Genomic DNA, 69,050 nt, shown 5'->3' with positions numbered 1-69,050 from the left:
CTGCCAAAAAATATTTAACAATTCTCTCTGTATTTTCTGTTATCCCCCGCTGTTCTGGTACTCCAATCACTCATAGGTTATTCCTCTTGCTAGAGTCCCACATAATTCTTAGGGTTTCTTCATTTTTTTAATTCTTTTATCTGATTTTTCCTCAAATAAGTTGGTGTCAAGTGCTTTATCTTCAATCACACTAATTCTGACTTCCCTTGCCTCAATTCTGCTCCTATGACTTTCTTCTGAGTTGTCTAATTCTGAAATTTTGTTGTTAATGTTCTGGATTTCTGATTGCTGTCTTTCTGTGGATTCTTGCAGCCTGTTAAATTTTTCATTATGCTCTTCTCTAATCTTTTTAATTTCCTCTATTGTGCGTTCTGCATTTTGCTTAATTTCCTTCCTAATTTCTTGAATAGTTCTGTATGTTAATATTTTTTATTCTGCCTCCAGTAAATCCAAGAAATATTCCTCCTCTGGAAAATTTCTAGATTCTTTATTTTGGGAGCTTGCTGAAGCCATCATGGATTGCCTGTATGTGATTTGATATTGACTGTTGTCTCTGAGCCATCAATAAATTGTTATATTTACTTATTTTGTGTTTGCTTACTGTGTCCTAGCTTCTTGTTTTATTTTGATATGCCCAAATAGGCTGTTTGTATGAGCTAGTTTGATTATTGGCACCTTTGAAGCTTTAATGTCCTGTCACCAGTTGGTTAGATCTGTTACTAGGTATGTGAGCTCAGGAGTCTGCCCATTCCTCCTGTATGGATTCAGCTCAGGTACCCAGGTAGATAGCCACCAAGAGTGTGGTGTAGGCTCTCACTTATCATCCTAGACAGGCATGGGTGATTGGTGTAGGCACAGGCATCTGACTGCAGCAGGGGGACACACTCTGAGCAAGGCAAGGGGCTGATGGCCTCCCCCGAGTGTCCAGAAGGAAGGTGTGTCCCTGTTCCCTAGAGAGTGTAGGTGGGTGGGTTTTGTAGCCAGACTATGAGCACCTAATGCTGTTGGCCATAAGGACTGGGGAGCATCTATTATTCATGGACCCCTACTGCAGGTGGCTAGGTGGTGTGAGTGGAGCCACCCATCCTCAGGCCCCTGATGTGGGCAGAGGAAGACCCTGCTTAAGGGGCAGAGCAGTGTCAAATGTCAAGAACCTACCACTTCACAGCTGAAACAGATGAGGTTAGAGTTCCAGCATATACCGTGTTGTTCTGTGGTAATGAGGGCCTATGCTGCTGAGACGGGCCCACACAAGTCTATGCAGTAGGAAAGGCACTCAAAGTCTGTGGATCCTTTATGCCTGTGCTTAGGCAAAGGAGCTGTGCCTGCCCTGGGTTCCTGACCTAGGGGAGTTGGCAGTTTACTTTTTCTTCTGTTTGTTAATTTGTTCATGTTTCAAAGCAGGGAGAATGTCTCTGAGCATGTAACGGATCCTACTTCTGGCCCGGGGGATTTGGCAATAGCTGAAGCCAGTCCAGGACCCAGTGTACAGCAGGGAGCGGGGAGGTAAATGGAAGAGAGGTTTTTCCCTAAGGGGGGTGTTTTTGATCCGTGCAGTAGGCCATATGCAATTACTTATCTTTTGCCGATCCAGGGCTGCTTCTCATTGGTTCTGGGTGGCCATGTAGACTCTCTGGCTCTGGGTCTCTCCCAGTGTGTAAAATGTGCCTCCTGAGCACCACCGCTTGCCTGCCTCACCACTCACCCCTGAGCTGATCAGGCCTGAAGGGTTCAGGCTCTCACCAGGTCAGGTCTGTCAACTCCTCGCTGCTTCTGAACCATCTCTCAGGAAGTATTTTTAGCTTAAGGTTTAAAGATTATCTTAGGGCAATATTTCTGGGGATTCATCCAGCCTCCATGGCTGCAGAAAATCTGGATTTCATGAGAATTTGAAGTTCTGTTCTGTAATTCCCCTCCTTTGATCAGAATTCTTCTACAGAATCTTTGATCAAAAGTTCAGTAATGGTAGCTGCGCACCATTCATTCTTCTGGTCTCATGGCCAAAGAGGCAGTTTTTCATCCATAGGGTTTTCTTGGCTGTAATCTTTACCAAAGCAGTTCACCGGGCCTTTTCTTCTGCAGTGTTGCTGGGTAGGTTTGAACCACTAACCTTTTGGTCACTAGTTGAGTGCAAACTGTTTGTGCTACCCAAGGACCTGCAACATGATCCCCAGGTGATTTGAATTCCTATTTATGCTTGAGAAGCCTGGTCGTACAGCATACAGTCTGTAGTCTAGATTATCCCTGATGTTCTGTTCCCTCTAATCCTCAGGTCTCTGCATTCCATTCCTGGTGGATGTGTCAGCATCTCCTCCTGCAGGAGACTTACTCTCTTGGCCTTAGTTGTGGGACCTCCTGCACCATGCACTCTTTGCACTTCTCCTCAAGTTCTAGGCCAGGCATAGGGGATTCTTGGTTGTCTTTCCTGTCCTGTCTCCACCTTTAGCTGGTAAGCCCCTCAAGGGTACAAGAGTGTGGCACAATGCACTGTACAGTGCCCACAACAGCAAAAGCCATCCCTTGTGTCTCTCTGCTGTTGTTTTCAGACCTTGTCTCATTCAAATCTCTACAGCAACCTTTCAAAGTACACACTGTCAGAGTAAATAAAAGACTTGCCCAAGTTTTCAGAGCTAGTTTGTTTCAAGCAAAGGACTCCTCCCAACATTCCCTTTACCTCACTCACCACAAAAGAAAAGCCTACTGTCAGTTTGGAGGCACTGAAACATGGGTGGAGTAAACTTTTGTTTAAGAAGACATGAAGTTATCGCAAGAATCTAGGTACTGGGATCCCCTCTGGCCTGCATGTACCCAGGTGTCCCAAGGACTGTGGCCCATGGTCCAGCTTTCCTCAGCTGGGGAGGAACTCATCTTCTGAGCTGAGAAGCACTGAGCAAGAAACTAGCAACTTAGCTTCTAGCCTCGGCTCTGTCAATAACTTGCCGTGAGACTTTCGGCAAGTTATCTCATGGGTGTGAAGCACTTACCTCAGAGCCATGCTCAATAAATGGCAATTCCAGTTGTTTCCTGGGCCTCAGTCTCCCCATCTAGAAAATGAAGAGGTTCTGCTAGGATCAGTTGTTTGCAAACTGTGGTCCAAAGCATTCTGGGGATGTTACTCAGAATCTGCATTGAGTTTGGGTTAAAGTAGGAAAGACAAAGCAAATGGGTCCTTGAGCCGCCCCTGATTTCAACTGGAGCATCTGACTTTCACTCATTTTACATACTAAGATTCCTCATGGGACTTTCTCTAAATTTTTTTTTTTGTCTAAAATAATTTGAAGACTATTAGGCTAAATATTCCCTGAAATCTTCCAGCTGGTACAGACAGTGACTGCAGGCCTAATTCTCATGACTTGGGATTTGTAAGTCAAATATTTGTTGGGTTCCGTCATGTCATTTATGGAGTGACATGCCCTGACCTCTGCTTTATAATGATCACTTTGGCTACTGTAGTGAAAACAGATCATAGGAATATGTGGATGACAAAACCAAAAGAACCAAACCAGTTGCCTTTGAGTCAATTCCAACTCATGGCAACTCCATGTGTGTTAGAGCACAATAGTGTGCTCCATAGGATTTTCAACGGTTGATTTTTTACGAAGCAGATCAGCAGATCTTTCTTCTGAAGTGCCTGTGGATTGACTCGAACCTCCAACTTTTCAGTCAGCAGCAAAGCACTTAACAATTTGCATAACCCAGGGACTTTGTATGTGGATGACAGAAACCCCAATATCCACTTAACTCCTTTTCTGCAGCAACAGAGACTGTGGATTCTGGACACCTGACTGCCCAGAATAAAGACTATGTTCTCAGCCTTTCATGTGGCTAGATGTAGCTGTTTGACTAAATTCTGACCAATGGCATGTAAAAGGAAGTGATGGGCACAATTTGTGGGTGATGCAAAGAAAAGGGAAATGCCCTCCCTTTCTCTGTGTCTTTCTCCCTAATGGACAAAATACAGACATGGTGGTGAGCAGCACTGCATGATGTGAACAAAGGACTGGCTCTTTTGGGGCCAACAAAAGAAGGTTCCTGACACTGTGAGCTGCACAAGCCCCAGACTGCTTGTACCCAAGTTGCTGCATGAGTGAGAAATAAACTTGTCTTGTTTAAGCCACTGTTTATTTGGGTCTCTGTTAGAGTAACTGAATATGTATGTATGTATATGTATATATATATATATATACTAACTAGTATAGTGGACAAGAGTGGGAGCAGAGGGACCAGTGAGAAGCTTTCAGATTAGTCCAGGCAAAGATGATGGTGGTTTGAAAAAAGGTAGTAGCTATGGAAGTGATGACAAGAAGCTCAGATTCTGGACATATTGCAAAGATATAGGTGATGAGATTTGCTGATGGAGCAAATGTGAAGTATGAGAAAAAGAGAAGAGTCAAGGATGGCACCAAAAGCTGGAAGATGGCATTGCCAGTTACCAAGATGAGAAGCTGAGGGGAGGAGCATGGAGGTGGAAATCAAGAGTTTATTTTGGAAACGTTAAGTCTGAAATACCAAGTAGACATCCAAGTGTTGATTGGGCATTTGGATTCTGGTCTCAAGAGGAAATCAATGTAAACAGAACCCACGTTAAAAGCCATGATACTGAGTTCTTCTCCCAGAAATTTTGAGCAGAAAATGCAGAGAACAAAATAGAATTCCACAGTGAGAATCTGATCCAACTGCTGCCTTGTCATTTTCTGTAATTGTAATATGGCCTTTAATTAGCTAGTTCTACAGAGCACTGGGCACTGTGAAACCTACTGGACAAATTACTGCTCTGCACACCTTAGAAAGCATATTCTCATGTCTCAACAGCTGAGAGTTCTCAAGGCACATTATTACCAGGGTGAATAGCATTTGGGAAAGTTGGGAAGTTGGGGAACTGGTTTTTCAATCCAGGAGAACATGGAAAGAGTGGTCAGAAGATCTGGCTTGGATTCCTGGGCTGTCTATTCAAGGAATTGATGATGTGGGCCAACTCATCTACTACCCTTCCATCCACTCATCCATCCATCTACCCATCCATTCATTCATCACCTGAACAGAATATCTTTAGTGTAGTTTCATTTCTCTTAAGTCTGGATTTTGTTTTGAGTGTGAGAGGAAACTATTGAGGTTTCAAGGCATGAGATAGAAAGGAGCACTGGGACACTGGCAAATAGATAAATATAAATGGACTATAAAGTGCACGCTAGTGATCATAGAGGAATGAGCTAGAGAGGCAAGCTGGAGGGAGAACATGAAAGGTCAACCAAGAAGGAGCTTAGCTAAGCCTAGAAAGTTGGGGTTTATCCTGAGTGCAATGAGAAGCAATTGAAGAATTTTAAGGAAGTGGATATTGAACTGACATGATTAGATTAAGGTTTTGGAAAAATCATTTGTGGGTATTTTGGAGGGTGGGTTAGACAAGCAGGATTATGGGATAAGAGAGAGGGACAAGATGGGGACATGTGAGGGAGAATAATGCAATTATCTAGGCGAGAGTGGATGACAGAGTAGGTGCAACAAAACAGGATGAAGAAGAGAAGTGGGGTCAAAAGACAAGGAGGTAGAAACAAAGCTTGATTAGGTTTCAGAGGAAAGGGAGAAGGAGGAGGCTGGTTCTCTCTTGGTGTTATCTCCTGCAATCCCATGGATTTAAATACTGTCTTTTGATAACAACCCCCAAACTTAAATCTTCAGCTCAGGTCTTGCCTATGAGCTGTCATATCCAATTGTCTCCTTGGCTTCTCCACTGCGTCACAGATATCTCAGCCTTCATATGTTCAAACAAAAGTCTAGGTTATTCCTCACCTGACCCCTCCCTTCTAGTCTTTCTCATTTTAGTGACAACACCATCCACACAGCTGAGTGAGCCAAAAACCTAGGAATCAGCCTTGACTCCTCTTTTGCTCCCTATTGCAGGTCCCAAAGTTTTAAAATGCATTTTGAATCTCTTCACATCTTACTAGAACCGCTGTCACCACCCCAGCCACAGTGGCTGTCATTTCTTGCCCAAACCACAGTCTAAAAATGGAGTGCGGAAGACAATCAATTGAGGTACAGAAAACATCAGAACTTCTGCTTCGATTTATTTTATCCTACCTTTTGTAATGTATTTTTTGTGTATATTTCATAAAGTACATCCTCTAGTTCTATGGCAATATCAATAATAATACCATACCCTTTGCCATCGAGTTGATACTAACTCACGGGGAGCCCCTGTGTGTCAGAGTAAAACTGTGCTCCATAGGGATTTTGGTGGCTGCTTTTTTGGAAGTAGATCACCATGCCTTTCTTCTGTGGCATCTCAGGGTATATTCAAACCTCCAACATTTCAGTTAGTAGCTGAGCACATTAGCCATTTGCACCATCCAGGGACTCCATTGATAACAATTGCCAACAATTAATGAGCACCTGCTATGAGCCAGACACTGTTCTAAGCGCCGTTTATTAATTAGTTCATATACTTGTTCCAAAAATGTGATAAGGTTATTATTAAAATATTTATTTTGCAAATGAAAAAACCGAAGCTCAGAAAGTTTAAATGCCACAAGGTCATGCAGCTAAAGCTGGCTTTGAGAGACACTGAGATGCCCTGCGTTGATCCCCCTCAAGAAAGGAGTTCTTGCCCAGCTGAGAGGAGGTGGTGAGCTGACAGCCTCTAGTTGTTAATTCTTTCTGGTCTCCCTCAGCTCTTCTCAGTGTGTCTGGACAAGGTGGAGGTTCAAGGGCCTAAGCATTTCCACCCCAGATGGAACTCCTCTAACAAGCACTCTCCACTGGAGTTCCCCGTTAGGCTGACAGAGACTTTGTTGATCTGCTTCAAAGTCCGACAGCTTCCTCTGTCCAAACCTGCTTCCTCCCTTTTCCTTTCACAAGTATCATTCTCAATAAACATTTTGGTCCTAACTGTGTCTCGATATCTGCTTTCCAAAAGACCCAGCTGATGCAATGGTAGAGCCAGGATCCAATGCCTAGGCAATTTAGATGACTCTTTTCTGTGCATGCCTAGTGCACTGCCACTTTCTGTCTCTGCTTTTGCCGCACTGTGTTGATATTTTTGGTTTCTAAGCCTGTTTTTATGCACCAAAAGTAAACTGAGTTTCCATCAGGACAGCAATTCTATCTTACTCATCTTTATCCATAGCTCCTAACAGTCCCTGGTAATTACCAGTTACCCAAGATAGTGTTTATTAAATGGAAGAATTGAAAGACAATTCCTACTGGGATAATCTGGGAAGGTTTCCTAGAAGAGGTGACATATGATTGGAATCTTAAAAGATGAATAAGGTTTCAATAGGTGGAGAGAAGGTTATCCCAGGCTAAAGGAACAGTAGGGAGAGAGTAAACTGCTGGTTGCCAAGTCAAAATCAGTGTTCCCCTACCAAATCAGCAATTTTGTTTAGGGTTGCAAAGTGCACAACTGAAAGAAAAATATGTATGTATATTTCGCAGCCTGTCAGTCAGATAGAACAAATCTGTCTTGGAAGAAGTACAGCCAGAATGCTCCTTAGAAGTGAGGATGGCAAGACTTTGTCTCACGTACTTTGGACATGTTATCAGGAGGGATCAGTCCCCGGAGAAGGACATCATGCTTGGTAAAGTACAGGGTCAGCAAAAAAGAGGAAGACCTCAAAGAGATGGACTGACACAGTGGCTGCAACAATGTGCTCAAGGATTAACAACAATTGTGAGCATGGCGTAGGACCGGGCAGTGTTTTCGTTCTGTTGTACACAGGGTTACTATGAGTCGGAACCAACTCGACAGCACCTAAAAACAACATTCAGATAGAGGTGGCCATTTGAAAGTGTGGTAAATGAGATGTAAGCAAAAGAATAATGGAGATTTCTGGGAAAGGTTCACATTCTTGATATAGGTGTTGTGAAAAATTGTACTGTTGCTGACCCTGACTTTTTGAGTCACTAAATTCGTAACTCTAGACTTCTTTGTGTGTGTATGATGGGGGGCAGGGAAACTCCTAACTGTAAAACTTGGTTGAGTGTTTTTGTTATTTGCAGCTAATCCAAGTCTTAACTGAGGCAATGGTTAAAGTCATATGGAGGCTTGTATCTGAGACTGAGGTGTCAGAGAAAGTCTGACAGGGAAGAATATCCAAACAAAGAAAATAGATAGAAGGATTTTCAAGAGATGAGTATTTAATTAACACAATCAGATTAGGGTTTCAGAAAAATAATTTGTGGGCACTTCTATCTGAATAAGAGGCTGGAAAACATATACATATGTATACAGGTACACACACACTGTATTTTTACACAAATAATGCATGCCTTCTACATTTGTTTGCCAACTTCGCCCTCCCCCACACTCACCGTGAGGTATTTTCATAAGCATGCTATGCTAATACTTTTTTTCAAGGCAACGTGTAAAAAATCAGCATAGTGGCACTTAGAAAATACCTCGCAGGGGAAGGGCATAGTTGACAAACAAATGTAGATGGCACACTTTATTTGTGTAAAAATACTATATATATATATATATATATTTTAGTTGTGTCCTTTACTGCCCTAAACAAAATTACATTTCTGGTAGGAGAACATTGACTTTGGGTTGGCAACCAGCAGAGTTTTTCCTCTCCCTCCTGTTCCATTAGCTTGGGATATCCTTCTCTCTGCCTACTGAAATTTTATTCATCTTTTAAGATTCTAATTATGTGTCACCTCTTCCAGGAAGCCTTCCCAGATTATCCCAGTAGGAATTTTCTTTCAATTATTCAGTTTGATAAACAATATCTTAGGTAATTGCCAGGGACTACTACAAAGGAGCTATGTAAATGCGAGCCTGGATGCATTAAGTGTCTTCTGGCTGTAATGAAAGGGAAGGGTGAAGGGGACCTCATTTAGGGCAGCTTGGATAAAACCCTTGAAGAGGCAAATAAAAGAAGGAAGAAAGTAAATGGAGTCTCTAGGCCTCGTCAGACAATTTTTTGCCCTCTGTGGGAAAAAAGGATTTGCGCACACTGTAGTCAGGCACTTTAGGGCTGGAAATTCTAAAATGTGCTCTGCTCGCAGATTAGAAGTCAGAAACAAAGGAAAGCATGAAGAGTAAAGAAAAAGAGAAGTTTGTGGGTAATATTTTTCACTCACTATTTAAATGAACATTGAAATGAAAACAATAACATAGAATAAAAATACATGACTACAGCAGCGTATATGCAAGCAGGTAATATAGGTAGAGTTCCGAGGTCCCTGGATCTAGTCATATTGTGTCACATTGTAATGAAATTACACAAAACTAGACAAAGAGAAAATCTTAAAATTAGCCCTTTGGTTGATGAGGGAAAGTTGTTCTTTACAGAAAAAGCCCAGCTAATAAGTATAGAAGGAAGGGTAGAATTAGAAAATCATCATTTTGCAACTCCCTAATGAAATAACAGATCTAGTCGAAAATCATCAACGGCGCAAAAAATCATTAGGTGAAAAAACTGATGGGGAACTTTATAATGGATCAATAAGGCTAAAACAACTGAACCCATTGATCAATCTTTATATCACTGAGTCAGACAACCAGACATTATGTGACTCCTAATGAACTGCCGTAGGAAGTACACAGCAGCCACCTATGAAATATTGTTGCCTTCCTTCCCTTAAAAAAATTTAATCTGAATCTCATCAAGCCTCTAGGTCTAACTACCAGTTGACAGTAAATATGGCAGATAGAGAAACATGTTAAATGATATCACAAAGAGACAATCAGCCAAACCCAGAATGTTGGAAAATTCTGCAAGACAAAGGACCCAATGTATTCATTAGGGCTCTAGTAGTTAGGGTCCCAATACTCAAAGTGAGTAATTTGATGAGAGCTTAACAAAAGGACTATTTACAAAGATTTGGGCTAAGTGTAAGGAAACCACAAGGGAACAAGGGATAGTACAGAACCCCAGAGCTAGTTACAGCTTGGGAGACATGGCCACTCTAGGGATGAAGGGACAAGAGGAGGGGGCAGTTACTGTAATTCTAGGAAGAGAAGAAAAGAGGCAACAAATTATGTGGAGAGGGCCTCATCACCTCATAATAGGCTGTGACCTTCCCAGGGAGCTGACAAATACCGTAAGCTGGAGGTCGGAATAGTGGTCACTCTCATTTGGAATAAAATATAGGAAGGAGTAGGGAAGATTTAATTTGTACACAAATAATTTTAAGAATGTTTTTATTTTTAACTTCTAGTATTTCAGCATGGAAGTAAGTATTGAAATATAAGACATGTTTTAAATCCAAGACTAACACAATAGGTTCCAACTGGTATCTCTGTGTCCACCTTGGCCTTCAATCTCTTCTCCATTGAGTAGACAGTATCTTCAAAAACCACAAATCTGGTCCTGGGGTTAAACTGCTTAAAGCCCTTCAATTGCCCTTACAATAAAATATAGGCTTTTCATCCTGATTCATGAGGCCCTCCATGATCTAGCACTTTCTTACCACCTCCAGTCCTTCTTCCCTGGAATGGCTCTACTCTAGCCACACTGGACTTCTTTGAAATGCTACCAGCTTTCTTCCTAGTGAACACTCTCATATATAGTTTCCATGGCCTGTGTCTTGCTTCGGGCTCAGATGCAGAAATCAGAATCCACTCAGGTCAGATTAAGCAGAAAGGGATTTATTATAAGGCATTAAATGCTTTCAGAAACAATGGCAAGCCTGGAAAATAAGACTCTAAGGACAACTTCAAGAGTCGTAAAGCAGCTCTGTTCCCACTGGAGATTCTATACCTTCTGTCCACCAAACTGGGAAGCTGTCCCTACGGCTGCTGTCTGCTAGAATCAGAAAACCACCCAAATCAGCAAACAGCCACAGTCTAGAAGCTAGAATGACCAGGAAGCCATGAAAGTCGATAGCTGCCTCAGGAAAGCCAGGTACCTCCATCCACACGGTGCTTATTTGCCAGCGGAAGCCACGGAAGCAGGGAGGCAAGGCTACCTCATCTGTTCTACCTTCCAAATCCTTCATGAGTGCATCTGACTGGTAGGACTAACTCACATCCAGAACTCATACAGCAAAGACATCTGGGAATTGTGGCTTTTAGCTTTCCAGATTCTGCACACTAGAAGGAGGCTGGAGCAGATATGAAGCACCAGTAGACCACAACTACCACAGCCCGAGTCACTCTTCTCTCCATCTTCCTCTGGTCTGGTATTGTTCATCCTTCAGGTCTTGAGTTAGACTTCACTTTTTTAAGAAGGGCTTCCCTGATCCACAGTCTGTTTTGGTGCCCTACCTCATACCTACCCCTTGCTAAGAAATCCTATATCATTCTGTGCTTTTCCATTACCAATTATACCCACCAGACTCCAAGATCTTGTCTACTTCTCTGCTGAGTTCCATGATGGCAGGGACTACATCTATCTTCTTTACCCTTGCATCTTTCACAGCTTGCCCAATGCCCAGTACATTATAGTCACTTTGTATGAAATGAATGAACGTGCCTAATGAATAGGTACGTGAATGCATGAAGGGAAAGATGGGGAAAGTATTGTGGGAACAGCTTGAAATAAGGTGAGTACAGACATCAGTTGGGAATAAGTTTCTCTGACATGGTAGGGGGTTTCAGCCTTGTGATTTGTTTTGCAGAGAGTGGATATATTGGTAAATATAGAGTTGCTGGCAGGTCTGGATATCATCTGGAAATGTTCACCACATTCTAAAAAAACTAATTTTCCTTGGCAGCCTTTAATGGAACCAAATCCTCCCAAGGGAACAACACTTCCCATTCCCTGGTGCCTGCCTCCAATAAGGAACAACATTCCCTGGAGTACTTGACTCTGAAGAGGCTGGCGCACACTAGGCCAAGGCTAAAGGATGAATGAGATGCTCAGTATCCTCAAGGATTTGGGAATGATCTTTGTTCTGAGGTTATCTACTGCCCAATCCTCAGAAGGAAACCCTGGTGGTGTAGTGGTTAAGCGTTCAGCTGCTAGCCAAAAGGTCGGCAGTTCGAACGCACCAGGCGCTCCTTGGAAGCCCTATGGGGCAGTTCTACTCTATCCTATAGGGTCGCTATGAGTCAGAATCGACTCGACAGCAACGGGTTTGGTTTGGTTTTTTTAATCCTCAGAACAGTCTGAATCCCAGAGAAGGTACATTTGACATAAAGCTGTTGGATGGATCTGTTTTGAATACAGACTCACTTCTCCTAGGATTTGGCCTGACAACTTCATCTGTGGGGATTGGGTCTGTGTACAAAGCCTGTCAATAATACCAAAAAGTTTTACTTCTCTGAAGAAAGAGTCTGAATTGCAGATATGTGCTTAACATAGCAATGCTTAGTCTCTGGCACAAATCCATCTGTCACAGGCTCTTTTCCTGCAAAGGGAGGGAACAGTGACATTGGAGGGACCAAGGTCTTGTCTCAAATGAATGCAGAGTCTATTTCAGGATTTCCAGCCCTTTTATATCTTGCCCCAAAGAGCTGACTTAATTGAAAGTGTTAGCACGTTGAGTTTAGTGATAGCCAAGAGAGAGCAAAGCCTGAGGGAGAGACTGGGGCTGGCCAAGGGACAGCCACCTGCTGTGGGGCTAGGTTTTAGCACCTGTTGTCTAGGGCCACATTTTCCCCAAAAACACACTACCATGGCCATCAAAACTAAAGTTTGCAAGATCAAAGTCACATAGAGAAGGCGTATTAATAAGAAATCAATTTTATACGTGTGTGTGTATATATATATATATATATATATATATATATATATATATCTAGGTGGTGCAATGAGTTGGAATCAACTCCATGGCAATTGGGTGGGGAGGGGACCTGCAAACAGTTAATATACTCAACTACTAACTGAAAGGTTGTAAGTTCAAGTTTGCACAGAGTGGCCTTGGAAGAAAGGCCTGGCAATCTACTTTTTACAAAATCAGCCATTGAGAACCCTATGGAGCACAGTTCTACTCTGACACACAAAGAGTCGCCATGTGTTAGAATCTAGTTGGCAGCAACTGGTGTGTGTGTACACATAAATACACATATATATATACATATAAATACATAATAATAGCTATTTATAAAACTTCAGTAAGTAATGCTTGTGGGCATGTAAGATGTTGAGGGTCCACTTGTACCTCATTCTTCATTCATCTGATGATTATGGTCTGCTTACTCCCACCCAAATCCACCCCATTCAAGAGTCCTCCTTTGTTACTGACAAAAATCTATGCAACCTTGTATTTTTTTCTTTCAGTGCTACTAATTGCTTAGTTTAGAATAGCAATTCAGAGATAAGGCTCTGGAGTCAGACTTTCTCAGTTTAAATTCCAATTTCACCACTTACTGTTGTATGATCCAGGAAAATTAATTTTTCCCTATCTGAGTTTTACTCTGTAAAATGGGGATTAAAATATCTCTAAGCACGTGGAATTATTGTGGGATTTAAATAAGGTAATCCATGTAGCATTTAAAACAATGCTTGGCATATTGTAAATCTCCGATGATATTAGTTATGCTTCTTATAATTATTGTTATTAGTATTCATTTGTAGTGCCCTTTTATAGTGCAGAGGCCAACGCTTTCATAGATTTTACATAGTAAGTCAAATTTATGGTTTAAATGACAGTTGGATCCTAACTAATTCTCCATTCTCCATTCTAAAGCTTTAAATACAGCAAGCGAGCATGGGTTGATTTTAGGATGAGCTAGAACTGAAGAAATTGAATTTACCAACCAAACATCCATATTTCAGAGGAAGGAACTAGAATATTAATTTGGTTGCTTTGAGTAGGAAGCCACAAATTCTAACACAAACTCACCTAAGCTAGGCTCAAACAAAGTAATTCACATAGCAGATGAACAGTAGAGCGGACTTTAGCGTTGGTTGAGTTAGTGATTTAATGTCATTATGGCCCTAGGTTCCTGCCATCTCCCTCCTCTTCCTTCCGTAGCACTGGCCTCATCCTGTCTGGTTCCGCTTGTGTTCGTATGGTGGCTGCCAACAGCAATCAGTTCACATGTGTTTTTTTTCATGTTCAGTGAGGAAGAGAAAGAGGCTAGCTACCCATGAAAAATTCATTACAGGAGTCACCAGGAACCTCTCCTAATGACTCACAGGCCACATAATGTCAAGCCTCCCCATATACACCTGGCACAGTCACTGGAAAGGGGGATGGTATTACCATGGTTTACTTAGACCAATCGGTTGGGGTGGACTGGATGTTGGAGACTCAGCCACAGTAGCCTCTGTAGGGATCATATTAAGAGGCTTTCAGATGGTACAGGGGCTTACCAACTCTTATGCTCCTTGAGTGCCAATGAATGTGTCTGTTCTGTTTACTACTGCATAACAAATGATCCCAGCCTTAGTGGCTTGAAGATACAATCATTTTACTACATCTTACCATTTATAGGTCATGCGTATAGGCAGGGTTCGGCTGAGAGTTCCTTCTGCTTCACATGTTGTCACTGGGGTCAGTCAGAGGTATTCAGTTGGCAGCTCGGCTGGTCTGAGGGTCCTAGAATGTCATCATGCACATGTTGGGCCCCTTAGTGGTGACAACTGGAAGGCTGGGCTCTGCTGGGCTGCTCTCCCTCTCCGTAGCCTCAGGGCCTTCCCATGGGCTCTCTCTAGCAAGGTAGCTAGACTTCTTACATGGCAGCTCAGTTTGCTATCCAGCTATGAGTGTCAGAGAAATTGTGACATAAAAGACAATTCCAAATGTTATCTTTAGTACACATAACAAACATAAAAAAACAAAACCATTTGTCATGTAGTCTATTCTAACTCATGGTGACCGCATGCGTGTCGGAGTAGAATTGTGCATCATAGGGTTTTTTCGTTTTTTTTTGATAATATTTTACTGTGTTTTTGATGAAGGTTTACACAGAAGTTTAGGTTCCCATTCAACAATTTCTACACAGATAGTTCAGTGACATTGGTTACATTCTTTGTCATTCATGAACATTCTCAACATTTCCATTCTGGTTTTCTGTTTCCATTGATCTAGTTTCCCTGCCCCCTCAAATTCTTTGTTTTAAAGTAACTGTTTAAAGTAATTTGGTCTCATATAGATGATTTTCTAAAGGAGCACAGCACTCAAGGGTGATTCTTTATTTTGTGAGCCAATCTGTTATTTAGCTAAAAGGTGACCTCAGAGGTGAGTTTGAGTTCAAGGTTTAGGGTAATAGTCTTGGGGAGTCCTCCAGTCTCAATCAGTCCAGTAAGTCTGTTTTTTGTTTGTTTGTTTGTTTGTTTGTTTGTTTTTTAAGAATTTGAAGTTCTATTCCACATTTTTCTCCCGTTCTATCAGGGTTCATCTGTTGTGGTCCTGATTAGAAAGGTCAGTAGTGGCATAGGGTATTCACTGGCTAATTTTCTGAAAGCAGACTGCTAGGCCTTTCTTCCAACGCGTCGCTTGGTGGACTCGAACCTTCAACTTCTCGGTTAGCAGCCGAGCACATTAAAGTTCTCTTTGACTTACTAGATAAAGTTCAGACTCTACAGTATGACTTACAAGGCCTTTCACAAGTTCTTATCTTAGGTCAAATCCCCCAATTATCACTGGAATGTAAGCTCCAAGAGGGCAGGGAACTTACCTGTCCTGTTCATTGTTTTATCCCTAGTACCTAGACAGGGTCTGGCACTTAGTAAGTGCTTAATACATATTTGTGGAAGGAAGGAAAGAAGAGAGGAAAGGAGAGGTGGAGGGAGAGAAGGAAAGAAGGATGTTAGTTCTTACAGCACTCTATTTCAGGGATCAAAATGTTCATAATCTAGTTCAATGTCTGGCTTCCTCACTAGATTGTAAGGTCCAAGGAGGTAATAACGTACCATATTCACTACTCCTAGCACAGTGCCTGGCACAAAGTAGGTGCTCAAAAAAAATTGTAAAATAAATGAATTAATAACAATGTGTAAGTGGACAAAGTACAGCTCGAGTGCTCCTTGGAAGCGAGGTCTCACTTACTTTGGACATGTCATCAGGCGGGACCAGTTGCTGGAGAAAGACATCATGCTTGGTAAAGCAGAGGGTCAGGGAAAAAGAGGGAGACTCTCAACAAGATGGATTGACACAGTGGTGGCTGAAACAATGGGCTCAAACATAGCAAGACTGTGAGGATGGCGCAGGACCAGGGCAATGCTTCATTCTGTGATACATGAGATCGCTAGGAGTAGGAGCCTGCTCGAGGCTCCTAACAACAGCAAAGTGCTTAAAGCACAGAGGTAAGAGCCTGAAGGAAAGACTTGACTCTCTGGAGACTGAGGATGGGGGTGGGGTGGAGGACATGAATGAACCCTTGAAAGTCTTTGGCTTACGGCTTCAGCTTCAGAGCCCAGCCTCATGCTAGCTGGCCAGTGGGTCCCTTTAGGCCCATGACTCTGGAAGGTTGAATATTTTACTTAGTTCTGATGTCCCTTTTGTGTATTCAGTTTCTTATTTGGCACAGGGATCCAGCCCTACTGGTTTTTTTCCAAGTCTTTTGAAGTGATGCCTGGGCTGCTTTGCCTCAGACTCCTGGAATGTGACCTCATTCCTTCCCCAGGTCAGTCCCCTCATTAATCAGACTGCCCAGTCCTGCTCCAACAGGCAGCCTGCCAGGTGTGAACCCAGCATAGGAGCTCCCCGTTCAGGGACGTAGGTAGCCTTTACTATTTAAAAGCATGGGCTTTGGAAACTTGAAAAGTTAGATGAGAAGCTTAGGGGGCAGTAAGTTTATGTTGAGGGTGGTAGAATAATTTGGAAAAGGATTACACAATTTGAATGAATCAATATCACTGGATTGCACATGTAGAAATTGTTGAAATGGCGTATCTTTTGCTGTGTATATTTCCACAAAAAAAAAACAAAAAACAAAAAGAAGTATGGCGTTTGGAGTCAAATAGACCAGGTTTTGGATACTAACTCCATCACTTTCTAGCTGTGTGAACTTGGGTGTTACCTACCTGTCTGAGCCTCAGCTTCATCATCTGCAGAGTGGAGCTAATAATAGTCCCTAGTTCATAGACTATTTGTGAGCCTAGACTACAGAGTTCAACAAATGTTTGATATTATTTTTCTGCTCAAGGATGGTCCTTGCCCTCTGGCAGGTTATGAATTTCTATGATGGAGCAGAAGTGGAGGGAAAGTAGGGTAAGGGGAACTAGCATGTATTGAGCACCTATGATATACCAGGCACTGTGCTAGCATGTCTGTGAGCGTTAGGTGCCCAAAACCCAACCACAACCCCATCAGTGCCTAACACTAGCTCAATTTTCCAAAGTCAGGAGTAAGATTTTAGCGAAGACCAACCTGGCTGGGTTGGAATCCCAGCTCTGAAACTCACTTGTTGTGTAAGTCTGGACAAGGGTCGTCCCCTCTCTGAGCCTCAGATGACCTTCTAGTTGCGGCTGACAGACTGTTGTGCAGTCTGTATGGGTTTACACCATGTAAAAATATTTAGTCAGATGATGCTCAATAAATGTTTCTTTCTTTCCAAAGGGACAGCTGACTGAGATCAGGGCTTGAATAGGGAGAGGGAGAACATGGGGACACGTCAGGAAGGGGGACTTTGGGCATCAGGATAGAGGCCAGGAAAGCTGGAGTGGACACACTTCATACTCTCTGGAAAACAGGACTGCTATAAACAGCATGAGCGGACCTCCCCTTTGGGCTAGCAAAAAGACTCAGATGGCTTGCTGCCTCTCTCTCCAACCTTCCTGGGCCCAGCCCTTGGGAGGGGATGGTAATGATACAGCAGGAAAGAGTCCAAACAGCAACTCTTAAGGTCAGCACACGTGGGTTTTAGCTCTGAGTCTGCAGCTTATCAGCCATATGACTTTGGACAAGCCCTGCTAATCTCTCTGAGCCTCAGTTTCCCCATCGGAAGTGGGAATAACACCATGTGTTCCAGTTATGTATTGTTGCATAACAAACTATCCCAACCAAAACATAATGGCTCCGAACAATTTATTATTACCTATCAGAATTCTGTGTGTTGACTGGGTTCAGCTGGATGGCTCTTGCTTGGGGTCTCATGCAGTTGTAGTCACGTGGCACCTGGGACTACAGTCATCTGAAGGCTTGACTGGGCTGGACACCCCAGATGGCTTTTTCACTCACATGTCTGGCACCTGGGCTGGGATGGCCAGAACAGCTGGGGGCTGGCTGGCATCTCTCTCACCATGTGGCCTCTTCGTGTGGCTAGCTGGGACTTCTTCACAGCATGGTGGTCTCAGGGTAGTCATACTTTTTACATAGCAACTGGCTTCCCCCAAATCAGGAGTTCCAAGAGACCGAGGTGGAAATGACAGAGTTTCTTTTAACCTAGCCTTGGAAGTCTCTCTGTGTCACTTCTACTATGGTCTATTGGTTATAAGTGAGACACGTGGCCAGCCCAGATTCAAGCGGAAGAGATGGGAGAAGTGTTAAGGATTTGTAGTCATCTTTAATCTGCCACAATTCTTGTTGTTGTTAGCTGCTGTCAAGCTGGCCCCCGACTCAAGGTGACCCCATGTGCAAAGGGATAAGGAAAGATGGCACATGTGACAGCCTGTAGTGTAAATCATTAAAGAGACATAGGATTATTGTTCCAAATCCATCCCTTCTTCTCTGCTCCCACCTATCTGCCCTAAATCAGACCCTCGTCCTTTCTATCCTGCACTAGAAGCTTCCAGAGCAGCCTCTCTGCTTCCTGTGTCTTCTTATCAAATTTATCCTTCTTAAGTGCTTGCCTCAGCGATCTCCCTAAAACATAAATATGCCTGCGTCTGTCCTCTAGCTGAAAACTGCCATTAGCTCCTTCATGATGTGGCTGTTTCTTGCTTGTGCAGCCTTGACTGGCCACACTCTCCCGACACCCAGCCAGGTTATTCTGCTCCGCATTCTGTCCCACATTGTCCATGCCATTCTTTCCCCACAACTCCCCTCTTTTTCCATCTCTGTCCCATGCCCCCTACCTTTCTGGTTAACCCTTACTCATATTTTAAGATTCCTTCAAACATCTTTTCCAGGAAGCCTGGCCCCAACGCTTCCCAACTGCGGCTCCATATATCTGTTTAATTCAGGTACCTTTTCGGTGGGCTCCCTAATGTCCTGTGCTCACTGAAGATTGGACTTCTTGCAATTCCTTAACAAGACATCCCTGACTCAGGACCTTTGCTCTTTCGGTTCCCTCTTTTTGGGTATTCTTTCCCTCGATAGTCACTAAATATCTGACTTCCACACTTCAGGTCACTATTCAAAATCTTACCTCTTCAGAAAGGCCTGCCCTGACCAGCCTATGAAACTAGCACACTCTCCATCACTCTCCTTCCCCTAACTTGCTTCCTTCCCTCAAGGCACTTGTCATCATCTGTCACAGTGTCTATGCAGTGGTGGAGCCAACTCACAACAGCTAGCAAGAGCCAATTGTGTGCATCTCTTTCAAATTGGTGTCCTGTGGTTCCATGTTGGTTGAAATTGTCAACGGTAGGAGCATATACAACAAGAAAATCACCAAGTGCTACCCCCCCCCCAAAAAAAAAAAACCCAAACAAAAAAACAACCCTTTTTTTCCCCTGGAGAATCATTTGTTAAACATCTAGCTGTATACTGTGGTGTGTATGTATTTGTGTATTGTTTATTGCCCTCACTAGATTTTAAATTCCATAAAGGCAGGGTCTATTTTTTTCTCAGCACTTAGTGCAATGTCTGACACAAAGCGTATGCTTAAAGGTGTTTGATGAATGAATGAACAAGTGAGCAAACAAATGAATAACAATAATCACACTCCATTGTAAGTTGAGCTCCTCAAAATAGCAGAAACTGGGTCTTTCTTCATCTTTTGTGTCCAGCACAAAGCTTCACACATAGTAGGAGCTCAGGGAATGCTGACAAGCAAGTGACTGCACTCTCCAACAGACAGTACCCAGGTTGACTCCATATGCACCCTGATGACCATCAAAAAATTGTACTGGCTTCCAGAGCAACAGATGAAGAAGGAGCATCAGGAATAGGAGGAGAATATGGAATGTGTGGCTAATTGCCTCCATGAACAACTGCCTCCTTTGCCATGAGACTAGAAGAACTGGATGGTGCCCGGCTACCATTACAGAACATTTTAATCAAAGATTTTATAGAAGAATCCTGATCAAAAGGGGAAAAATATAGAACAGAATTTCAAATGCTCATGGAATCCAGACTTCCTGGAGCCGTGAAGTCTGGATGAACCCCTGAAAACACTGCCCTGAGATAATCTTAAAGCCTTAAAACAAACAAACAAAAAACCCTGAAGTCTTCTTACAATCAAACAATAGTTTAGCTTAACCAGTGAAAAATGTCTGCCTTGAGCATTATGCATTTTTTAGGAATTATCTATGTGGGATCAAATTGATAACAGCACCTGGAAAGATTAAATAGGAACCCAAGGAGGGCAGTGAATTTACGTTAATGGAAGAGGAACAACTCAGGAAAGGAGGGTGAGAATGGTTGTACAACTCGAAGAATGTAATCAATGTCACTAAATGGTACATGTAGGCCCACATGTAGAAACTGTTGAATTGGTGTATGTTTTGCTGTATAGTCTCAACAACAACAAAATAAATCAGAAAATTATTTTTATCATTAAAAAAAGAAAAAAACTGGACTGGAGGGGGCAGCACTTCCTGATAGTTTCCAATATATGCCAAAGACAGAAACCTGAGCTAATGCAGCCAGGAGAAAAGCACTGAGCTTAAAGTCAGGGGCCCTGGTTTCTAGTCCCAGGGTAGCTATCTGCTTGCTATGTGTTCTTGGCCAAGTCGTTTCCCTAACCTTAGTTTTCCTATGGGCAAAATGAGACAATTGGGGATAGATGAGGTCTCTCTTAACCCACAAACCCTATGGTAGAGCTTGTAACTGGAGCTGCCCCAGGTGCGGTTGCTCTAAGGTAAGTGTGTACAGAAGGTGGCAGACCTGGCAGAACTGGCCTCCTACAGGTGCAAGAGTCAGGATGTGCCCGACCCCCCATAGCTGGAAGATGGCACGGTACTAGAGAGCCCGGAACGCTGGTAGCTGATGGGCCTTTTCCTCCCTCCATGTCTCTACCCCTGCCCAGAAACTACTCTGTGATCTCCATTCCAGCTCCTTTCACCCACTTCTGCCTCATGAGGCTGGTACTTGACTTGAAGCTTCCCTGAAAATGACTAGGGCTTTGGCTGCTCTGCCTCCTCAAGCTAGACACAGATGAGAGTCTTCCGCAACAGGGTAGAGACAGGAGGCTCTACACCCTAGTAATCTCGGCTTATTTTTGACAAACAGGTTGGCTAAACTGGTCGGCCAACACCTTGTTTCCTGTTATTTATGCTACATGGAGGTGTACCTGGCAGTTGAAAGAGCATGGCTTGGGTAGCAGAAGCTAACACTTATGGAGTGCTCACTGTGTGCCAGTATTGCTTTAAGCCAAAGGTTGGCAAACTATGAGTTTGTGGGCCAAATCAGGTTTTTTAGCCACCCCCTTTTTCTGTATGGCTCATGAGCTAAGAACGGTTTGTGCATTTTTAAATGATTATATAAGTACCTACATAATAGCCTCAAAATTTGTCCCTTGGCCCACAAAGCCTACAATGATTACTATCTGGCCTTTTATAGAAAGTTTCCTCATACTTGATCTAAGTGTTTAACATGTATTACCTCATAATCTTCACAATAATTCTATGAAGTAGGTTACTATTATTATCGCTATTTTACAGTTGAGAAAACAGCAACATAGAGAGGTTAAGTAATTTATTAAAACTCAAGTATCTGGTAAAACATGAAGCCAAGATTTGAACTCAGGCATCTTGTTTCTGAGTTCCCTTTTAAGATCAAACTGCCTAATGATTTCTCTAACTGGCTGTGTCAACTTAAACAAGTCATTGCACTTGTACAATGAAGTGAAGGCATTGAACTTCATCAGATTTTTAAATTTGATGGGGGGACGGGAGGACCTTGAAATGAGTAAACTTCAGAAAGTCTCTGGCACTCCCACGGGAAACTAACTACAAAACAGAGTGTGTTTGTGCACAGGTGCATTTATTTACAGAGAGAATCCATCACTTTTGTCAGAAATGGATTTCATGGCTCAGAAAGACTAGAATTACTGGACTAGACTTCTTGGAAGGTCGTCTCCAGCTTTAACATTCTTCTAGCCGTTGAAAACCCTATGTAGCGCAGTTCTACTCTGACACACATGAGGTTGCCATGAGTCAGTTGACTCGATGGAAGATGGTTTTTATGTTATCTATTAGGATTGCCATTTTTTCCCCTCAAATGTTATCTCTTTAGATTGCCTTTTACACCTAAACCTTATTTCTGTTGTCTTTTTTTTTTTTCCCCCAAATATTATCTATTAGGTTGTGTTTTTTCCCCTCAAAGTTGACTCTACATATTCATCACTTAAAAGAGCGACAGAGAGAGAAAACAGCCAAGCTTAAGAGCAAGTTAAGTTTTTCTACTGGTGAACTTGGCAACTCTAGGTAAACAATCTCTGTTAATGAGAGGACGGGAACTGTGGTTTATAACCCTTTGTTGTAATTATTCATACCTTTCTATGTTATTTATTCATCAAATATATATTGAAATCCTGCTAGTTGGTGGTTGCTGTGTGGACTGTGAGCTCCTCAGAATCAGGGGTTAGGTGCTATTTGCCTTTGAGTCCCCTCCGCGTAGTGCAGGCCTAGCACATGGTAGTCACTTAATAAAGGTTTGAAATGAATAAATGATGATTGACTGACGGCTGGCTGGTTGAATAGACAGATGGCTCAATGGATGTGTCAGAAATCAGTAGTGTGGGTGGGTATATTAGTTTCTTGTGGCTACCATAACAAAGTACTACAAACTTGGTGGCTTAAAACAACAGAAATTTATTTTCTCAAGTTCAGGAGGCCAGAAGAGTGAAATCAAGGTGTTGGCAGGTTTGGTTCCTTCTGGGGCTCTGGAGGAGAAACCATCCCATGCCTGTCTCCTAGCTGCTGGTGGCTGCTGGCAGTCCTTGGCACGTCTTGACTTGTGGCAGCATAACTCCCATCTTTGACCCCATCTTCACGCGTCCTTCTTCTCTGTGTCTCTGCCTTCTGCCTTCACTGTGTCTGTGTCTCCCTATGTCCCTTCCTCTGTCCCCTCCTCTCCTTATAAGGACACCAGTCATTGGATTTAGGGCCCACCCTAATTCCAGAATGGCTTCATCTCGAGATCCTTAACTAGTTACATCTGCGAAGACCATATTTTCAAGTAAGCTCACCTTCTGAGGTTCTGGGCAGACACGAATTTTGGAGGGACACTCTTCAGCCCACTATGGTGGGAAAAGGAGGTTCAGTGTACTGAGCAGTTTAGCTTCTGTCGGTTCCTGGTTGCCTTCCATTCAGTAGCTTTCTGTGTTCTTGGAAGCTTTTGAGGGCAGTCCTTATTTTCCCAGCAGTCATGGTTTGAAAGGTTATAGCTAAAGTTTAGCTGACAGAGCCAGAACTTCCCACAAAAATCCAAAGAAATGAATCCAATTTCTCCCATCCTACTTGGGCCAGAGGAACAGCTGAGACTTTCTTGCCCTTTGTCTTGGACCCATACATCTCAGAATTAAAGAACAATGAAGCCTCCTTTCTCTCGCCTGCCTCATTCTTCCTGGACTTCAGAACTTCTCCTCTCTCTCCCACTCCTACTCGCCTCCACGTCCATCCCTGATGTAAGTCTAGTGACTCATGACTGCTGAGAGCAGGGATGGAGTGACAGCCCCTCAGCACACTCAGCTCCTGGACTGATGTGACTGGCGAAGCCTCAAGATGAACAGCAACAGAGACAGGGAGCGCAAAAGGGCAAATTGCCGCAGAGAAGAAGGCTTGGTATGCATGCCTATGGGAAAGGAAGCATAAGTGCTACTACCAGGAAGATAGGAAAGTTTCAGCCTGCTCTTCTGCTGTGTACAAACCACTCACCTGCATGAGGCTGCCCTTTCTTCATCTGTAGAGCGCAAATAATACCTTTTCTGCCTTCCCAAAAGGGCAATACTCAACCAAGATGTCAGATAGTAATAACTGTAAGTCGTTGAATAAAATCTAAGCCATATCATTACTTAGATATAGTTGAGAGACTATTTTGAGGTTCTGATTCAGCAGTTGTAGAAGAGGTTGTGATGTGGTTTGAATTTATCCACTAGTGAATGTGTTGGAGTTTAAAACATTTGGGTACACTTGAAAACATTATGCTGAGTGAAGTCAGTCAGTCACAAAGGGACAAATATTGTATGATTCCACTTATATGGAATATCTAGGACAGGCAAGTGTATAGAGATGAAAGTTCGTTAGTGATTACCAGGGGCAGGTGGGAGGAAGGGGAAAAGGGGGACTCACTGCTTAGGGGACACTGAACTTCTGTTAAGGGTGATGGGAAAATTTGGAAATGGATAATAGTAATGGTTGAACAACATGATAAATGAAACTAATGTCACTGAACTATACATGTGAAGCATGTTGAAAAGGCAAACAACTTGTTACATATATATTTACCAAAATAAAAAGAAACTGAGGTTCAGGAAATTCATATGGTCTGTAGCAACATGTGATAACCGAAAGAGCATAGTCTCAAAACCAGATTAAAATGAACGTAATTCCAGTTTTGCCATTTATAAGCTATGTACTCTTGGCCAAGTGTCCTTTTGCCTCAATTTCCTTATCTATAAAGTGGGTATAATAAAGCCTACCTCATACAGCTGTTGTAAGAATAAATATATGTTGAGTAGCTGGCCCATAATAGGCTCTCAATAAATTGTAGATATTATTAGTATTGCCCAGAAACCATCTGTTACTAGAAAAGAGGAAATCAGTCAATAGTTAAGGGGCAGTTTTGGATACTCCTACCTTCCTGGGCAGAGGAGTTGAGAGGCAAGACAAAAGGAGCAAAACCTCCTTCACAGTATCCCCAGGATCCTCTGCTGGTATTTCCTGAGACTGCCTAGTTGCATAACACTGATTGCTGGACTAGGCCACTGGTGGAAACAACACCACACCCCAGACTGTGAGGTTGGCACAGGAAGAAGGAATGGGGACGTTTCACCTGGAGAAAGGTAGGAGAGGAGGCAGGAAGGAGAGAGAAGGAGAGGGGAGGGAATTGAGGAACAGGAGAGCTGGCTTCAAAATATGCAAGGAGTCATCAGGTAGAAAGTGACAAACACTATTTTTTGCTTCAAGAGTGGAAATCTGGATTGGTTTGTGAAAATTATAGAGGCACTGAATTTCCATAAACAGAGTGAACTCTCTCGTACAGCTGGTTGGGACCAGAATGGGCTGTCCTGTGGGGAAGGAAGAATGCACCCTCATAACAGGTAGAGCATAAGCAGCTGATTAGGATCAGGAGAAGGGAATCCCCCTTTTGGGTGGGACAGGAATAAATGACCTTTAAGATCCCTTTTGGAAACCCTGGTGGCGTAGTGGTTAAGAGCTACGGCTGCTAACCAAAAAGTCAGCAGTTTGAATCCACCAGGTGCACCTCAGAAACTCTACAGGGCAGTTCTACTCTGTCCTATAGGGTCGCTATGAGTCAGAACTGACCCAATGGCAACAGGTTGGTTGTTGGTTTAAGATCCCTTTCTATAATTCTAACCATCATTTGGATCAGGACTACCCAGAAAGGCAAGCTATTTGGGGGTGACAGCAGCATATTTGAGACTCCTCACCACCTGCCCTCATCTCTGGAAAAGCTGGGAGTGCTTAGACTCAGAAAACACCTTCATACCCCCTCCACTGGGCGTCACTTATCACCTGGCCAGCTCTGGGAAAGGAAGTACCATGACTCATAAATGTGGGGCTTGAGAAACGCCACTGCCTCAGGAATGTTGTGACAAGATTTCCCAACCCCTCTTCATTCATTGCCAAATTTTCTCTGAAACTGCTAGGCCCAAGAGCCTGTGAGATTAACTACAAAATAAAGTACAAACTTCCGGGTGTTTTATTGGCTTTTCCAAGTGAAAAGCACTTAGAAAAAAAGCCAAGTACGTATGTCTAAAGGAAGAGACCAGAATGAAAGGGGAGTCATTTATGGTTTGCAGTTTGTGATAGGGCAATCAAGAAGTGCAGATACTGAAATGAAACCATGACACCCACTTTAAGGTGAAATTACAGTCATCTTTCAAACCCTGGTGAATTGCAAGAACCAAACAGAGCCACAGACGTCACAGCTAACCCCTCCTAAAACGTGGAATAAGGCCTTACCTGACTGAGCAAGTGCAAACAGAGACATGTGTTGTCTTCCCAGTGAAGTGAAAAGCTCAAACATCGCTACACTGCCGGTACACAACCCACACTCAGTGTACCATCCCAACATCTTTGACCAACCCTTGCTAATTCAAGACCCTTCAGCAAAAGACTAAAGTGCATCTTGGAAATTGGTAGGTGTTCATGTCACCAGTGCTGGGCTCAAATTCTTCCTCTATTGATCCCTAGCTGTATGACCTTAAGCCTCAGTTTCTTGATCAGGTGAATGGGGACAAGAACAATTATCTTCTAGGGTTGCTGAGGGAATCACAGGGAATTTATTTATAATGTGCCTGGCACAATGTTGGTGATCAATAAATGGCAGTTCATATTAATAATAGACACCACAGAAATAGAGAAAAAGACAAGTAGAAGTGAAAATAGAAAATTTACTTCAAATAAAAAAACCCAGACCCACTGCCATCAAGCCAACTCCAACTCATAGTTCCTCCAAAACCTAATTTTTTTACTGTGAATATTTTAAGCAAAGAAGAAAATACAGGGTGTGTACTCATCACCTGGCTCTTTTCAATTTTAATATTTTGCAATATTTGAGTCACATTTTTAAAGAAAAGAAACACTGAAGATACAGTTGTGTACCCATTGCTTATCCCATTTTCCACGTGCCCACTCCCCAGTCTCCGGGCTGACTTCTCACTCTTTCCATGTTCCCTTTCTTGAGACCTCCTTCCTTCCTGAGCTAACCATCACTACAGCCAACCTCTCTCTCTGCAATTTCTGCATTCTGGTTCCTCTGGGGCTCCAACTTCCCTCTGAGAAGGAAGAGCTACCCTGACTCCCTTCCAGCACTTCCCACTGTCTCTACAGATGTTCCTTAAAGAGGCCAAAGCTGACGATGGCCAGGTCAGAGAGAGGAGTAAAGACTTCACAGAACTGTGTCAGGCAGCTTCACAGAAGCTGTGCTACAGGATCCTCACGCAGCTCTAAGAGGCGACCAGTATCCTTGTTATACAGAAAAGGAGGCCAAGGGGAAGGACTGCCCATGGTCCCTAGCTAATAAGTGGCAGTGAATTCATACGAAGGCTGTTTTCCTACAGCAGAACAGAGACAACTTGACCACTTCCACTCCAAAACTACCTAGGGGACCTGCTGAGGAAAGGAGGAACTGGTGGTTAATGGGTAAGTCGTGGGGTTTTCAGGTTGTGGGTCCACTGTTGTGCTCCACACAGTTAGCTATTTGTTCACTCTTCTTGAAACTAGAACTTTCTAAAAATATTCATACAACTAACGCAAAGGAAAAAAAAGGAAAGGAAAATCCAAGGAACATGAGCCTCTAACCTCTCTCACACCTTCCATCCTCTTCCAATCTTTAACTTATATATACAGTTGCTGTCAGGAGACCTGGATTCTAGGCCCAGCCTTGGCACTTATGAGCATGTGACCGTGGGCAAGTCCTTCTCTTCCCCTCCCAAGGCCTCTGTTTCCTCATCTGTAAAGTAGGGATAATAATATCTTCCCTGCCTACCCCCCAGGGGTGTTAGAGAGACTTCCAGAGATGATGGGAGTAAAAATGCTAAAGTACTAGCTGCATCTAGATATTCTAGGTGTTTCTTGCCTCTTGGAGGTCGGGGGATGGTGGCAGGAAAGGGGGTATTAGTGGAAGCCCTTGGGCAGCTCCCCTCTCCAGCACCAGCTCCTTGGACCTGACCTTCAGCGATCCCACTATCACAGGCTTTACGCAGAACCCTTTAATGATCTCCAAGCATTCTCACATTCCTGAGATGGTTGATAATGATAGCTAAGATTATGAGTACCTACTATATGCGCCAAACACTATCTTGAATCATTAAAATAATTCTGGATGGTAAGTATTCTCCTTTTTTCTTAAACATAGTTTTATTTCTGTGTTCTGTTTTTATAAATCACACCCTTTAATATAAAACTGCCATGGTGGCACTGGTCTGTTGCCAAGAGAATCATGCAATGAACAACAGTTGATAAAAGAGCATGAGAAGAGCTAGTGAAGTATGAAGTTCACTGGGGGGAAAAGCATGTTTTTATTAATAAGGAAGGAATCGTTCTTTTCTGAGAATGGGGGAATGTAGGCATTCTTACCCCCATTTTACAGCTGAGAAAACTGAGGTTCAGAGGGGTGAAATAACTTGCTTAAAACCACACACCAATGAGAAGTATGAAGCTGGGGTTTGTGCCTAAGTTTCGCTGTACTCAAAGTCCATTTTCTTTCAAGCACATCACACTGCTTGCCTACAGATTCCCCGGTTGCTCCTGGCTTCGTCAGACCACATTCATCCTCCCTATGGCCACAAGACTGACAAAAGTGTGGGATCAAGCATAAAAGCAAAAACAACACTCAGGGCATTACCTAGTCTTCCTTGTACTTGGGTGTTTCGAGAGTAGGTTAGGGTGGTGATATAGCTTCATGGCTGGGTAGGTGGTGAGAACTGGACTGGGAGAGAAGTATTGATATGGTTAATAGGAACACTCCTAGGAAAGAATATTGATACTATAACATTCTGGGCACAAGTCAATATTAATTAACCCAATAAACATCACTGGATGCCCAATATATGCCGGGGAGTCTCTGGGTGGTGCAAATGGTTAATGAGCTCATCTGTTAACCGAAAATCCATCAGAAGGAATGCTTAGTGATCTACTATCAAAAACTCAGCCATTGAAAGCCCTATGGAGCATAGTTCTTCTCTGACACACATGCGTCAACATGTGTAAGAACTCTACAGAACTGGTACCAGTAATATATGCCAGTGCTGGGGCTATAGCGTCGCTATGAGTCAGAATCGACTTGACCAGGTTTGGTTTGGTTTAAGGAGGGCAACAACGTTCAGATGTTGTTCCTGCCCCTTATATACACTTGGCAAACTTGAGTTCATGGAATGATTTTGTTAAATATTTTAAAATTAACAAAAAAATACAGTGATAAAGCCGACGTGTGATATTTTGTAGACCTAGGCAGGAAACAGATCAAGAGACAAGGGAGAATCAGAGCTGTGTCTGTGTTTACTTAATGAGTTCATCGTAGAGTTTGAGTGCCTGTTGGTGAAACTCTTGCAGAGCCACAGAATTTAAGGAAGTGGGAGCTGGGGCTTGTTGGTGGAGAGGTCCCTAAGATCCTTTTTGGTTCACTCTCTCTTGTCACAGAGGATATAGAGGCCAGGCTGGTAACTTTCTAGCCCCATGCTCCTTCTATCCTTGTTCTCCCAGCACCTAACATGAATGGATGAGGCAGAGGTTTGGAGACTCCAGGGCACTGGCCGGACTGAATAAAGTACAGCCATCTGGGGCTGTCCTAGCTAAGCAGTCAACAACATCATCAAACACCTTCCTTAGACCTGAGAACTTTCCCCCATCAGCTTTCCTCTTCCCAGTCTGGGACCTAGTGGGTGGCGCTCCGTGGGTAGTACAAATGATTAAGCACTTGACTACTAACAGAAGGGTTGGAGGGTCGAATCCACCCTGAGGCACCTCAGAAGACAGCCCCGGCAATCTACTTCCAAAAGGTCACAGCTACTGAAAACCCTATGGAGCACACTTCTACTCTGACACATGTGAGGTCGCCATGAGTTGGAATTAACTCTCCGGCAACTGGTTTTGTTTTTGCTTTATTTTCCGGTCAGTTGTAGAGGATGATGGCTACATGGTCAGTAGCTTTAAAAGTGAGAAAACGGGATAGATATTTTAAAAGTAAAAATGCAACCTAACAATTTTACATTGTCTTACAGTTTATTAAAGCTTGGACATCTATTATCTCATCAATTTAGATTTGATTCACAGAATAACCTATGAAATAGACACTACTGTCCCCATTTTATAGATAGGAGGACAAGCCCAGACAAGTTAGTGGTTGCTGTTCGGGTATGTACAGAGAACTAGGAAAGCACAGAGAGGGAGTATCCCACTTAGTACAACAGGAAGGGACTTTATCAGAGAAGGCTTCTGGAGGTGACATAATAAGAGTAGAGTAGGAAAACACAATTATGCACTAAATAGGTGAAGAAAAGGACACTCCAGGTAGATGACTTTACAAAGGCTTGAAAACAAGAGGAAGGCTGGAAAAGTTTGACAGGAGCAAGACAATGACGACAGCAGCAAACATCTACCCACTTCTTACTATGCGTAGATACTGCTAGGTACTGTTCTAACTGGTGTATCTACATTAATTCTCACATCTGCCTTGTAAGGTAGGTACCATTATTATATTTATAATATCATCCATTTTACAGATGAGGAAACTAAGGCACAGAGAAGTTAAGTAGCTTGTCCAAGGTCATACGTGAACGGTCTTACGTACTAATTAAGGAGTATGAATTTTATCCTGAGAGTCAAGAGCCCCCCTTGAAGGCTGTTTAGCAGAGAGATGGGCACAGATTTGTGATTTAGAAATTCTACTCTGAAGCAGGGTGGATTGGGTGTTGAAAAAAGGAAAAGAAAAACGAGCCTGAGTAGGCTATTGGTCCAAAGAGGGCCTGAGTAGGCTATTGGTCCAAAGAGGGCCTGAGTGGAGACAGTGGGAACAGAGCAGAGGAGTATCACAACACCTAGTGCTTGTAGGTAAGAAATTGTCCCTCACATGTCTCAGCTTCATCTACCTGTAAAGACAGAATAATGGTATTTCCATCTACCTGCCTCAGGAATTGCTTGAAAATTAATGGGGCAGAGGCTGGGCTGGCTTTCATGGGCTAAACCACACCTCCTACTACTGCTGGTGCTCATTAAATGCTGAACATATAAAATGCGCTTTGAAGGAGAAGTTGGGAATAATTATACTTTGCTAATTATTGCTAATTTTATCACAGCTTTGAAACCCCACTTTCTCAATGGTTTAAAAAAAGATTGCAATACCACCATCCCATTAAAGTAGCCACACAGTGGCAGACAAGCAATTTCTCACAGATCCCATTCTTTCTTTATTTGAAGTGGTTCAGCTACTTCATGGGACACAAAAAAACAAGCAATGATGTGAGCTTTTAGAAGCAAATTGTAAAAACAATTCATAATCTTGCTGGTTCTTTTAAAGAATTTGTTCTTTTTCCTATCCTTGTACTGAATATATACATAAATATTATGTGTTTGTGTGTGTATAAGGAGCCCTGGTGGCACAGTGGTTAAAGCATTCAGCTACTAAGCAAAAGGTCGGCAGTTCAAACCCACCACCTGCTCCGTGGGAGAAAGGTGTGGCAATCTGCTTCCATAAAGATTTACAGCCTTGGAAACCCTACCGGGGCGGTTCTAGTCTGTCCTATATAGGGTTGCTATGAGCTGGAATCAACTGGACAGCAATGACATTGTGTGCATGTGTGAAGGAGAGAGAAAAAGTGATTAACAGAAAATTTAATACATTGGACACAAGGACACCTAGGTTTTACCCATAACATGGTGACAGAACTGCTTCCCTACCCTTTCTTCAGATTCTGCACCACTTTGTTCCCGCAAACATTTATTTAAGGTCCCAAATAAGCCAGGCAGGGTACCAAAGACCCCTCCCAGGAATCTGAGGAAATAAACTCACTTAATAGCTTTCCCCTCTGGGTGATCTTGGGTCTGTCTCTAACTCTTAGATGCACCACCTATAAAATGGATCTGATAGGTAGTTCATACTTGTCAGGACTGCCATAAGGATAAGATGATGTTTATGAAATGTAAACTATATAAATGTTTGCTATTATGGAAACTGGAGAAAGAAGAGACGGAGGGAAAGAACTTGAGGGGAGGTATAAAACCAAGAACTAAACTCTTGCTGTGGAGAAAACTGCTCTACAGGGTTTTCTTGGCTGTAATCTTTACGAAAGCAGATCGCCAGGCCTCTCTTCTGCAGTGCCGCTGAGTAGGTTTGAATGCCCACCTCTCTTGGTTAGTAGCCAGAGCAAACATTTTGCGCCACCCAGGGACCCCTATGGGAGGGAGAGAGATTAGGAAAAAGAGAGGGGAAAAAAAAAAAGAAGGAAAAACTGAAAAAAAGCGACTGTCCCGAACCAACCGTACTTTTCAAAGAAACTACTGAGAATTCCTGCCACAGAGCGCTGCTGGAGGCCTGAGGTCCTCAGCGGGAGACTGTGCCGAGGGCGGGTCCCTCCCCAGGCGTGGCCAGGCGGGCCGGGGGTGGTTCCCCACAGTCCGCAGGTGAGTATCGGTTTTCCTCTCCCTGGCTTTCGGCACGGGCGGGACCAGCCTCCGCTCCCCGGATTCTATTGCGGGCGGCGCAGGGCCGGCTCAGCCTTCCGTAGGGACAGGGGGGAGGGGGCGGCAGGATGTGTCACCCAAATACCAGGCTCGAGTCGGCGGCCGAACCGGCCGAGCAGGTCAGGCGGAGTATAAGAGAAGGCGGGAGCGGCCGGGCGGCAGACGCCAGGAGACAGTCCTAGACCGCGGAGCCGGAGCCCAGCCGAGCCCTCGCGCCTCGTCCGCCCGCGTCCCGTCCGCGCCTCTCCGCCCCATCATGGACCGGGGCCCGGTCCTTGCACTGCCGCTGCTGCTGCTACTGGCAGCGGCGACCGGCCGCACGGCCGCGCAGGACAGCTGTACGTGCCCCACCAACAAGATGACCGTGTGCAGCTGGGACAGCCAGAGCGGCCGCTGCCGGTGCCAGGCGATGGGCACCAATCACGAGGTCAACTGCTCCACGCTGACGTCGAAGTGCCTGCTGCTCAAGGCGCGCATGCAACGCCCCAAGGGGGGCCGCGGGCTGGTGCGGCCGAGCGAGCACGCGATCGTGGACAACGACGGCCTGTATGACCCCGAGTGCGACCGAGAGGGCCGCTTCAAGGCCCGCCAGTGCAACCAGACGTCGGTGTGTTGGTGCGTGAACTCGGTGGGCGTGCGCCGCACGGACAAGGGCGACCAGAACCTGCTTTGCGACGAGGTGGTGCGCACGCACCACATCCTCATCGAACTGCGCCACCGCCCGGGCGCTCGCGCCTTCAACCACACGGCCCTGGATGCCGAGCTGCGGCGGCTCTTCCGCGAGCGCTACCTGCTGCAGCCCAGGTTCGTGGCGGCCGTGCACTACGAGGAGCCCACCATCCAGATCGAGCTGCGGCAGAACGCGTCGCAGAAGGCCCCTGGAGACGTGGACATCGCCGACGCCGCCTACTACTTCGAGAGGGACGTCAAGGGTGAGTCGCTCTTCTCTGGCCCCGGTACCTTCGACGTGCGCGTGCGCGGCGAGCCCCTGGTAGTGGAGCGGACCCTCATCTACTACCTGGACGAGAAGCCCCCGCGGTTCTCCATGAAGCGCCTCACGGCCGGCCTCATCGCCGTCATCGTGGTGGTCGTGGTTGCCCTCGTCGCCGGAGTGGTCGTCCTGGTGATGAGTAACCGGAGGAAGTCGGGGAAGTACAAGAAGGTGGAGATAAAGGAACTGGGGGAGTTGAATAAGGAACCGAGCTTGTAGGTACCCGGCGGGACGGGGTGAGGTGGGGTATCGGATTTCAAGATCGGCCCAGATCAAAGTGAGTAACGCTTCTTGATTTTGGCCCAAAGGAGATATTTCTTCTCCCAAATCTCTTGCCCTCCCCACCACCAAGTTTAATAAATCCTGTTTAGAAACATTTGTAAAATTTCCTCCCTTTCGGTCCAACAAGAAACGGGACTTTGAGAGTTAAAGAAGGGATGGTGTCGGTTATGAATGAGAAACAAGTGGATGACAACCCAAGCATTGTCTGCAAGCGATGGAATCGATTTTGAAGGTTTCATCGGGTACAGATGGGAAACCGCGTTTTTACTATCTTGGACTTAGGATACTCGATTAGCTCCGCTTGTATGATGGCCTTCCTGATGGAAAGAGGAGTTTGTTAATTGGGCCTCTGTAGTAGCCTCGTTTACCATCGTTTGTATTACCCACCACATATGCTTGTCACCAGGAAAGAATCCTGTTTCAGCTGCCTGAACACAATTTAGACTTGAGGGCAGACTTTGACGCAGAAACTCGGCATCTATTCTTCAGCTCACCCTTATTACGGCTGATATTAGTAATGTTTTCTTTTGTAAAATGTTTGTACATATGTTGTCTTTGATAATGTTGCTGGGATTTTTTTTTAAAGAATTTAATAAAATATGGAAAAGACACAAACCAAAAGATGGAGTTTGTGAAAACTTGCCCCGGATTTTATACCTCTTTGGTCTCCTCTAATTTCCCATGACTCAGATTTTTTCATTTCAAATTCTAACCCTTTTGCAGGAGCAGGTATTTCATATTGCCATTCTGGTTATTTTCTGAGATGTCCTTACTTCAAAGTGCAGAAAGGTGGACCAGAGGGAGGAGGCTAGAACTAGCTGCTGGGGTGGGGTGGGTGGGGGTAGTGTTTGGTTATCTCTGAATAAGTATGCTTGGCAGTGGAGAAGTAAAACTCTTTAGTTTCACAAGCGCTTATCTCCTTTGAACCCCAGCCCTACTCTGAAGTAGATGGTAGTATTCCCATTTAGCTCTTGGGCAAATTGCTTAATCCTAAAGTATGGTAGCTCTGAGAGAGTTTAATAACTTTCCCTAATAATTACAACCAGTCGGTAGTGAGCCCTACGCTCAGGCTGTGTGCAGGTTTTCCTAAGATGTTTACCGGTCACTTGCTTTAAAAAACATTTATTTCCAGTCAGCTGTAAAAACTAGCCATGTGTCTCCTTTATACTTATCTCCTCTTTTTCACATGTTCACTTCTGTAAATCTAGCTGTGTTAACTCACTGAGCAGGGGAGTCTACAAGTAAAGAAGTTACTGCAATTACTGGAAAACCAGTGCTGCAATAGATACTGAAATAAGGCATGTAGGAGGGAGTGGTTGGCATATCACGTACCAGTGGTCCTCAACATGCCGGCCTAGTGTGTCAGAGTAGAACTGTGCTCCATAGGGTTCTCAATGGCTGTTTTTTCAAAAGTAAATCGCCAGACCTTTCTTCCAAGGCACCTCTGGATGGACTCAAACCTGGTTGGCAGCCAAACATGTTAACAGTTTGCACCACCCAGGGACTCCAGCATATCAAGGACCCTGGGTGGCAGAAGCAGTTTGTGATCAGCTGCTAACCAAAAGGTTGGCAGTTCGAACACACCCATCAGCTCTGCAGAAGAAAAGATCTGGCGATCTGCTTCCATAAAGATTACAGTCAAGAAAACCCTATGGAGCAACTCTACTCTGTAACATATGGGGTCGCCATGAGTTCGGGGCAACTGTATGGCAGCTGACAACAACCACAAGAAAAATAGCAAAAGTAGCAAATAGCTAGATCCAGGACTTCAGTTTTTTTCCTGTAACCTATTTTATGCCCCTTCTCCTAGCCCTAGTCTATGGTCTGTGCCTACCCTTGAAGGGTGTAACATCATGGGGCAGGCTGCTAACAACAAAAAGTACTCAGTCACTACCTCACTGCCTTAGCATCCCTGCTTGGAGCTACAGCTGGTATGCGTTTGTGAAGTGGTATACATTATGGTTCCAGTTGTCCGAGCCCTCACAGGCTGCAGCCACTTAGGAAGGAACTCCCTTCGTGCCTCAGACCTCTCAGGCTTAGATGTGGGCTGGCTCTCTTTCAGTGGGAAGGACAGCAGAAGTGCCTGAGGTTAGAATGGGCTCCCCAGGTGCTTTCCACTCCCTGAGTCACTGAAGTGCCGTAGGGAAAGGGACCTTGGCAATCACCTCTGACCTAACCCCTCATTTTACAGATGAAAGGGCGAGTGGCTTCTCAAGATCAAGGTTAATGTTTCAGGGGTGTAGCTGGAACTAGAAAGTCTCATGAGTCTTAGCCCAGTGTTGTTTTCACTACACCACACTGCCGTTGTTTCAACAATCACTTCAAAAAACTATCACTTGCCTGCTTAGTCATAAGCATTAACTAAGGACTGAGTGGGCAGCTGAACAAAGGAGGCTCCCTGAAAAAGCCCATTCCTCCCCCATCAGAGTGTCATTCCTGGATAACTTAAATGTCGGCATTAATTCTGGACTATGAGGCCTTGTACTTTATAGCACTTTATAGTTTACAAAACACTTTCACGCATATAATCTCCTTTGAGAGCCCTGGTGGCACAGTGGTTAAGAGCTGCGCTACTAACCAAAAGATGGGCGGTTCGAATCCACCAGCTGCTCCTTGGAAACCCTCTGGGGCAGTTCTGCTCTGCCCTATGGGGTCACTATGAGTCGGAATCAAGTCGATGGTAATGAGTAATCTCCTTTGAGACATTGACTTGCTGGAAATAGCCCAGGTCTTGACAAACCTGAGTTCAAATTCTGCTTTACTGGGCAAGCAAGTCACTTAACTCTCCTGTTTCCTTATTTGTTAAATGAAACTACCAATCTCTTTCCCTACTGCAAAGATTAAATTAGGTAATTGACTGTAAGGGCCTAGAACAGTCTTAGTTCAGTGGTAGCATGCTTACCTTTGTTAAAAATAATCAAAACTCTGCGAAAATTTGAACATAGGTTTATTCTGAACAATTATTCTATATGCCTATAAGGAGACCATTTTGATTCCCAAAAAAGCACATGGCTTGAAAAAGCTAGGTACAACGAGGATTGTAAAGAGAAGCCAAACCAAACCCAACCAGTTGCCATGGAGTCAAGTTCCGACTCATAGTGACCCTATAGGACAGAATAGAACTGCCCCATAGGGTTTCCAAGGAGTGGCTGGTGGATTCGAACTGTGGACCTTTTAGTTAGCAGCTGAGCTCTTAACCACTGTGCCACCAGGGCTCCATAAAAAGAAGATACTGCCCTCGAGTTGATTCCGACTCATAGTGACCCTGTAGGACAGAGTAGGACTGCCCCATAGGGTTCCCAAGGAGTGCCTGGTGGATTTGAACTGCTGACCTTTTGGTTAGCAGCCATAGCTCTTAACCACTACACCACCAGGGTTTCCAATAAAAAAAGAAGAAGCGGGAGAAATATAGAATATCAACCATTGGCTAATCTTAACATGATTGTATTAAACCCTGCCCTCTCCCTTTTACTGATGTCAACAGATATCAGGTCACAAGATGGCCTCTGGCCCTCCACCCAGTCATATCTTTTGAAATTCAAATTCAGCAAGCCTGGCTTCAAACAGGAAAGAAAAGATGAGTAACTCTGGGGGAAAGAAAAGCTGCTGGCAGAATCAATCCTGGTCAGGAACTTCTTTACAGTGACTATTTGGTTTAGTGGGTAAGAAAACCCCAAAATCAAGCAAGATGCCTGCCATCATCTTTGAACCTTCCATGTGGGAGACCTGGGTTCAATTCCCAGCCAATGTACCTCATGCACAGCTATGTGGAGGCTTGCGTGTTGCCCTGAGGCTGAATAGGTTTCAGCAGAGCTTCTAGACTAAGTGGACTAGGAAGAAAAGCCTGATGATCAATTCTGAAAATCAGCCACTGAAAACCCTATAGATCACAATGGTCGTTCTTCAGCCAATCATAGGGATGATGCAGGACTGGGTAGTGTTTCATTCCACTGTGCATGGGGTTGCCATGATTCAGGGGCACGTTAACAACTCCACAGCAGTAACAACCACAGAACAGCCTGGGTACATAGTGAGAGTTCAGTGCATCTTAAATTTTCTCTTCTCCTCTAGACTTCAGCTGCTAACCAAAAGGTCAGCAGTTCGAATCTATTGGCTGCTTGGAAACCCTATGGGGAAGTTCTACTCTGTCCTATAGGGTTGCTATGAGTCGGAATCGACTCAACACAACGGGTTTGGGTTTCTAGTGTAATAGAGGGCATAGATTATTATATCCATTTCAACATCAGAAAATAAGTACAAAGAGGTGGAGTAACTCATGAAATTCACGATCACATCCTCCATGTGTCAAAGACAGAGACTGAACCTTTGTCTTTAGCAGCCTAGCCTAGGTTGTTGTCCTGTGCACCAAGCAGCCTAATACAATATTTGTTTTTCAGGTTAGACACAACTTTCTTACTCAGTTCTTCCAAAGAAGAGCTCTTTTGTGTGTGTATGTGTGTATGTGCGTGTGTGTGCTTTAGGTGAAAGTTTTCGGAGCAAATTAAACTTCCATTCGATAGTTTATACATAAAGAGTTTCATGGCCTTGGTGTCAGCACTCTCCCCATTTCCACCCTAGGTTCCCTGTTTCCTTTCATCCTGAGTTTCTACTTCTTTTTGCCTTCTCATCTTTGCTTTTGGGCAAATGTTGCCCTTTTGATCTCATATAATTGATTGTTCTAAGGAGCACGTTTATTTTATGGGCTTGTCTATTGTTTAGCTGGAAGGTGGTCTTCAGGAATGGCTTCAGCTCCAGGTCAGAAGGGTGTCTTAGGGCCATAGTGTTGGGGGTTCCTTCAATCTCTGAGAGACCAGTAAGTCTGTCACGTTTCTGTTTTGAAACTCAACTTACCTCTGTTGAGGTCAGGGAACTCCAGAATCAATTATCTTCAGGGCTTTAACCTCCAACTCTAGGATTTCCCCCCAAACTTGCGGTTGACTGCTTTCTGCTCAGGCCTGCTGCTGCCCTTGAAAGGAATGTGAAGAGCAGGCATGGCCAACAAGTCAGGTTTCAGCTTGTCTGGTCACAGCTTGTCTGCTGAGCGTTGTGAGGAGGTTCAGCCAATTTCCTTGTTTTGGTCACCAGGCTTTTTCCACTCTTGCTATTTCTTTAATTGGAGCAATTTTTAAAATCACCCATATCCCTCTGCTTACATATTTTTTGCTTCACTATTTTCCCAGTAGAATTACACAATGTCAGATGTGGAAAGAGCCTTTAGTGGGTCTTTAGTCCAAGATCCCCATTCTACAGATGAGGAAACTGAGGCCCGGAGAGGAGAATGGATTTACCCAAGTCCTGCAGCTAGAGGCAGAGCTACCCTAGAGCTCCAGTGCGCTGACTTTTATCTGGTCTAATGTTTGTTCCATTTGCATCCCTGGGTAAGTCTTTTGTTTTGTTTTTTCCCTGATCATTTCTGTTTTAAGTTGTTGTGGTTGTTTTTTATCCTTTCAATATGGGGTTTGGAGTTACCTAGCCTTTCAGAGCCCCTGTTTCCTTATTTGTAAAATATCTAACATTTATCTTATCTAACATAATGGACTGAAAAGATTCCATATAAGATATGAAAAGTGTATATGATTCAGTGCAATGATCACTCTTGTTAGAGCTATAGCAAAGTCTGGCAAGAACCTGGGGAAACCTGTTCTACAGTGTGAACAGAACTTCTCCTCCTTTTTCTTAAGGGAACATCTCTGTCCCTGGTCTTCTGCTATTTTCCCCCTCAAGTGCTGACCAGGGGAACCTTGGAAACCACCTATTTACAAAGGTAAAGCTGCAGTCCACCTGGTGTGTATGAAACAGCTGCCTGTGCCCACCAAAGTGGGCAACTCATCTTCAACTATGTGAGACAATAAATGTCTTTGCTTTTCAACTGCATTATTATTGAGTCTCTGTAATAGCCTTTTATTTTAGCATAGTCTTTCACCCTGACTAGTATGTGTAAATGAGAAAATTGAGACACTGGGAAGTGAAATGACTTGCCCAGAGTCCCACAATTAACAAGTCTAGGATTAAAACTCAGGCAAAATGGCCCCTAAGTCCATATTCTTAACCAATATGCTATATTGCCTCTTGCAATTTTTACAATTAAAACCAGAGTGTATTCGTTTTCTGTTGCTGCTGTAACAAATTACCACAAACTTGGTGGCTTAGACAATATACATTATCTTATAGTTTTGTAGGTCAGAAGTTCAACATAGGTTCTGCAGAACTAAAATCAAGATGTCCACAGGGCTGCATTCCTTTCTGGAAGCTTTAGAGGAGAATCTACTTCTTGCTCATTCAGGTCGTTAGTAGAATTCTGTTCCATTCTGATATAGGACTGAGATCCCTGTTTTCTTGCTTGACTGTCTACTGAGGGCTTTTCCCTGTTTGTAGAGGCTGCCTACATTCTTTGACGCATGGCTCACTTCCTTCATTTTCAAAGGCGCAATGGCAAGTTGAGCCCTTTCACATTGCATCTCTCAGACCATTCTTCCGTTATACCATCTCTTTCTGACCACAGCTTAGAAAGATTCACTGTCTGTAGGGATTCATGGGATTAGATTGGGCCCACTCAGGTAATCCAGGATAAGATTATCCCATCTCCAGGTCCATAGCCTTAGTCACATCTGCAAAGTCCCTTTTGCCATATTCGCAGGTTCCGGGGATTAGGATTTGGGCATCTCTGGAATAGGCGGGTAGGTCATTACGCTGCCTCCCATGCAGAGACTGACCCCCAAATCCATGCTCTTAATCAATATGCTATACCGCCTCTTGTGATTTGTAGAATTGCAAACCAGGGTGCATTTTTGTATTTAGTTAGAAAAGAGCTCTTTCCCCAACATCCTCTCCTCCAATCCCTTTTTTGAATAAAGTCTTTTTCCAAGAAGGAAAATGGACTCTTGGGAAAATTATTCCTGTATCCCGCACAGGGTGGATTATACAGGATGCCTGGCATTTAATAAGCACTCAGGAAATGTATGTTGAACTGAATTGATACCAATGGCTGCCACTTATTGAGCACAAATCATGTACCAAACACTGTCCTACAAGCTTTATCTCGTTATCTTATTCATTTCACATCCCCGTAAATTATGTTCTGTTGTTCCTGTTTTGCAGATGAAGAAGGCAAGCCATAAATAAGTGACTTGCCAAAGTCACATAGTTGGTAAAGGATCAGACTGGAATTCCAGTCCAGGGCTGCCTACCTCCGGAGCCTGTGCTTTTACCGCTACGATGCTACAGGGAAAGAATCAAGTTGCTTGTCAAGTATTGGGGATGATGCAATGGGGAGGATTATACTCAGGGACTTCAATGAAATTCCTTAAGGGATAGTTTGGCAATTTAACAGATTTCTTTTGTATTCAATAGCAGATCCTGGTGGACATCTTCCAGTTGTAATTTCCCTTCTGGAACCAATCCCTGCCAGAGCTAAATTCCATCAGAGGTTTCATTATTGCTTTTTATGGTGTGCTCTGGAAAGGAATTGGTGGGAGGGTGGTGATGGGTAAAGGGCTAGGCCTTTTCACCATTAGGGAATTACACTGAAAACAGGAGACTGTCCTCTGTGACTACAATAATCCATATTCCCTCAGATTCATTCAAAATCTCTCAGGGTCATTCTGTTCAAAGAGGCCAAACTGAGCTGTTTAAGAAGGGAAAGAGAAATGATACAGAGTGACAGTCTGAACACATTAGCCAGAGGTTTAACATCAGGCAGCTCAGTTTACCAAGGAGTCTCTTTGTAACGGCTGGGACACAATGTCTCATCTAGATCACTTTAACTCTTTAGAAGCCTTGTGTCCTTGTAGTCCTATACTAAATATGGCTAAGTCTATTTAGTGGTCCCGGGACTCTCAACTCCCCTGTTATCTGGCACTGTTTTTGTTTTTTTAAAGCAAGAGGTAACATGATCAGATTTGTGTTTTAAAAAGATCACTCTGGCTGCAGTATCACCCTGGCAGCAGTATCACCCTGGCTGCAGTATGGAATCTGCACTGGGAAGGAGAAGAGTAGAGGCAAGAAAACAGTAGAAGGCCTTTTTTGTATTTCAGGTGGGAGATAATGGTAGATGCAGAGGGTAGTGGTGGTGTGATGGTTAAGATTGTGTGTCAGCTTGGCTGGGCCACAGTTCTTAGTGTTTTGGCAGTCATTTAATGTGATCACTTCCCTGTTGAGATTTGATATGTGATCATCCCCATGATGGGATCTGCTGTGAGTAGCCAATCAGCTGAAGGGGAGTTTCCTTGGGTGTGTGGCCTGCATCGAGTGTGGGTGTATGTTCAGGTACGGCTGGGTTGGGGGAGGGGGAGCTTTTGCTTGTTCTGGATCCTGCAACTGGCTCCTGTTCGTCGGACCTCCGGTTCTTGGGACTAGAGCTAGCAGCTTACTTGTGGTTTTGCCTGCCTATCTTGGGATTTGTCAGTCTTCACAGCCTGCTCCCTGGCCTGCTGATCTTGGGTTTGCCAGCCCCTGTGGCTATGTGAATCAGGTGAAGCCTGTTTCCTGACCCACGGACTTGGGACATTACAGCCTCTACAACTGCATGAACCATTTCCTTGATATAAATCTCTCTCTCTCTGTATATATTTATACACTTTACTGGTTTTGCTTCTCTAGAGAACCCAGCCTAAGACAGGTGGTGATGGAGATAATTGGGTATATTGGATGAGAAATCACCTAGGGAAAGGCTACAGACTGAAAAGGGAAGATAACTAGCACTGTACCTCAAAAGACCCTAGCACTCGAGGGTCAGAAAGAGGAGGATGAGCTGGCAAAGGAAACTGACAAGGACTAAAACCAGGGATGAAGGCTAAAGGACAAGCCTGGACTGGAGTCAGGAGATAAAGGCCAAATGAGAAGTCTGGGGACCACTGAGCAGATCAGGGAGGAGAGCACTGGTGGAGCAAAGCCAGAGACGAAGAGAGCTGCCCCGCATGAGCCAGCATATCTGCTGTTTATGATTATTATGCACTATCTGCCTGCTGTTTGTGGGCTACTATTTGGGAAAAAGGAAAACGTTTGGGTAGACAGTTCAAGTGGCTAATCTATGATCTGGCTGTGGGAAATGTAAGTGATCTGGTGCAAATTCTGTGTGATCTTGGGTCAAGTTACTTAACCTTCCCGTGCCTCAGTTTCCTAATTTGTAAAATGGGGACAATAATATACCTTCCTCATAGGGTTGTTTAGAGAAGTAAATACATTAGTACGTGTAAAGCATTTACATTACTGCATAGTACACAGTAAGCTTTCAATAAATGTTGTGTGCCATCAAGTTGTTTTTGACTCATAGAGACCACATGTGACAGAGTAGAACCGCTCCATGGGAATTTTTGGTTGTAATCTTTTTTTTTTCCCATACAAAAATTTATACATACATTGTTATGTGACTCTAATTGCTCTCCCCATACTGTGACAGCACACTCTTCTTTTCCCCCCTGATTCCCCATGTCCATTCAACCAGCTCCTAACCCTTTCTGCTTTCCCATCTCACCTCTGAACAGAAGCTGCCCATTTAGTCTCTTGTATCTACTTGAACTTAGAGGCATACTCCTCTCAAGTATCACTTTATGTCCCACCTTGACTGTAATCATTACAAGAGCAAGTCACCAGGTCTCTCTCCCACAGACCCACTGGGTGGGTTTGAACTGACAGCCTTTCTGTTAGCAGGCAAGTGCTTAACCATTTGCACCAGCAGGGCTCCTGGTTATACTAAACTTGAATATACAGTGCCCAACGCAAGCTCCATGAAGGGAGGAGCTGTTTATTTTATTCACCTCTGAATTCCCAGCCTGTAGCTCAGTGCCTGGAACATAGCCAGAACTCAGTAATTAATACTGGTTGACTGGATGGATGGAGCTCTGATGGTGTAGTGGCTAAGAGCTCGGCTGCTAGTCCATAGGTCAGCAGTTCGAATCCACCTGCCGCTCCTTGGAAACCCTGTGGGGCAGTTCTACTCTGTCCTGTGGGTCGCTATAGGGTTGCTGTGAGTTGGAATTGACTTGATGCAACAGGTTTGCTTTGGTTTTTGGACTGGATGGATGAATAAGATGGGTGTAGCTATCTCTCAAAAGGGCTAACTCTGGCCTGAGAGTTTGAATGGGGCCATATATGTCCCTTTGACATCTGGGATTACATCTGTTCAAGGAGGTAGATTTCATATGTTTCTACCCACATCTCAACACTCAAAATAATATTCAGAAGCAAGCATATAAGGAAGAAAAAGAAATCTACTTAGAACTCCATGAAGGTTTCTTACGGAAAAGCAATATGGAACACATTTAAATAATTAATGAGTAGAACAAATAGCAAAACAATAAGTAAGGAAAACACAATATATTATACAAAAAATTAATAGCTTTGCTATATTAGGAGTCCTTGGTAGGTGCAAACAGTTAACATGTTCGGCTGCTAAAAGAAAGATGGGGTCACCCTCAGTCAGAATTGATTTGACAACAGCTGGTTATTTAGAAAATTTAGACTGTAATTGATTAGAAAGACAGTTATCTACTCAAGCCCTCAGTTAGGTTGTTGTTGTTGTTAGGTGTTGTTGAGTCCATTCTGACTCATAGTGACCCTATGTAAAACAGAATGAAGCACTGTCCAGTCCTTGTGCCATCCTCACGATTGTTGTTGTTATGCTTGAGCCCGTCATTGCAGCCACTGTGTCAGTCCATCTCATTGAGGATCATCCTCTCTGTCGATGACCCTCTACTTTACCAAGCATGATGTCCTTCTCCAGGGACCGATCCCTCCTGACAACATGTCTAAAGTATGTGAGACAAAGTCTCACCGTCCTCGCTTCTAAGAAGCATTCTGGCTGTACTTCTTCCAAGACAGATTTGTTCATTGCTTTTCTGGCAGTCCATAGTATATTCAATATTCTTCACCAACACCATGTTTCAAAGGCATCAATTCCTCTTCAGACTTTCTTATTCATTGTCCAGCTTTTGCATGCATATGAGGCCATTGAAAATACCATGGCTTAGGTCGGTGTACTTTAATCCTCAAAGTTCATATCTTTGCTTCTTAATATCTTAAAGAGGTCTTTTGCAGCAGATTTGCCCAATGCAATAAGTTGTTTGATTTTTTGGCTGCTGCTTCCATGGGTGTTGATTGGATCCAAGTAAATGAAATTTTTGACAACTTCAATCTTTTCTCCATTTATTATGATGTTGCTTATTGCTCCAGTTGTGAGAATTTTTGTTTTCTTTATGTTGAGGTGTAATCCATACCAAAGTCTGTGGTCTTTGATCTTCATCAGTAAGTGCTTCAAGTCGTTTTCACTTTCAGCAAGCAAGGTTGTGTCATCTGCATATCATAGGTTGTTAAAGAGTATTCCTCCAATTACATAGTCCAGCTTCTCGGATTATTTGCTCAGCATACAGATGGAATAAATGTGGTGACAGGATACAATCCTCAGCTCGGTCCCTGTGTGCAAATTAGAAAAGGCCCCCCCCTTCTGAGAAGACAAGTTAGAAAAAGACACCCTATCTGGCTGGATTTAGCTCTGTAGTACAGCGCTAAGGAGCCCTGGTGGTGCAATTGTTAAGAGCTTGGCTGCTAACTAAAAGGTCAGTGGTTTGAACCCACCAGCTGCTCTAAAGGAGAAAAGACCTGATAATCTGCTCCCATAAAGATTTCAGCCTAAAACACCCTATGGGACAGTTCTACTCCGTCCTATAGGGTCACTATGAGTTGGAATCAACTCCATGGAACACAGCAACAACAGTGCAGGGCTTGGTGAGTGTGCAGGTAGGTATCTTTTTTTTAATAATATTAGTTGCATTTTTTATGCAAATCAAAACTACAGTGAAACACCGTCTCACCCCAACAAGGCTAGCATTAATCCAAAAAACACAAAATAATAAATGTTCGAGAGGTTGTGGAGAGACTGTAATGTTTACTGTTAGTGGGAATCTGAAATGGTACAACTACTATGGAAATCGATTTGGTGCTCCCTTAAAAAGCTAGAAATAGAAGTACCATACAATCCCGCAATCCCACGCATTGGAATATATCCTAGAGAAATAAGAGCTGTCACACGAATAGATATACGCACACCCATGTTCATTGCAGCACTGTTCACAATAGCAAAAAGGTGGAAACAACCTAGGCGCCTATCAATGGACAAATGGATAAACAAATTATGGTATATTCATGCAATGGAATACTATACAACGATAAAGAACAACAATGAATCCGTGAAACATAACATGGAGTAATCTGGAAAGCATTATGCTGAGTGAATTTAGTTGCAAAAGGACAAATATTGTATAAGACCACTATTATAAGAATTCAAGAAAAGGTTTAAACACAGAAGAAAACATTCTTTGATGGTTACGAGGGTGGAGAGGGAGGGAAGGGGTTATTCCCTAACTAGATAGTAGATAAGAATTATCTTAGGTGAAGGGAAGGACAACACACACTACAGAGAAAGTCAGCACAACTGGACCAAACCAAAAGTTAAGTTTCCTGAATACAACCAAACACTTCGAGGGACAGAGTAGCAGGGATAGGGGTCTGGGGACCATGATTTCATGGGACATCTAGGTCAATTGGCGTAACAAAGCTTATTAAGAAAATGTTCTGCATCCCATTTTGCTAAGTGGTGTTTGGGGTCTTAAAAGCTAGTGAGCAGCCATCTAAGATGCATCAGTTGGTCCAAACTTACCTGGAGTGAAGGACAGTGAAGAACACCAAAGACACAAGGAAAACATTAGTCTAAGAGACAGGAAAGGCCACATAAACCAGAGACTGCATCAGCCTGAGATCAGAAGAAAAAGATGTTGCCTAGCTACGACCAATGACCACCCTGATAGGGAACACAACAGAGTCCCTGATGGAACAGGAGAAAAGTAGGGTGCAGAACTCCAATTCTAGTAAAAAGACCAGACTTAATGGTTTGACTGAGACTGGAGGGACCCTGGAAGATATGGCCCCCGGACTCTGTTAGCCCAAAACTGCAGCCACTCTCGAGGCCAACTCTTCAAAGATTAGACTGGACTATGGGACATAAAATGATACTCATGAAGAGTGTGCTTCTTAGCTAAAGTAGATACATGAGGCTAAATGGGCAACTCCTGTCCGGAGGCAAGATGAGAAGGCAGAGAGGATCAGGAGCTGGTTGAATGGACACAGGAAATCCAGGGAGGAAAGGAGGAGTGTGCTGTCACAGAATGGGGAGAGCACCTAAGGTCACATAACAATCTGTATAAATTTCTGTATGAGAAACTAACTTGAATTGTAAACTTTCACTTAAAGCACAATAAAAAATAATAATATTAGTTGCATTTAAAAAAATTTGATTGTGCTTCAGGTGAAAGTTTACAGCTCAAGTTAATTTTTCATTCAAAAATTTATATACATATTGTTTTGTGACATTAGTTGCAATCCCCAAAATGTGACAGCCCTCCCTCTTTCCACTCTGGGTTCCCTGTGTCCATTCGTCAAGTTCCCGTCCCTTCCTGCCTTCTCATCTTGCTTTTGGGCAGGAGTTGCCCATTTGGTTTCGTATATTTGATTGAACTAAGAAGCACGTTCCCCACATGTGTTGTTATTTGTTTCATAAGACTGTCTAATCTTTTCTGAAAAGCGGGCTTTGGGAGTGGTTTCACTTCTGGGTTAGCAGAGTGTCCAGGGGCCATAGTCTTGAGGGTTCCTCCAGTCTCTGCCAGACCATTAAGTCTGATTTTTTTGTGAATTTGAATTTTATTCTTCATATTTTTCCTGCTCTGTCTGCAACTCTCTGTTGTAATCTCTGTCAGAGCGGTCAGTGGTAGTAGCTGGGCACCATCTAGTTCTTCTGGGCTCAGGCTGGTGGAGGCTCTGGTTCATGTGCTCCTCTGGGCTAATATTTTCCTTGTATGTTTCGTCTTCATCATTCTCCTTTGCTCTGAGACCACTAGATGTATCTTAGATGGCTGCTCACAAACTTTTAAGTCTCCAGATGCTACTCACCAAAGTGGAATGTAGAACATTTTCTTTATGAACTATGTTATGCCAGTTGACCTAGATGTTCCCCGAGACTATGGTCCCCAGCCTCCAGCCCCAGCAACTCAGTCCCTCAAGGTGTTTGGTTGTGTCTAGGAAACTTCTGTGCCATTACTTTGGTCAGGCTGTGCTGACTTCCGCTATATACTACGTTGTCTTTCCCTTCACTAAAGTTGAGACTTGTCTACTATCTAGTTAGTGATTTCCCCTCCTCCTTCCTCCCCACCCTGTAATTATCAAATAATTTTTTTCCTGTGTGTAAACCTTTTTTTGAGTTCTTATAATAGTGGTCTCATACAATATTTGTCCTTTTGTGATTGGCTTATTTCACCTAGCATAATGCCCCCCAGATTCATGAGATGTTTTGTGGATTCATCATTGTTCTTTATCATTGTGTAGTATTCCATTGTGTTTATGTACCGTAATTTGTTTATCCATTCATCTGTTGATGAGCACTTAGGTTGTTTCCATCTTTTTGCCGTTGTGAATAGTGCTGCAATGAACATGGGTGTTCATGTGTCTATTCTTATGACAGCTGTTATTTCTCTAGGATATATTTCTAGGAGTGGGATTGCTGGATCATATGGTATTTCTATTTCTAGCTTTTTAAGGAAGCACCATATCATTTTCCAAAGTGATTGTACCGTTTCACATTCCCACCAGCAGGTCATAAGAGTTCCAAGCTCCTGAAACCTCTCTAACATTTGTCATTTTCTGTTCTTTTGATTGATACCAGTAATGTTGGTTGATATAGTATCTCATTGTAATTTTGATTTGCATTTCTCTAATGGCTAATGATCATGAGCATTTCCTCATGTATCTGTTAGCTGCCTGAATGTCTTCTTCGGTGAAGTGTCTGTTCATGTCCTTTGGCAGTTTTTTAATTAGATTATTTGTCTCTTTGTTATTGAGGTATTTGAAGTATTTTGTAGATTTTAGAGATTAGACCTTTGTCAAATATGTCATAGCCAAAATTTGCCCCCTAATATGTAGGTTCTCTTTTTACTCTTTTGGTGAAGTCTTTTGATAAGCATAAGTGTTTGATTTTTAGGAGCTCCCAGTTATCTAGTTTCTCTTCTGGTATTCGTACATTGTTAGTTATGGTTTGTATTTTATTTGTGCCGTGTATTAGGGCCCCTAGCATTGTCCCTATTTTTTCTTCCATGATCTTAATCATTTTAGATTTCATATTTAGGTCTTTGATCCATTTTGAGTTAGTTTTTGTGTATGGTGTGAGGTATGGATCTTGTTTCTTCTTTTTTTTTTTTTTTTTACAGATGGGAATCCAGTTATGCCAGCACCATTTGTTAAAAGAGACTGTCTTTTCCTCATTTAATGGAATTTGGCCCTTTGTCAAATATCAGCTGCTCATAGATGGATGGATTTACGTCTGGATTTTCAGTTCTGTTCCATTGGTTTATGTGTCTGTTGTTATACCAGTACCAGGATGTTTTGATTACCGTGGCTGTATAGTAGGGTCTGAGATCAGGTAGTGTGAGACCTCCCACTTTGTCCTTCTTCTTCACTGATGCTTTACTTATCCGGAGCCTCTTTCCTTTCCATGTAAAGTTGGTGATGTGTTTCTCCATCATGTTAAAGAATGCTGTTGGAATTTGGATCAGGATTGCATTGTATCTGTAGATCTCATTGGTAGCTGTCTTTGTGAGAAGAAAAATGTGCTCCCTCCTCAACTGAGGATGCACAGATAAGGGATCAGAGTTAGGCTTGATGTTAACCCTGCACCTCCTCAGCCTTGTGCAGAGCATACACAGAGCAAACTTATGAATGCACTGACCTCAGTAGAAAATGGACAAAGAACATGAATAGACAATTCTAGAAGAAGAATTAGAAATGGCTAATATACATGTTTAGGAGTTTTAAAGGGAGAAATGACATCAAATGAGTTAAAAGCAAAATAGTATCAAATTTTCCTCTGTGAAATTTATAGAACAGTATTACTCAGTGCTGATGAGGAAGCTGTTAGTTGGTATAACCTTTCTGGAAAACAAGTTGACAATACCCACCAAGAAGCTTAGAAGTTATTTACTTTGACTTCCTAATTCCATGTCGAAGAACCTATCTTAAGGAAATGAACAATGATGCCAGCAAACATTTGCATATAAGACATGTTCTTTGCAGCACTTTTTATAATAGCAAGGTGAAAACAATGTAACTATGTAAATACCTAACAACAGGAGGATGGTTATTCAGGTCCCCAACTCCTTGTGACCCACATCCAGTTTCAGAATTCAGAAATTTTCCAATTTTAGAAGGATAATTTGGTGCATATCTGATTTAGCCTACTCAGCACCGTCTTTGGCAGCATCCTAATCAACACATCCAGATTTCTGCCATGAAATTTATGAGTGGTCACACTGCCAAAAACCAAACCAAACCTGTTGCCATCAAGTCAGTTCCAACTCATGGTGACCTCATGTGTTACAGAGTAGAATTGTTCCATAGGGTTTTCATGGCTGTGATCTTTATGAAAAAAGCAGATTGGCAGGCCTTTCTTCCATGGAACTGCTGGGTGGATTCAAACTACCACCATTTAGGTCAGTAGTCCAGCTTTGCTGCCAGATGAATTTGCACCAGTCTTTCAAATCAGCTTTCAGATTTCAGATCATCTTTTGGATTTGTTGATAAGAGATTGTGAACATTTTATAAATTATGGTATTATCTTTGAGGTCTTTTAAGTGAGGGGGGAAGTTACAAAATTGCATAATGACCCCATTCCATTTTCAAAAAAGAAAAATGGGAACAAATATGGTATTTTAAATCCAAAATTTGTTGTTTTAAACTCAAATTGACTGTAATTGTGTTTATCTTTCTTTTCCTTCGTCCTTTTTTTTTTCTTCTAATCTTCAAGTGGAATGATATAATTCTTATCAGTGGAGAAATCAATCCTTACTTCATTCTGTTTCTTTTACAGCATCTGCTGGTGCAGACTAACGGGTAACCCCTGCAGGACAGTCTCTTAGTTGGAGTAGTACTGTCTGGTGTAGTACAGTATGGATATTCAAAGGGTGGCCCTTGCTTGGGTGAGGGGCTGAAGAAACTGCATTGCTTTGCATAAAGAAGTGGGAGGGAAGTTTTTGGAGTTGGGTGGAGGGTAGGGGGTTGGAGAAGAGGACGGATCACTTGGAAGGAGATTGGATCCCTAATGTGTGACTAAGAGAGCTGAGAAAAGAGGATTCTAGTATTCTATTTACTTTTCAAAGGAGTCCTGGTGGTGCAACGGTTAGGCAGTCGGCTGCTAACTGAAAGGTTAGGTTTGAATTCACCCAGCAGCTCTTCGAGAGAAAGACCTGGAGATCTGCTTCTATAAAAATTACCTGTAACCCAATGCCATCAAATTGATTCCGACTCATAGTGACCCTAAAGGACAGAGTAGAACTGCCCCATAGGGTTTCCAAGAATCGGCTGGTGGATTCGAACTGCCAACCTCTTGGTTAGCAGCTAAGCTCTTATCCACTAGGCAACTATGAGGTAGTTCTACTCTGTCACATGAGTCGGAATCGACACCACAGCACAGAACAACTACATTTATCTTCAAGGCTATGTCTGCTGAATGAATGAACGATGGATGGAACTGACATTAGCCCTTGCCTTTACCGAAAATTTTCAGTACAAGTCTCCTATACAAGTGTGCCGTGTGGGTAGTGTTTGTGTGGGAATCAAGGAAAAGGCATATCCTTGCTTCTGTGAGATGATAAGCAAACACCCATGACAAGGAAATGAGGAATCCTGGAGGAAGGACCATGAGAAGGTAAGGCCAGGAAATGGTGAGGTGTCCCTGGGGGCAAGGGCTCGGGGTTTGAGCTGACATCTGGTTACAGATACACACAGAAAGAATAGACAAAGGCTCCACTATAGGATTACTAGGGCTTTTTGTGGTTTTCAACTATTTTTATGCATTTTCCAAATTTTCCTCAATGATCATAATTCACTTTAATAATCAGGAAAAATGAGTTATTTTAAAGAAGGGCAGTTCAAGGTAACGTATCATTTAGACTTTAATCTAGATCTTCAGAAAATGCTTAAAGAACCCAGCAAACTGGATTTCCCCTTTCTTTAGTCTAATCAGACAGCTAAGCATTATTAAAGCAATAATCTTCATCCTCCATGAGTATAATTACTCTCTTCAAAGTATTCCCCTTGACCAGCCTGGGAGGTTTTAAAAAATATATTATAATTTCACTAGGAAATCCCTAAGTACAAGTAATTACTAGTTTTTATACTAAAAAATTCATCAGGATGTATTACAATTGTCTAGTAGCCACATAGAAACGCTTATACTTGATCATAATTTGTTGTACTGTAATTTTGAAAAATGAAGATTCAAAGCTATGAATGAATGGACATTAGACACAGACTGTGTTCCATCATGATGCTAGTAGTAAAAAGGGAATACACATATTTATTGCAAGAATATAGTAATAAACAGAATTTTTTCCTGCCCTCAATCATCTTACATTATGTGTGTGTGTGTATATGTGTATGTGGGGGGTGGGGTGAATTAAACAGGTAATTGCAATCATGTGGGGTAAGTGTTATGATTAGGAAATACAGGGCCTTATGAGAACATCCAGCAGGGAGAACTGATGTAATCTAGGGTAGAGATGAGGAGTCAGTTTAGAGAAGATCTGCTTGGGAAAGTTATATTTAAGCTGATCTGAAGGATAAATAGGAGTTTGTCAGGTATAAGAAGAAGAGGAAGGGGAAATGGATTGAGGAAGAAACCAGATATGCAGTAACTGAGTGTGTTAGAAAGGACTATTTCAGCTGCACGTGTAAGCAACTCAACTCACACCAGCTTTAGCAAAAAAGAAATTTGTTGACTCATGTAACTGGAAAGTCAGATTAGCGTGGCTGGATCCAGGGGCTCAAATAATATTGTCAGGTATCTGTTTCTCTCTTAATATCTCTATTCTGCTCTTGGCTTGGCTTCATTTCCTAGGCCAGGTTTTCCTCATCATGGGCAAGATGGCCAGCAGCAGCCCCAGACTCATAGTCTTCTAATTTTAGAGTCACATAGAGGAATTTTATCTCTTTCATTGTCCAACTGTGATATTGGTCTGATTAGTCTGTTTGGTCCATATGCCCAGGCCTGAACCAATTGTTATGGCCAGAGGGAGAAGGTACTTTTATTGGCATCCTAGGTCATGTGTTCACCCCCGTATCAAGGTGGTGGGGTACCATTCTCGACAGCCCCACCAGGACCACACAGAGGGATAGAGGGGAAGTTCTACAGAAGAATCAGTATAAGACTGATGGGAAACCCTCCTGAGCAGACCAAAACTAGAGCCACCTCAATCTACTACACCCGAGACAAGAAAGAGCACTGCACATTAGAGGGAGTGAAAGTTCACCAAGGTTGGTGTGTAGAGTAGGAGAGGGTGTGAGGTGAAAGATAAGGCTGGAGAGGACCATCAGGGCTAGCTTGTGGATGGCCTTGTAAGTCATATTAAGGAATCTAGACTTTATCCAAAGGGCAATGGGAGACCATTAAAGAGTTCCAAAGGGGAGAAATGACATGATTATATTTAATTTTTGGATGATCACTCTGGCTTTAGTGGGGAGAATGAATTGTGAGAGAGCAAGGCTAGAGGCAAGGAGATCATTTAAGATATTGCTGTAATAGTTCAAATGAGAGAAGATGGTGGCCTGGACAAGAGGTGTGGTAATGGGGATGGAGAGAAGTGAATGGGTTTTAGAGAAATATGGGGAGAGAATTGACAATGCTTTGTGATTAGTTGGAAAGTGGTTGGGCAGGGGAGGTCAAGGAAGTGGGAAGAGTTAAAAATGACTTCCAAGATTTTTGATTAAGCAGTTGGGTAAAGGGTAGGGTCACTAGAGGAAGAACAAGTTGCTGTTGTTGGTGTTGAATTAGAAGTGTCTGGAAGATATCAAAGATGCTTTGTAGGCAGCTTGATAAATGTATCAGAAGTCCTGTTGGAGGTATACATTTGAGAGTCATTAGCACAGAAAGTAAGTGAAGCTATTGGTGCAACTAAGATCACCTAGGAAGAGAGACCAAAGTGATCAGAGAAGAGTGCTTAGGACCAGCACTGAGGAACTCCAGTGCTTAATGACTAGGCTGGAAAAAGCAAGCCTGCAAAGGATACTGCACAAAAAAAAAAAAAAAAAAAAAATCAAACCTGGTAGAGCATGGGTGATTCTGCAATCCAAGGTAAGAAATGGTTTCAAGGAGGAAGCAGTGATCAATATATCTGATAAGTAGATCACACATCAGATCTCAGACAATCCTCTTGTTGTATGAGTATGAACTGGTGGCATAACTGCTATGTAATAGGAGAGGAAAACAGAGACCCAGAGAACATACAGTGATTTGCCCATAAAGTGGTAGAAATGTGTACCACATCCAGAACTTCTGATTCCAAATGTCATCAGTTTCCACAAGGGCGTTATAAAATATAGCTAATGAATATTTCAACCTCATGCTTGTTCTTTCATGACTGTGGAAGAAGAATCCTCACTGTTGCTAATTTTGTTGTTCCCAGCCAAGATGTGTGGTGTTATTTAATCTGTGATCTTGAGGTGCTAGAGGAAGTAGGCATTGGAAGACCAAATGATGAGCTCCATCCCACAGCATAATTCAATTACAAAAATGCTGTAAGGAGAGAGGAAATAAGTGGGTACCATGATGTAGTGACCCATGTTTTATTTTGGGAATTCCTGGAGTTCAGAAGTGGAGTAGTTGAGAATTTTCCCTGGAGTTTCAAGTCCTACACAGTGCCTGGATATAGCATGAACTCCATAAGTATTTTTGAATTAATAGATCTATTGTATCAAAATGAATGTATTAAGAATGCCCAGTGCTTACAACATAATGTGCACTCGATAAATGTTTCTTGAACAGAACTGAAGGATTCTACGGAAAGCCAAAGAAATGCCTTTCTTTGAACAGGCATTGTGCCACCTGGTGGTTATTTTGAGGAGGGGCACTTTGCAGGAAGTGGTTGTGTGCTCCAGAATTTTGGGGACTTTGATTTTAGTTATGGTTTAAGGTTGTAAACTGAGTAGTTTGTAATAGCAAAGCAACAGAAATTAGATGAATATCTGTTAATAGGGGAATGGTAGATTAAATGATGCAATATCCTTTCCATAGAACACCATGCAGTGAATAAAATGGATTAAATTGATTTATATGTATTGAAAGGAGGCCTGATGGCACAGTGGTTAAGCACTTGACTGCTGACTGAAAGGTCGGCAGTTGAAACCCACCAGTTGCTCCACGGGAGAAAGATGTGGCAGTCTGCTTCTGTACATATTTGCGGCCTTGGCAGTTCTATTCTGTCCTACAGGGTTGCTCTGAGTTGGAATCGACTCAGTGGCGGTGGGTTTGGGTTTGGTATATGTATTGATATAGAATTTTTTCCAAGAAATGTAGTTTCAGTGATAAACCAGAAGTCACGGAAAATACATATAATGTGATCATTATGTTTAAAAAATATGTTTATAAAACACCAAAAAAATACACCCCATGTCTTTAGTTGTTTGAGAGCTGGACTCAGTAAAACAGATGGGGGGGGGGTGGTGACAAGGTGATTTTTAAGGTCCTTCCTTCAGTGCAAGCAGTTTGCTCCAGGTACTAACCTAAAGCTTGATGGCTCGAATCCACCCAGTGGTGCCATGGAAGAGAGGCCTGGCAATTTGCTTCTGTAAAGATTACAGCCAAGAAAACCCCGTGGAGCAGTTCTACTCTGTAATAGATGAGGCTGCCATGAGTTGGAGTTGACTCCATGGCAACAAGTTTTGTTCTTGTTTTTCCAGCTCCGAGATTCTGTAATCCTAAGAAATTAATGTTTATTGTCCCTTTAAAAAAGATAAACGACTTTGACTCATATAAGGAAACTGTAGACCTTCATGGAGAGATGTAAAAGAAGACCTGAGTAAATGGGAAACATGCCAGTTTTCTGGATTGGTGGAGTCAGCATTGCAAAGATATAAATTTCCTCTAAATTAATCCAAGCGTAAAAACAACAACAACAAAATCAAGATCCCAATGCATTTTTTAGGGTGAGGGACTTAAAAATAGTTTTCAATTTCTTCATGAAGGTCAAATGCGTAAAAAGAGCTATAAAATACTTGAAAATAAAAACTATATTATAAACTTACAATAATTAGAATCATGTTGCACTAATGCCAGAGAGACGGACCAAAGGAAAAAAAGAGAAAGTCCAGAAACATACGTAGGTACTTAACATGAATTTAGCATATGACAAAAGTGATGCTTCAAGTGTGTCAGAAGAAAGAGAGGATTATTCAATACATTGTTGCCACAGTAGTTAATTACCTTGGTGGTCCTCACTGTGGGAAAGATATACGCCTGTGTCTTTTGTAAAATCTCCACTGGCCTAATCATTCAAAAAATATTTTAGGTTATATGTTTCTCTCATATCTTACACCAAAATAAATTCCTGGTAGATTAAAGATTAAAAAAAAATTCTTTTTTTTAAAGAACAAAACCATTAAAATACTAGAAGAAAATCTTGGTAAGTGTATGTTTTTGTGATTGTGACAGACTTTAAATATGACATCAAAGGCAGAAACCATAAAGAAAAGATGGATATATAGATATAGCTATATCAAACATTTTTAAAATTATGTTTATATGTATTCATGAGTTAACAAAGTTAGACAAACATCAAGCAGGGTGAATGTCTGCCACATAAACAACAGATAACTCTTAAATATATAAGAAAATTTGTACAAATCAATAAAAAAAGAAAAATTTATATAAAAATCGATTAAGGGCATGACAGGAGTTTGTTAAAGAAGAAATTCAAATGATCCATAAGCATAAAAAATGTTCACCTTATTAGGAATTAAAAAAGATGCACCTTCAACAACAGTTAGGAACATTTTGTCCTATCAAAGTTTTAAGTGTCTAAAGTGATTTTAATCTTTCATAACAAATTTCAAGAGGGTTCCACATCAAACTTGTAACAGTGGTTATCTAGGTAGTGCTGTTAAGGATAATTTTCTATTTTCTGTGGTATTAATATTTACTTGTGCAATAAAGAAGTAATTGTTTGCACTAACACTTAGAAAAGTGCTCAAAAGTGCAACTGTCCAGGTGAGAATTTATAAAAACACACTGGAAGGTGATGTGACCACTCTCCTTAAGCAAAAATATAATTTTAAAATGGCAGATCTGTTTATGTTCTGTGAGGAAGAAGGGCTAGGATAACAGAAGAAGAAAGTTCAGGAAATCAAACATATGGGTGAAGAAAATGCGAAGCTGATTTTTGTTGGAGTAGAAGATGTAATTTTTTTTATTAAAATATTTTATTGTGTTTTTCGTGAAAGTTTTCACAGCTTATTAGGTTCCCATTTAACAATTTCTACACAATTTGTTCAGTGTCATTGATTATGTTTTTCACAGTGTGTTAGCTTTCTCATTATTTCCATTCATTTGTTCCATTTCCAGTAATCTAGTTTCCCTACCCCTTGCCTTCTGGTCTTTGCTTTTGAGTAAATGTTGACCATTTGGTCTCATATAGATGATTTTTCAGAGGAGCACAGTACTCATAGATTATATTCATTTTATGAGCCAATCTGTTATTTAGCTAAAAGATGACCTCCCAGAATAGTTTTCGTTCAAGGCTTAAAGAGTATCTCAGTGTGATAGTCTCAGGAATTCCTCCAGTCTCACCCGGTCCAATAAGTCTGGACTTTCTAGAAGATGTAATATTCTGTTGTGATAGATAGGGTTCCATGTTTGGTAAAGTAGAGGGCCAACAAAACAAAAATGTGGCAAACTCTTAATGAGATTGATTGACACAATAGCCACAACAATGGACTCAAACATACTGACCATCATGAAGATGGAACAGGACCAGGCAACATTTCATTCTATTGTATAAATATCGTTGCCAGAGTCGGAGGTGACTCCATGGCAACTAACAACAGCAGCAAAGAAATTGTAAATGAAGATGCTGACATTCTCTACGTTGAGGTGATTTCAAATTCAAAATCAGTCATTTCAATCATTTTAAACAGTCATGCCTGGCTCATAGTCAAGAAAAATGAAAGGCCACCTCAAGCAAGGTACCGCCCAAACATTGCAGCCTACCAAATATGTGACCTTCAAATCCTGTGGCCATCTCGCCTGATTCTCAGTCTGAATCTAAATCAGCAGAGAGTCTTATTATTTGTTGAGTTTTTGTCTAAACCAGATTATAAAACAAGTGATGCCTCATAGTTCTTCAGAATTACTCTGTCCTTTAACTCAGTATTCAGCTTCTAGCACTTTCTATAGGAGGTATGAATGAAAGTCTTTGTGTATCAAAGTGGCTTTCACTTCTGGAGAAAACTAAGAAGTCTTACGCTGGGTTTCCTGGGAACAGATTCTGAGACAAATATTTGTGTGCAGGATTACTGGGGAGTGTCCTCAGGAACAAAACTATAAGGGAGTAAGAACTGGGTGGAAGAAGTGAAGTTTCTCAGCCAACCCCATGGAGAGCTCTGGTACTGGGGTGGTCAGTTGAGGTACAGGGACCAGGCCTTTGTACTCCCAGATGGACCAGTCATTGGATGCAGGCTGTCCCTGGGGAGAAGGCATATCATTGGGTGTGGTAGGTGTCTTCAGCTAAGGGCAGTCTCCAGGGAGGAGGGCAGCTGCTGGAATGAGAGTCTCAGTCCTGAATGTTGATGTGGTGGTGCAGCACAGCATCCACTGTAATGTTAATCCCTGTATAGTTTCCTAGGGCAAGCATATCCAAGTACCACAGACAGGGTGGCTTAAAACAAGAGGTTTATCTCTCACAGTTCCAGAGGCCAGAAGTCCAAAATCAAGGTACTGACAGTGCCACGCTCTCTCCAAGCACTCTAGGGGAAGATCCTTCCTTGTCTCTTCCACCTTCTGGTGGCTCTTGACATTCCTTGGTTTATGACAGCAGATCTCCAATCTCTGCCTCTGTCTTCACATGACTGTGTTCCCTGTGTCTCCCTGTGTCCTTTCCTGAACGACACCAGTCATTGGATTTAGGGCCTACCCTAATCCAGGTTGATTTTGTCTTGAGGTCCTTACCTTAATTACATCTGCAAAGACTATTTCTAAGATTGCATTCTGAGGTTCCAGGTGGACATAAATTTTGGGGGGACACTATTCAACCCACTACAGATTTTTTTTTAAAATTGGCTCACTAATTGCCTAGCTGGCAGAGGGGACTCCATCCTGAGTGGTGTATACGGTGTGAATAGTCTCTGGCACAAGATAGTGGCCCAGTTGTAGAAGACTTCAGCAGTAGTGACCTGGGAAAATGTCCCAGTGGAGGGAAATGCCATTTCAGGTATGATGATTCAGGCATTTGACAGATACAGGGGGAACAATGCCTGAAAAAACACTCGAGTTGGCTGGTTATTGCAAAATTGTATTGACACTCTGCAGTAGGATACTGAGAAACTGAGTGAGGGCCATTAACAAACAGTTCTAGGCTGAGTGTGTGAGTCAGAGGGTCTCTATGGTCCATAACAAAGAGGCTGTTAACTCCTGTGGTAGAAGAGTGGGACAGCAGAAGAGCAGATACAGGATCTGGTAGCAAGAGTCACAGAGCCCCGACCAGTTGCTATTGGGTCGACTGATGGCAACTCCATGGGTGTCAGAGTAGAACTGTGCTCCATAGGATTTTCAATGGCTGATTTTTCAGAAGTAGATTGCCAGGCCTCTATGTGGACTCCAATTTCCAACCTTTTGGTTTGAGGCCAAGCATGTTAACTGTACCAGTTAAGGACTACCATGAAGCCCCAGAGATGTTTAAATGCCTGAGCCCTAGTTGGGAAAACCTGGGGCCTTAAGACATGGGATGGGACATCTGGATGGGATCCCTGAGGCTTTGGGCTCTGCAGACGTCTGAGCTTGCAGAGATGGCTGACTCCTCTCTAGTAAGAGCTAACACTTTCCCCACATGGAAAGGCATTGCTGAGCCCTCTCAACACTAGGCAACAAGCTTCCCTCAGAAGCTGTCCCCACTTTCTCTCTTAATTATCTGCCAGGAAGATAACAAAACCAAACCCATTGCCATTGAGTCGGTTCCAAATCACAGTGATCCTATGGGACAGAATAGGACTGCCTTACAGGATTTCCAAGGCTGTAAGTTTTTAGGGAGGCAGGCTGCCACATCTTTCTTCCCCAGAGTGGCTGGTGGGTTCAAACCTCCGACCTTACAGTTAGCAGCTGAGCACTTAAACACTGTGCCACCCGGGCCTCTGCCAGGAAGATAACTAGGCTTATATCCAAGTATCACCTGGATGGGGATGTGATGGGTCTGTTAAGGGAGGAAAGAGATTGCACATGAAGGAACTGCAAGAATTAGCTCCTATGTACCAGCAGGAGCTAGGAGGACCCTTGGGATTAGGTTGTTGAGGGTGCTTGATCAAGGGGGCAGGAACACAAGACTGGCTAAATAAAAATTTACTGAGTTGGGGCACTTTTTTGGGACATGGGACCCTGGCAAGGAGATAAGGCAAACTTTACTGCTAGGTGGCTCTTAGAATTTGGGAGAAAGAGATGGTCCATGCAGACCAAATGCCTGGGTTTCCCTCGCAGACAGTAGAGGAAGGAAAGCAGAGGGACAGTAGAGGAAGGAAAGAAGAGGCCAAGAGAGGTGAACTTGCTGGAATGAATTTATTGTGTGAAGCCAGAAGGCCAACCAGTGGATTATGTTTCATAGGAGGTCCAGAGGCCGTTAGGAATGCGCTGGTGAGAGGGTTACTAGCATCACTAAGAAGTTCAGAGGCGGCGTCCTCTGCAGGCCAGAGATGGTAGTGAGAGAGGCAATCACAGAGCTGGGCTTCGTAATATCCATGGGGGTGATAGGATCCTAAAGTAACAGAGGCCAGGCAGTGATTTTAACTGCCAGAAGCTTAGAGGCCCCAGTTACTGTAACAACTGGCAAGGCCAGAGGGGCAACCACAGGGGCTTGATCTGCAGGGGGTTGTGAGGTGGTTAATAAAGCAAGATGTCCCTAGGGGCAAAATAGATGGGCAGCCAAGAAGGGTACCACTTAACATGTACAGTCAGAAAAAGCAAGACTGGAAGAGCGAGAGGCTGAGGGTTGTTGTTGTTGTTAGGTACTGTCGAGTCAGTTCCTACTCATAGCAACCCTATGTACAACAGAATGAAACACTGCCCAGTTCCGTGCCATCCTCACAATCGTTGTGATGCTGGAGCCCATTGTCGCAGCCACTGTATCAGTCCATCTCGTTGAGGGTCTTCCTCTTTTTCGCTGACTCTCTGCTAAGCCTGATGTCCTTCTCCAGGGACTGGTCCCTCCTGATAACGTGTCCAAAGTACTTGAGACAAAGTCTCATCATCCTTGCTTCTAAGGAACATTCTGGCTGTACTTCATCCAAGACAGATTTGTTTGTTCTTTTGGCAGTCCATATACATTCAATATTTTTCACCAACACTGTAGTTCAAAAGCATTGATTCTTCTTCAGTCTTCCTTATTTATTGTTCAGCTTTCATATGCATATGATTGAAAACACCATGGCTTGAGTCAGACACACCTTAGTCCTTAGTGACATCTTTGCTTTCCAACACTTTAAAGAGACCTTTTGCAGCAGATTTGCCCAATGCAATGCATTGTTTGATTTATTATTGCCTGCTGCTTCCATAAGTGTTGATTGTGGATCCAGTAAAATGAAATCCTTTATAACTTCAATCTTTTCTCCATTTATCATGATGTTGCTTATTGGTCCAGTTGTGAGGACTTTTGTTTTCTTTATGTTAAGGTGTAATCCACACTGAAAGCTGTGGTCTTTGATCTTCATCAGTAAGTGCTTCAAGTCTCCTTCACTTTCAGCAAGCAAGGTTGTGTCGTCTGCATATCACAGGTTGTTAATGAGTCTTCCTCCAGTCCTGATGCCCCGTTCTTCACATAGTCCAGTTTCTCGAATTATTTGCTCAGAATACCTATTGAATAAGTAGGGTGAAAGGATACAACCCTGACACACAGCTTTCCTGACTTTAAACCACACAGTATCCCCTTGTTCTGTTCGAATGACTGCCTCTTGGTCTATCTACAGGTTCCTCATGAGCACAATTAAGTGTTCTGGAATTCCCATCGTTCACAATGTTATCCATAATTTGTTATGATTCACGTAGTTGAGTACCTTTGCATAGTCAATAAAACATAGGTAAACACCTTTCTGGTATTGTTGGCTTCCAGCCAAGATCCATCTGATATCAGCAATGATATCCCTTGTTCCAGGTCCTCTTCTGAATCCAGCTTGAATTTCTGGCAGTTCCCTATCTATGTACTGCTGCAACCGCTTTTGAATGATCTTCAGCAAAATTTTACTTCTATTTGATATTAATGATATTGTTCGATAATTTCCACATTCTGTTTGATCACCTTTCTTTGGAATGGGCACAAATATGGATCTCTTCCAGTCGGTTGGCCAGGTAGCTGTCTTCCAAATTTCTTGGTCTAGACGAGTGGGCACTTCCAGCACTGCATCCATTTGTTGCAACGTTTCGGTTTGTATTCTGTTAATTCCTGGAGCCTTGTTTTTCGCAAATGCTTTCAGTGCAGCTTGGACCTCTTTCTTCAGTACCATCAGTTCTTGATCATATGCTACCTCCTGAAATGGCTGAACGTTGATCAATTCTTTTTGGGATAGTGCCTCTGTGTATTCCTTCCATCTTCTTTTGATGCTTCCTGAGTCGTTTAATATTTTCCCCATAGAATCCTTCAATATTGCAATTCAAGGCTTAAATTTTTGTTTCAGTTCTTTCATCTTGAGAAATGCCGAGTGTGTTCTTCCCTTTTGGTTTTCTGTTGCCAGGTCTTTGCACATTTCATTATAATATTGTACTTTGTCTTCTCCAGCCACCCTTCGAAATTTTCTGTTCAACTCTTTTACTTCATCATTTCTTCCTTTTGCTTTAGCTACTGTACATTCAAAAGCAAGTTTCAGAGTCTCTTGTGTCATCCATTTTGGTCTTTTCATTCTTTTTAATTACCTCTTGGCGTCTTCACGTATGATGTCCTTGATATCATTTCACAACTCGTCTGGTCTTTGGTCATTAGTGTTCAATGCGTCAAATCTATTCTTGAGATGGTCTCTAAATTCAGGTGGGATATACTCAAGGTTGTGCTTTGGCTCTCGTGGACTTGTTCTAATTTTCTTCAACTTCAACTTGAACTTGCATATGAGCAATTGATGGTCTGTTCCACAGCAGCCCCTGGCCTTGTTCTGACTGATGATACTGAGCTATTCCATCATCTCTTTCCACAGAGGTAGTCGATTTGATTCCTGTGTATTCCATCTGGCAAGGTCCACTTGTATAGCTGCCATTTATGTTGTTGAGAACAGGTATTTGCAATGAAGAAGTCGTTGGTCTTGCAAAGTTCTGTCATGAGATCTCCAGTGTCATTTCTATCAACAAGACCATATTTTCCAACTACCAATCTTTCTTTGTTTTCAGCTTTTGAATTCCAATCACCAGTAATTATCAATGCATCTTGATTGCATGGTTGATCAATTTCAAACTGCCGAAGTTGGTAAAAATCTTCAGTTTCTTCATCTTTGGTCTTAGTGATTGGTGTGTAAATTTGAATAATAGTTGTATTAACTGGTCTTCCTTGTAGGCATACGGATATTATCCTATCACTGACAACACTGTACTTCAGGATAGATCTTGAAATGTTCTTTTTGAAAATGAATGTGATGCCATTCCACTTCAATTTGTCATTTCCCACACAGTAGACCATATGATTGTCTGATTCCAAATGGCCAATACCAGTCCATTTCAGCTCACTAATGCCTAGGATATCAATGTTTACGTTTTCCATTTCATTTTTGACGATTTCCAATTTTCCTAGATTCATACTTCATACATTCCATGTTCTGATTATAAATGGATATTTGTGGCTGTTTCTTCTCTTTTTGAGTCATGCCACATCAGTGTATGAAGGTCCCAAAAGCTTGACTCCATCCATATCATTAAGGTCACTATTAAGGTTGACTCCATCCACATCATTGAGGCCACATTCTCTGAGGGTGGTTGCCCCAATTAAAAGTCATGTTCCTTGCTTGATTCCCAGATTTAATTTTCAGTTCTGAAACCCATTGACTTAAGAGGTGGCCAGGCCCCTAGGAAGAGGGATCCTGCAACATTGAAACAAGTATTTACTGTAACAATTTTCCTGTGGCCTAAAGCCATGTTTTTAGCTGACTATATGCCCTTTGGTAATACCTAGATATTTCACAGTGTCTGAGAGGGTCTTGTTACCCAAAGATTCAAGTGTTATCATGGCCCCTCTGTAAGAGTAGGGGCTTACGGGGGACATGTGATAAGCAGAGTCCTGGAAAATATCCAGCTTACAATGGGTCAGTCCACTGGGTATACAGGCCCAACCAGTGGTCATTCCACATTCCCTGGGTGCATAATTGGAATTATGTATTAAGTAGATGAAGCAGCCTCTACATTGCGTCCTTGACCTTGAGTTATTATAGTAGGGAAGGTCAAGTGGAAGCCTCTAAATCTACCCACCCACCAAAACAAGATAGTAAATCAAAACCAATATTGTATCTGTGGGGATGTAGGGGTTGGTGGACGTTAATGCCACATTTAAAGAACTAAAGAATGCAGGAGTGATGGTCCCCATTATATTTCCATTTTATTTGCCAATTTGGCCCCTTCAGACACCAGATGGATCCAGGAGAAGGATTGTAGACTATCACAGACTTTAACCAAGTAGTATCCCCAATCACAACTCTTGTACTGGCTCTGCCGTTAATTTTGTCCAAAAAGATCTGTACCACCTGGACATCCCATGGAACATCACACTGATTTATTACATTGGCAACATTGTGCTAATTGGACAGGATGATCAAGGGTTGGCTAGGACATTGGAGATCTTGTTAAGACACATGAATTCCAGAGGGTGAGAGATAAGTCCTGTAAAGATTCAGCGACCTGCCACTTCAGTGAAGTTTTTAGGGGTTCAGTGGTCAGGGGACTGCCAGGATATTCCTTTCAAGGTAAAAAGCAAATTATAGATAAGCAAAATAAAAGAAAAAATCACTTATAAACCCTCTAAAAGAGGTACCTAAAATTGATCATAATGTGTATGTACTCCAAGATGGATTTTTATTATGCATAGAATATAAATATAAAATAAACTAAAAAGAGACAATAGTACTTATCACCATCCGATAATCTTGTTTATTTATTTATTTACTTTATTGTCTATCTTCCATCAGTGTAATATAAGCTCCATGGAAGCTGGGTCTTAGTCTTGTTTACTGCTATATCCACGGCACCTAGAATACAGTTGGTGCTCAATAAATACTTTTTTGGTGGAATGAATGAAGCGTACTATACATGTTGTTTTTAGCCAGTTATTTTCAGCTGACTTCCAGGCATTTGAGGTTATACTTCATCTTTCTTAAAATGTGTCACTCCAGAAGTCGTCTGAAAGTAAATCGTTTTCACATTCCAAAGACCACTTCTATCAGAGCAGCTTCAGAACCAAGAAGCATTAATCTTTTGGCAGCCCTCGAGTCTCTTTCCTTTTGGCCAGTACTGTCTTAGAATCAACAGCGAGCACAACCTTTCCTGGATCGTTCTTTAGACAACACAGGTTTTAAGGACTGTTGTTCCTAAGCAAGCAGCCCAGCCCAGGGCCACGTCTTTCCTCTGGCCACCAGGGGGCGCGAGAGCCCCACAGTCCGCTCAAGGCCCGAGGCCCACTGGGAGGACGACTCTGGGCGGGTGTGTTGCTTGCCCGATGTGGGCGGAGCAAAGGGCCTCTAGGCCCGAGCAGAGGGCAGGAAGTGAGGAGGCGGGGCTTTTGGGGTGGTGTGTACGCTTGCGTGTAGGTCCGGACGGAGAAGTCTTCGTATTCGCTACCGCTGTGGTTTGTGCTCGAGTTGATGCTTTTGCACTCCTTTTCCGAGTTGGATCGGGCCAAGGGGAGGGGCAGAATGGGGGAAATGGGCTGGGAAGAACTTCGGGGGCAGCTGGGGTGAGGACTGGTTGGGGTGGGGTGGGGTGGGGTGACGAGGGCGGGGGAAGGGTCGAAGGGGATTGTTCGGTCCGGTGTGGGGACAACCGGGAGTGTTGAGTCGAGGGAGAGGGGTTAGTAGGAGTATGTAACAATTAAGCCTTAGTCTTTCCTCCTTGTACCCCCCCTTGGAGTGAATTGCAGGAAACCATTTTGTGGCCGGACGGGCATTGTAGATTGGCAAAGTTTCTACTTCGTTATTCTTGAGGAAGATAGCTCTCCCTCTTAACCCCCGTCCCCCGCTTGAGCCTTTCCTCCTCATTAGTGGCTTTTTAAAAAGTACTGTTTTTTTTGTTTTTTTTTGTTTTAATTTGTCAAAGAAGCATTCTGTACCTCATTCTGACACTTCCACCTATGGAAAATCGCTTCTCGCAGTTTAAGCCATCTGAATCAGTCTCTCTTTTTTACCTCTTCTCTGTGAAGGTAGTGAAGATAAAAGTTTTCCTGCCTAACTAGGCAATGAAAAGTAGAAAATTTCCTGTCTAAACATTTGTATGGAGTTTTAATAATTTCTTTATAAACTTGTTTACAAAAACCACTTTTTATGACTATGCAAAACGGAGAAACAGTTTTATTGTGCCATGCAATCCTCAACAAGAAATTTTAGTCCAGGGAGATGAAGATACCTCATTTGGAATTCAGGGGTTGATCACCTATAGTGACCAACCAATGCCATGTAACCCTCACTAAAAGGATTTAGGTTCGTATCCATCATTGTCAGTCGTGGTGAAGGGGTACAGTGTGACATTTGGAAGCTTAAGAACCTAGTCTGCTGCCTTCCAATTTATTTTTTTTTAAAAGCCTTCCATCATGTGTGTATTTTGCTCGAATGATTATTTAAAGTACATGTCCTATTTTTGCCAATCTGACAGTTGTTTCCATAGAAACTAGAGAAGAACTAGTCATTTTCAGCAGAGTTGCTAAAACTGTCTTCCAGGCTTCAGCTGTGAGTGCTGCACTTGCTCATTCTGAGATGATACTTAAAGAGTTAAGGATCTGAAATGTTCTTAGAGGCTAACAATCCAAATTGTTTCATTGTCTCACATCATTAATTTAGTAATCTTAGAAGTCTGCCAGCTATGTTTGTTGACCTGCCAAAGTTCTTTGAAGAGAATGTGTCCGCTCTGAGTCTTTCTCTTATGCTGTGTAGTCTGATGATGGGCTCTTTGAGAAATATATAGATTTCTTCCTCTTTCTCAACCCTTTCTTAAGGATAAACCAGGGATTACAAGGCGATTGGAACCCGCCAGCTGCTCTTTTCTTTTCTGAGGGGTGTAAGTAAATCAGTGGTCTGGAGTTGAGGAATTGGTGAAGCAGGTTGGGGGGTTGCCTGGAGAAGTAGGAATAGGCAGCGTTATGAAGGATATGGTTTCCACATGAAGGAGTTTTTTGAAAACCAATAGAAATTACACACAAAAATAGTTGCCTTTTTTGGTTTTGGGACTTATGAAAGTAATATCCTGTAACAATTTAAACAGCACAGAAACATGTAAGATGGAAATAATAAATCCCTCATAACCACTATCCTGCCACCCAAAATAACCACTTTGAATAGTTGAGTGTATCTTTCTTTAGAATTTGTTAGTTTTTTAAAATATAATAATATTTTATCATTACTATTTTTGTGAATTGAGCAGAGATTGTTGTCTGTTTTGTTCTCTGTGGTACCCTAGCACCCAGAATGATGTCTGTCACATAGTAACCAAAAACAAAAAAACAAACCAACCCTGACGTCAAGAGGATTCCCACTCATAGTGACCCAGTGAGAGTAGAACTGCCCCATAAGGTTTTCAAGAAGTGGCTGGTGGATTCAAACTGCCGACCTTTTGGTTAGAAGCTGAGCTCTTAACCACTGCACCACCAGGGCTCCCTGGGCACACAGTAGGCACTCATTAAATATGTAATGAATGAATGAATAGAATGAATAGCTATCATGTAATTCAGAGGTCAAAAACTGAATGAGATCTGGATGTTTGGTCAAGGTGGTTAAAAATTTTTTTTTTTTAATTGGTTGCCAGTATTTTTAAATTGGTAAATTTCATATAAAATCTGAATTTCTGGCTTTCCTTGGAAGTTTTGAAACATTTGGCAATGGTAAGTCATATTCCATTAGATTCTTACTGAGAAGCAGCACCTCCTTAAGATGGACATGGATTTGCATTTACATCTGAATGGCTTTACTGTCTTAGTCACCTGCCTCCATCCTACAGACCTTTGCTGTCCAGTATGTTAACTACTAGTCACGTATGTCCACTGAACTGTAAATTAATAAAAATTAAGCAAATTAAGAATTCTGTTCCTCAGTTGTGCCAGTCATATTTCAAGTGCTCACTAGCCCCATGTAAGGGCTGCTGTATTAAGCAGTGCCGATACAGAACATTTCCATCATTGCAGAAAGTTCTTTTGTACAGTGCTGCTTTAGACATTTGAGTTTGCCACCCCCCTACCCCGTAGAGAGTTTTACAAGTAACACTTATTTTTAAAAATTGAGTATGTTTGTCAGGATCAGATCCACTTCATATTTTAAATGGTTGCATTGTATTTAGCAACATAGGACTTTGTGAATTGTGGGGTTAAGACTGCATTTCTGAATTGCATTTTGGAAAGATTGCTTTATCTTTGGAGTAGGAGTGGTGGTGAAATAAGGCAGAGAGATTAGTTAAGAGGGTGTTCAGTAATCTAGAGGACAAAATGCCATAGGGCCCAGGAAGGGCTTGATTGAGATATTGAGGAGGTAGAATTGACATGATAGATTTAATGTGGGCTGAGATCTTTTGGACGCTCATGTCACTGTAGAGATAATCCAGTATTCTCTGAAATTGATTCCATATTGGGAGTTGGGAAATTTGGCTTTGCAAAGTAAAGAGGGAAACCTCAGCTAGTCCCAATAAACAACATGTATAGTATTAAAACATTATCAACTTGTATATGAAACAAATGTGTAAATGTTGTTTTATACCGTGTAATATCTTGTTAGGTGCTGTGGAAGTGTTCCTTATGTATAACGAAACATTGCCCGGTCCTGCGCCATCCTTACAATCGTTACTGTATTTGAGCCCATTGTTGCAGCCACTGGGTCAGTGCATCTTGTTGAGGGTCTTCCTCTTTTGCACTGACCCTCTAATTCAACCAGGCATCATGTCGTTCTCCAGGAATTGGTCCCTTCTGATAACATGTCCAAAGTAAGTGAGAAAGTCTCACTATCCTTGCTTCTAAGGAGCATTCTGGCTGTACTTCTTCCAAGACAGATTTGTTCACATATTCAGGATTCTTTGCCAACAGCATAATTCAGAGACCTCAGTACTTCTTCAGTCTTTCTGTTCATTGTCCAGCTTTCGCATGCACATGAGGTGGTTGAAAATACCAAGGCTTCGATCAGGTGCACTTTCATCCTCAAAGTGACATCTTTGCTTTTTAACATCTTGAAAAGGTCTTTTGCAACAGATT

At 42.7% G+C, this 69,050-nt stretch overlaps 2 protein-coding genes across 6 annotated transcripts in view; both read left to right on the top strand.

Annotated features, from left to right (window-relative positions):
* The first annotated feature begins 11,455 nt into the window (after positions 1–11,455).
* TACSTD2 (tumor associated calcium signal transducer 2) lies at positions 11,456–33,522 on the top strand. Its single transcript, XM_004369125.1, has 2 exons — positions 11,456–11,490; positions 32,301–33,522. Exons 1-2 carry the CDS (start codon positions 11,456–11,458, stop codon positions 33,520–33,522), a joined length of 1,257 nt encoding a protein of 418 aa, XP_004369182.1.
* Positions 33,523–65,387: 31,865 nt separating this feature from the next.
* Positions 65,388–69,050, top strand: part of OMA1 (OMA1 zinc metallopeptidase) — a 110,084-nt gene continuing 106,421 nt past the window's right edge. For 2 of the 5 annotated variants that reach the window (XM_023730534.1, XM_023730544.1), the window contains exon 1: positions 65,389–65,456. The gene's annotated coding sequence lies outside the window, so the exon portion shown is untranslated. Of the gene's footprint in view, positions 65,457–69,050 lie in introns of all 5 variants that reach the window. The other 3 variants (XM_004368988.2, XR_002823962.1, XM_023730529.1) reach the window with 3 other exon arrangements.

This window comes from Trichechus manatus, unplaced genomic scaffold (genome assembly GCF_000243295.1).
Source record: "Trichechus manatus latirostris isolate Lorelei unplaced genomic scaffold, TriManLat1.0 scaffold00003, whole genome shotgun sequence".
NCBI classification, from domain to species: domain Eukaryota; kingdom Metazoa; phylum Chordata; class Mammalia; order Sirenia; family Trichechidae; genus Trichechus; species Trichechus manatus.
Note: the sequence above shows the minus strand (reverse complement) of the source record. Positions and strands in the feature narration are given on the sequence as shown.

Coding starts and splice junctions, on each gene's coding strand:
- TACSTD2 (XM_004369125.1), top strand. CDS start 11,456: ATGGGGAAAGTATTGTGGGAACAGCTTGAAATAAG. Junction 11,491..32,300: donor TGGGAACAGCTTGAAATAAG/GTGAGTACAGAC, acceptor GGGCGGGACCAG/CCTCCGCTCCCCGGATTCTA.